Source organism: Micropterus salmoides, unplaced genomic scaffold, assembly GCF_014851395.1.
Source record: "Micropterus salmoides isolate LMB-PRFRI ecotype aquatic unplaced genomic scaffold, ASM1485139v1 Ms_hic_scaffold_13, whole genome shotgun sequence".
Classification (NCBI taxonomy): domain Eukaryota; kingdom Metazoa; phylum Chordata; class Actinopteri; order Centrarchiformes; family Centrarchidae; genus Micropterus; species Micropterus salmoides.
The window spans coordinates 22073412-22145500 of NW_024040374.1; the positions used below are offsets into that span (position 1 = coordinate 22073412).

The window sequence follows — 72089 nt, forward strand, 5'->3', positions numbered from 1 at the left end:
CTGTTAGACCATCATTACCGGGAGATTTGTTGTCTTTTAAACTTTTAATACATTCAACAATTTCAGGTAAAGATATCTCCTCATCGCAAGAGTTTTTAAAGTCATCTGTTCAGTTGCATTCAATGAGATTTTATGTAAGAAAGAGTTAATGTCAAATGTTGGTGGGATTGAAGAGTACAGTTTCTGATAAAACAGAGCTACATGTTGAGAAATCCTTTGAGGCTCTTTGGTTTCTACTCCATTAATTATCAACTTATTTATTGTAGTAAATTCAGCATTTCTTCTTTCTAATCCAAAAAAGTATTTTGTGTTCTTCTCACTTTGTGCGATCCATTTACGTCTTGATCTAATGAAGGCGCCTCTTGTTTTTATTTTAAGATATTGTCTAATTGGTCCTGTAATAAATTCAAACTCAGTACTTCTTCACTGGTGAAGTTTCCATTTCTCCTCAATTGTAACTCTAAAATTGCCTTGATAATTATTTTAGAGCTAACGTTACGTCACTGCTGCAGAAGAAATTACATGTGATATCTGAAATAAAATTAAACCCACGCCTGTTCATCTCTGTGAATTTCAGCATAAACCATTAGGATGCACATATTCATGAGTCAAACCTGCATGCACAGTTGCAAGTAGGAGCACTCCAAGGCAGCATAGGTGGTGAACCAATTGTAAAATGAGCTTGAAATATCTACTTGTATGCATAGCAGTACCTACCATGGGGTCATACATCTACAAGTATGTGGGACAGCTAAGTTAGTCACATTCACCCTCCTAGCTTTGCTTTGCTGATGTTTTACAGCAAGACATTTATACCATAGACTGTATATAAAAACGTATTTATTAATTTATACTTTGTCAGCTCACTGAAAACAGTGTTGTGCCCCCCTCTCTACACAACTTCAATAGCGAAATATCACACCAATGTCACCTAAACCTATATTATCATTATCTTGAGATACATATTACAAGTTGCACAAAACTGGTGCAGTCTGCAAGTTACACTATAAATGCACAAGATATCACCCAGCCAACTAAACAGACTGCATCCACTTAGTCTTGACTTGTAGTTCATCTGAATGTCCCGTCTGCTCAGCTGTCCAGCCATCTTTATTGTTTATTAAATGAAACAATTACTGCCAGGCCCCGTTTATGCTCCAGGAATGAAGCTACCTACCAACAAAATATGCAAACATGAACAAAATGTTGACCCATAAAGGAAACATTTTTATTTCTAAAGCTGTAATCACTACCTAATCCATGGTTTTATGGTAGTTTCACTTTTTGATGCATATTTTTCAATACCAAAAATCAGTGCACTGGAATTTACTTTGCTTTTCATTTCCACTTTATTCAGCTCAGTATACTTTTGAAAGTTTGGATTAAAAAGAGTTTTGCCTGAGCCTTTTTGAATGCATGCTGTATAACAAAACCATAATGTGACAGGTGACACAAACCTAAATTATTATACCTCATCTCATCATCCACAGCGCTGCATTGTTAAGCAAATATTAAACAACATGACACGATATGTTTGTATAGAGCCTTGATCTGAAAAGTACATCCCAATATTGACAAATTACCATTCAATCTAATTTGCCTAATTGTTGTTTAACACTCCTGTAATCCATTCCCTGAAGCACGATACGCGCGTGTAGACATCGGGGGTCTTGGTCTCTCCGCATTTCGGACCAGAGAAGGACACGACGCCTGCTACAGCACCATCACACACCAATGGACCACCTGAATCCCCCTGAAAAAGGAACGATACGAGACTCTTAACAGAGACTTACCAGAAGGTGAACTGTGTTTAAAATATCCTGTGTGAATTCCTTCAATCTTAACAGTTTTAACAGTATGGTTATCTCATGTATAAAATACCTGTGATGCATCATTTGAAAATTGAAAAGATGATGTCTCTACGATTTCACAAAGACAACTCCTTCAAAGGTCAGTTTGGGTGTCTGATCAATGTCCAGCCAGTGTATTTTCTCACCGAGCAGAAGCCTTGAAGGTTACGGCCCCCAGTGCCACAAACCATTGACCTGGTGATGGGAACAGTTCTCCATTTCATACGGCATGTCCTCTGTGGCAGGGTGGTTACGTTGACTTCCTGAAGCCTGTTTGCTATGGTGTTGTTATCCCCTATATCCCCCCAGCCAGCTGTGATGCACTGGCTGGATATTCGCAGCCTGCCCTTTGCTAGAGGGATCAGCTGCACTGCATCAGTCAGCTGGGCACTGCGGTCGAGCTGAGACAGAGATTGATGTTAGAAAAGTATGAAAAATGTTGACATTTTGACATCATGTGGGATTCCTCTAATTAAAATCTGATACTGTGTAGTAAACAGTTTTAAACTGTCTTCACCTTTAGGAGCATGATATCATTTGCATGTCCATCGTAGTTGGGATGTGGAATGGATCTGGCAACACTGAACACCTGCTTTGTAGGCTCATTACCGGACAGGGAATCAGCTCCAAGTACAACTGTGTATGGTCTAGAAATCACAATTGAATGATGACTGGACTATACGTTTTTAGATCAATATCCTGTCTTCAAATCAGCGCTTTCCATTCATTTCAGTACAGTGAAACAATCCCCTTACAGAGATTTTAAACATGCAGTAACACCACAATGAACATTTAACTGTCTTCATTTTTTTGTCAAAGAGAGCACTGTGCTTGCAACTAAAATTCAGTTTGATAGCTAAATAAAACATATTTAATGTTTACTGTGAGGGATTACTTACGTCTTACAAACTAAGAAGTCCCTACAAGTTGATTTTCATACTGACTGACATGAAATCAAGTGGCTGCAATGTAATAGAAAAAAATGTAGCAAGGGATTATTGTATAGGCTAATGTAAGAAATGGTCAGCATGTTAAAATCAGCTTTAACATTACTTCAAACCCTGAGGTATCTGTTACAGATGTTGAAGTAGTTAGATTTTTGCTGCAAAACTTGATCTATTTTTTAATTCTTACATTGATATCTCACAATGTGCTGCTGTGAGCACAAAGTCCTCTCTCAACAGGACTCCCCCACAGTTCAGGTCACCTCGCACTTGCAACGAGGCCATGTAGGGGCGCGAGTGTGGGGCAGCATCTCTGCCACCAACAATATGAGTACCATCAGCTGCTGGAACACAAAATCATCATTCATTATTTGCTTATGTTTATCCAGTTCTTTCAGGTTTGCGGTAAATGTAAATGTTAATGTCTTTACTTTGTATAGATAGCTTACCATTCAGGACAAAGAGCAGCAGTAGTATGAAGCTGATTGCCATGGTCTCTGGTTAAATCCACACCTTCTATTCTTGGTCTTATAATTTTTGTAGAAGAGAACTTCTTGCTTATTTTGTGGTCTTTATTGCTCCAGTGTGTTTGCTAACATGCTGTTGGGTCTTTTCTGTGAAGCTGTTGGTGGCATTGCAAAAAGTGTGGTTTTCGATTTTCACAACAGGGTTTCATAATTGATGCAAAAACCAGTTAAAGCTATAATGCCTTAGAGATACTGAGGCACACAACACTCTGAAGGTTCAACTTCCCACATGCGTCACCCAAAAATCGTGTGAACCAGAAGTTATACACTTGTGGGTCTCGTGGATAAATACTAGTTAAACTCCACCATGTCTGAAAAACAAATGTATCCAAGTTATTAACAAGTGGCAAAGAGAAGTAATGTGCAGTATGTGTGTGCAATGTGTTTGTGCTATTTCTTACAACGTTGTGGGATTTTGTCTCGATTTCAGTGCTTAGATCAAAATCTTGCAAAGAGTTGACAGCTGTTTCATTTTCCTCTTTTCAGCGGGTTACAGCACCCACGTTAAAAATAATTTTTTAAGAAAGAATGTGGTTTTGTTTCTCAGCTTTGGGATTTCTAAATCTTGCAGTGGTTGTTGCCTCTCTAAGATAGATAGACAGATTGTGAAGTACATCGACTACAGAACACTTTGCAGGACAGAACAGCCTTTTAGTAAAAGTGTTGGGTTTGTGTTGAGCTCATCTGAACATTGGTAAAAGAACAATTGAATTTTTTAAAATTTAACTTAAATACCATTTAATATCCCACAGGGAACAAATAAAATACAGTATTTTATATAAGGATTTCCGTTTACACAGAAAGAGCTACTTAGACATAGACATACAAATATCTCCACAACACAATAAAAGCATGTTAAAGCCAAACGTCTAGGATTGCTAGATCTCTTTGATGCAGGAAAGAAATCTTGATATATTCACTGTTAAACCATTTTGGGCCTCTTTCTCTCATTGTTTGTAATACGCATTAAACCGCAGTGAAATGCTTGTCATCTTTTATGTTTCATGCATATAGGAATATAGTAACACATTCTAGATAGTTAACTATCCTTTGCATAGTGGTGTCTTTGTCAGCTTTGACTTTTAATTTCTGTATTTTGTCCTTTCACCATGTCTTCAACCTGAGCCTGAGTCTCCAAAGGGTCCCTGTGCTGTGGAAGACGTCTTGTCTCATGCCTGTACCAAAGACGCCACGTCACAGTGACTCCAAGGACTACAGACCCGTGGCACTGACCTCCCACATTATTAAGACCCTGGAGAAACTGGTTCTGGAACAGCTGTGGCCCATGGTGACACCTCTCCTGGACCCATTCCAGTTCGTCTACCTGCCCCGACTGGAAGTTGAGGATGCCATCATCTTCCTTCTCTACTGCATCTACGCCCACCTGGACAAGCCGGCGAACACTGTGAGGGTCATGTTTTTTGACCAGTGTTTTTAACACCATCTGACCAGCCCTGCTGGGTGAGAAGCAGACAACGAAGCAGGTTTACTAGATTGTCAACTGGCAGACCACAGTAGCCTGCAACACTGTGTGCCAGACAGTGTGGTCAGCAACACTGGAGCCCCAAAGGGGACTGTCCTCTCTCCCTTCCTCTTTACTATCTACACCACAGACTTCAACTACCACACAGAGTCCTGCCATCTTCAGAAGTTTTCTGATGACTCTGCTGTGGATGGATGTACCAACAAGGGTCATGAGGCTGAGTACAGAGCTGTGGTGGGTGACTTTGTCACATGGTGTGAGCAGAACCATCTACCGTTTGCTGTTGCAAGCTGGGACAGCAGGTTGAGGGTAGCGGACGCTAACAGACTCAACAAACTGATCCGCAAGGCCAGTGATGTTGTGGGGGGTGGAGCTGGACTCTCTGTCAGTGGTGTCCAGGGGTATTTCCAGGCTCTTGAAAAATTGGGAGCTTAGCCCGGCCCAGAAATCTTTCATGTTTTCACCTGTTTGAAGCCCAAACCAATTTGGGCTTTAAACACTTAATTTCCTGCATTCTGGTGATTTTTTCTGTTTATCTGTTTTTCAATTTATTGAGGAAATGTCTTTATTTATATATTAAAAGAAACTATATATATATATATATATATATATATATAGTTTAATATAATGCAGTAAGGCTCTCAGGCATTCTGTATCGCTGTCAGATATGTTCCTCCTGTAGATCAACTTTTCTCATTTAATTTAATCCCTCCTGAGTCTACATACATGCAGGCATGCCTGAAGTCTTTTTAAATGTGCATGTGGCTCCTTTTCACCTCAATGATAAATTAGCTTTATTAATTGTAATTCACTTAGAAACTCCTGGATTTTTATAGCTTCTGTGTTTCAGCCGGTTTTCTGCTCATTCTCAAAACTTTCTGCACATTCAGAATCTCTACCACATACCTGTGTTCTCTGACATTTGCAGAATAATATTTTGAGACAAAACTTCTAATATTAAGACAAATAAAATCATTATCTGATGAGAATTAAGTCAAAATATTTTAACTAAATCCAGCTGCCCTCTGCTGTGCATTACCCTACATTATTGCTCTGTTGATATGGTAGTAAGTTTCCCCCTTTAGACAGTCTGACAGACACAGAGCTCCTCTGGGACTGTACTGGATGAGACTGCTCTTCATCAGAGGTAAAAACCGAAACTGAAAACACTTGTGATCGGGCATATCAACACAAATCCATTCATATGTTAATAGTTATGGTAACAGCACATCTGATAAAGTGCAGTCCTGGAGCAGAGAGACAGTCAAACATTGCAAAGTGTCTCAGAGCGAGTAGGACAGAGAAAGCAGAAGTCTGTGTCGCGGTCAGGTGTATCATGTTATTCTCTCGCTACTTTGCGACAGGCTGAGTAACGGTGGGGGGGGGTCATATTACGCGATTTCAAAGAAAATGTAGCAATATTATTATCCTGGAACGCCACTTGAAGTCGGATTTCCTATTCATACTGTATGTACCCCGACTTCACGAGTAACAGCTGAATGACGTCACAAAACAATGGCAGCTTCCATGGAAGCATACACTGTAGCCTAAATGGTAAACCATAAACTAAAAGGCAACAAAAAGTATATTTGCATGTATTTAAATTAAAATAATACATATACGATCGAACATTATTTGCCAAAATGCACCACAGAACGCCACAGGAAGTCATTCCTGCCTGTGGCCATCAAATTCTATAACTCCTCCCACTGTCTGACACAAGGACACTTAGTTATTAAACTGGACATTATTATCTGTTTTGTGCAATAATATCTGTTTAAACACTTAATGTGCAATATTCTCTACCATAACAATTCTTTATTATGTAAATAATGTACTATCCAGAATCCTTATATTTTCTTTGTATTTATATTTACATACTTCTCAATATACCAACTTTCTATTTTATTTATATTTCTTTGCCTTGAGGTGCAATGTGTGCAACTGTGACACAGAATTTTCCCTCGGGGATCAATAAAGTATTTCTGATTCTGAACACAGACGTAATGCCATGAGTGTGGGTCTATGTGACACAAGCCCACTCAAACATGCCTTTGAACTGTGTGACCCCCCAGACACCACAGTTTCCAATCTTGGGTTTGAGCGTTGATGTCCACACAGACACCAGACATCCACATGTCTTCAAGTGAAGTCTCTTTGAAATTAATATCATGGACTGTGCAGACTGTAGGCCACTCACGTAGGCTACACAGTGGTTAAAGTTGCTTGACCCGGACCGTTTGCTCCTTTTTTTGCTGAAGGGCCCTCTGGACCAAATAAATAAATTATGTTGATTTTCATAAATAATAAAACCATTTACAACTTTTCTTTAGCCTGAATGAACACATTGCAAGATGTTCTTTATTACAGTGCAGGAGGTTTATAGACAGGACTGTTTCATTCTTAACTGATTCTAATTAATTATTGAATAAGCATACAGTGCACCAATTCAGATGAAAATGTTTATTTCTTTTATACTTTGTTTTAAAGTATTCAGACCCACACTATGGACACAGCTTATTCCTGATTTTATTGTGTTACACCCATAGCTGCTTCACATTGTATACACATATTGGTATTTCATTAGCGAATGTTCCATTTTGACGCCTTGAGGAGGCCAAAGCGTGATTTATACTTCTGCGTATTTTTGAGCGTCACAACCCATGTAAAATGACTCGTTACATTATCAGAATGTGATACATTCGATTGCTAAAGTTTGAAAAGTCTACAAGAGTTGCACGATTTTAACCCTATTCAAGTTAGTGGAGGGCTAATTGTAAGTTAGTTCTCTTGGCCAACAAAAGTCAACACAGTGGATAACGCTACTGCCGACTATCGTTTTGGCAGTGTAATTGTAGAACAACGCAGACACTACTGCACAGCCTACTCTAAAACATTTGTTTGATATGTTGTGGAATAAAGAGCTTTGCATGTTTTTTAAAGTGATGTAAACACCATTTGTGTCTTTGAAAAAAGGAAAGAGGAAACAATGACTGAAAGGTTTTTATTTTGCCTTTGACTTGAAGAGCTGAACACTGACAGATCAACTCAAACTCCCCCTCTCGATCAAAGTATGCTGAAGCAAATCTCTATGTAAAATTGTTACATTTAACAGTTCTTTTCCTTGAGAATCTTGTTGATCCAGGGCAGGTATTTTGATATGTCTGTGTAGACGTTGGGTACGTCTGGATATTTGCAGTTGGAATTTTTATTGAAAGACACGATACCAACTGCTGTCCCGTTGCACACCAGGGGACCACCAGAATCGCCCTGTGAAGAGGAAATATCTTAATATTTTTGTTCAAGATGATGTAAAATGTGCAAACGTTGTAAATACTAGAAACCAGTTGAGACTTTCTATTAAAGGAGAACATACCTGACAGAATCCTTTCTTTGTGCCATATCCACCTGCACACATAACGTTGGCAGGAAGATTCTGCCATTTCATCTTACAGACTTCCAGATTGATGACAGACACATCCACCACTCTCAGGTCATCGACAATTGCACCACCAGTTTCAGTCATACCCCATCCAGCCACACGGCACTTTTCTCCATCTTTTACGCTAATTTCAGTTCTGGGAAGTTGGATAAGCTGTACTCTTCTGTTCACTTGAACTGCACTAGACAGCTGGAGATACACAAAATCAGAAAGCATCAATTAAAAACTGTCTGTACTCTTCATCAAACTTCAGTTAAACAATTGTTACAAGTTGAAGCTGATGAGTCAAGAAAATGAAGGTTACTGTTAGCATTATTACAGTATATGTATTGGTGGCTGCCCTGAATCGTTGGATAGTGAATGTAGACGTTTTACTCCCACTTTTTACATTTACCCTCAACAGAAGAGTTTTTAAAAAAATCATAGCTTAATACAAATAATTTTAATGTAAGATATCATCTGGGACTGCTGAGTTAAATATATATAGGCTACTTACTTTGAGGAGCATGATGTCATTCCCTTTTGCAACATTCACATAAGATTCGTGTTTGCACTTCTTTTCAATAGTTCTCACTGTTTTTTCAGCCTTAATGAGATTGTGGGAGCCAAGAACAACACGTGAGAGATGCCTGAAAAAGTTATTTTTGAAGTTGTAAGTGGATTTCCTCAAGTTATACCAACAACAAAACAAGGCAACAACTATTACTACTATTTACATTAAAAAGTAACTCACCTATTGTCACAGTGTGCAGCAGAGACTACAAAGTCTTCACTGATGAGGAATCCCCCACATACATGACTATGATCAATGTTCTGCAGAGAGGCCATATACAACATCGAGTTCTCTGGGGCTTTTTCCCCATGTATGATTTTACCCCCAAGTGCTGCAAAGATACGTAAAAATCTATATTCAGTTAATGTCCAATTACATAGATGGAAGATAATAAAAAGATTCGGTAAACTTACCGTTTTGTCCAAGACATGTCAGAACATGAAAGAGCAGAAGTTTGTCCAGACCATGCATGATGCCAGCAACTTAACTGACTTTTCTTCTTGAGGGTGTCAAGTGGACCCTTTTATACAGCAGTTTGCTTTCTTTGAAAGTGTGATTATCGTCTATTTTATCTTGAATTCTAACCACATCCCTTTTTGCATTGCATGTTTGCAAGTTTGCATCTTGTCTGTTATCTTTGCTTCATCTTGTCTGTTTATGTGATCTGGTGCAGCCTGTACATGATGAATCTACATGATTATCTTTGGGGTTAATTTGACCACATTCGATGTTTAACATCTCTAAAGAACACATTAACATAATTTTTTGCTTCATATTTACAGTTTTTGTCAGTCTTTTTGGTACATGTCTCAGATCAGAATTGAAATTCTCAAAACTACTTGTTCAACCTTCACATCATCTATGTCTATGAAGATTCTCAGTCATCCAGGTCATAGTTATCCAACGAAGGTTAAAATGAAGGGCAACTGGACTTGGTTGAAGCTACTGGAAGACATTTCGTCCCTTATCCAAAGGACTTCTTCAGTTCTGACTGACTGGCAGGGAAACTCAGCTATTTAACCTCAGTGGGGTCGTTATCTCGGGTCATCGATACCGCTGGTTCGTTAGTGTTCCTTGTTGCTGTGACGACAGTCGTTACAGTCGTTGAGACTACCTGTGGCCAAGACTGAACGACCATCGTTGGTATCTTCACCTGAGGCCAATAGGTTATGTTTGTTGAGTTTCCTGGGAAGTGATGAAAGGACAGCATTGTAAGTGGGGGATAAGTGGTGGCGTAGACAACCCTGGTGTAGATGGCTTCCTTGACACCTCTTTCAAACTCAGGCCGATTATCAGCAGCATTAACTCGGTCACCTACAACATTGCCAAACACATTTCCACCATCTTAGCTCCATTGGTGGGAAACACGCCTCACCACATCCAAAACTCTATTGACTTTGTAAACAAAGTTCGAGGACTAAAACTGGATCCAGATGAAACCATGGTATCCTATGACGTGACTTCTTTGTTCACCTGCATCCCCACCATAGAGGCAGTAGAAACTGTTAGGAAATGGCTAACACAAGACAACACCCTGGACAACAGAACTAGCCTCAGCCCTGACCAAATCTGCAAATTACTCGACCTCTGTCTAAACACCACCTACTTCCAGTACAACGGTGGATTCTACAGACAGAAGCATGGCTGTGCCATGGGCTCACCGGTATCCCCGATTGTGGCCAACATCTACATGGAAGAAGTGGAGAATAAAGCCCTCAACTCCTTCAGAGGAATAGCACCGAGCCACTGGTACAGATATGTGGACGACACCTGGGTCAAAATCAAAAGCCAGGAAGTGCAAGCCTTCACAGAACACATCAACTCTGTGGACAGTAACATCAGGTTCACACGAGAAGATGTTCACAACAACAGTTTGGCCTTCCTGGACTGCGCTGTACACATTGAAGAGGACAGGAGCCTGCAGATTGGTGTTTACAGAAAACCCACACACAGACCAATACCTGCTCTTCGATTCACACCACCCACTGGAGCACAAGCTAGGGGTCATGAGAACACTGCACCACAGAGCGGAAAACATACCAACAAGCGCCCAAGCCAGAGAGAAGGAACAGAACCACCTGAAGGGGGCACTTACAGCCTGTGGATACCCTAAATGGGCTTTTGTGAAAACAGCCACAAGATCCAAGAAGAACAAAACTACAGGGGAGGAGGAAAAGAAGGTCAAACGCAACAACATTGTGATTCCATACGTGTCTGGAGTATCAGAGAAACTCATTTTTAACAAACATAACATCCCTGTGTTTTTTAAACCCAAGAACACACTAAGACAGATGCTGGTCCACCCCAAAGACCGCACACCCAAACACAAGAAAAGCAATCTAGTGTATGCGGTCCAATGCAGTGAGGAATGCACAGACCTGTATATTGGGGAGACTAAACAACCACTACACAAACGCATGGCTCAACACAGAAGGGCCAACTCCTCAGGTCAAGACTCTGCAGTCTACTTACATCTGAAGGACAGAGGACACTCGTTTGAGGACCACCAGGTGCACATTTTAGACAGAGAAGATGGATGGTTTGAAAGAGGTGTCAAGGAAGCCATCTACACCAGGGTTGAGAAGCCGTCATTGAACAGGGGAGGGGGTCTACGCCACCACTTATCCCCCACTTACAATGCTGTCCTTTCATCACTTCCCAGGAAACTCAACAAACGTAACCTATTGGCCTCAGGTGAAGATACCAACGATGGTCGTTCAGTCTTGGCCACAGGTAGTCTTAACGACTGTAACGACGTCGTCACAGCAACAAGGAACACTAACGAACCAGCGGTATCGATGACCCGAGATAACGACCCCACTGAGGTTAAATAGCTGAGTTTCCCTGCCAGTCAGTCAGAACTGAAGAAGTCCTTTGGATAAGGGACGAAATGTCTTCCAGTAGCTTCAACCAAGTCCAGTTGCCCTTCATTTTAACCTTCGTTGGTTCACATCATCTAGTCACTTGTGCACATCTTAAAAGCAATTTCTCAACCCCAGCTAGCTACGCAACATTTTTTATTTTCTTTAAGAAGAACCTCAATTAACTGGAAGATAGAGCTGGCAAATGAAAGTTAACAAAGTTACTTAGGCAGTGACCTGCATAAGTGATACTAAATGAAGAGCTGTTTGCGAGCCGTGCAACCGTCGAGTGAAGACAGATGTGTAGCTGTGTCCATGATAGGATAAGGTGAGATTTCATTAGTATTTCACATTTGGTATTTAGGACATTTTCAGAATTTGTTTTTTTACCCACAATAGTGGCCTGCCTCAAGTAAATGTCAGTCACTTCCGCCACTTTGGTCCAGACTGAAATATTTCAACAACTATGGACTGCCATGAAATTTTGTTCAGACATCTGTGGCCCCAAAAGAATGAATCCTGATGACTTTGGTGATCCCCGATTTTTCCTCTGGCACCACTATGATGTTGAATTTTCTGTTCTGGTTTTGAGTGTCTTCACTGATATGCGATGGATTGCCATGAAATTTACTACCCACATTCATGTCTTACTAAGGATGAAAATAACTTTGGTGATGCCTTAAATCTTTTCATCTGATGAAAATTTGACTTTGTCCAATACTTTTCTGACCACACACAAGCTAAACTAATGACATTCCCATCATGCTCAGCTGTACTATACAATAAACATCACATCTGTTAACCATCAGCATGTTAGCATTGTCATTTTGGGTGTTTTAGCAAGCTGGCATTTAGCTCAAAGCACCACTGTGCCTAATAGAGATAACTGTTACTGTGATCACTATTAATACCTCTATAAAGTGTGTATTGTTTTGAATAAATAACTGACAGATGAAATTTTCTGTAGGCTGCACTGCTACATTACATCCAGGTTTAATTGTTGCAGTGTTTTATTTAACAATACTGATGTGTTTCAGATACTGTTTATGTCTATTGTTTCCATCCTCAGAGTCAGCAGCATATGTTTTTATCTCTTCATCTCCACAGGCTGATGGTGGCTAGTTGATGCTCTGTTTGCCTGCAGCCCCATCAGCTAATGCTTGCAGATCTTGTGGTGCATCAGAGTGAAACATATCCATGACCATTATGAAACTGACAGGTTCCTGTTGCAAGGCTCCTTTCACCCTTCAACATTATATTTTAATTTTGCATGTTTCATACTTTTAAACTCACTTTTTGGGAGCTGAAGTGAGCTGTACTTTCTTGCCCAGTTCGAGCATGCAGAGACACACAAAATCAAAAAGTGAAAGTTCAAAACTGGCACCTACAGAGACTGAGAGTGGCCATTTTGTCTGTCTCTCAGATTTCTGACACTGTTTTGGACAAGCTGCTCTCCCTGCATGTGGATACTCAGCCACGTCAAGTGAACTTTAGTTTGTTGGGTTTTATAAGTGACAGACGAAAAGTAATGCAAAACCAGTCTTTGGTGTGGATCTGAACAGCCCACTGAAGCATTTGTTTGTATTATGTGACAAACTAGATGAACCACCGAAACCACAGTTTTTCAGAGTCAGGTTTTATCTACAATGTTCTCACAGCACAGTTATGAAACTGATGCTCTAGTTAAATTCCTTTCATTGTAAGTTCACAGCCGGTAGTTTAGCATTGTTAGCATCAAGTGTCATGAAATGCTTATGGGCTGGCTTTATGCAATCATAAACATCTGTACATAAACCAATATACCTACAGCACAAACCAAAAGAGGACTCTATGAAGAAAGAAAGATATGTTTATTTCATATTTGTGATTAGTCCCTCGTGTCTTTCACCTGTGCACTCCCTCCCTGCTTGTTGGCCCTGGTAAGTCCTTAGTATCTGTGTCCTGTTTCTGTGAATTGGATTATTTCTGCTCTGTTGGATTTACCTTTGTTTGGACTCTTGCCTGCTGTGCTCCATATAAGCGTGTTCCAGTTATTTTTGATTAAATCACAAATAACTGCATCCTGTTGTCTGTGTCTGCATTTGGGTCCACACCTCCGTTCTGCATCTGCACTCAGCCAATCCTGACACATATACATATTATACATTACTTATACTTAACCACAGAAAAATGAAGTATTAGACATTTCAAAAAGATTTATTTTGCATTTCAGAAAAAAACACTGACAGAGCAACTTAAACACAATACCTCCTTAATATAATGACATTTTAACACAGAGTCATTTCCAAAGAAATGAGAAACAAAGATGCCAATTGTTAAGAAAGGCCATTCTGTAAAAGTGAGGTTAAGCAGACCTGATGCTTTAACAATCCTTTTGCTTCCGAATCTTGTTGATCCAGGGAAGGTATTTTAACACATCTGTATAGACATTGGGCACTGCACACCAGAGGACCACCCAAATCACCCTGTGAGGAGGAGGAAGGGGCTACATTTGTTTATTCAATTTCTAAGGCTATAAAGCAATGAAATTAGAAAATAGTTGAAACATACCTGACAGAATCCATTCTTTGTGTCATATCCACCTGCACAAATAACATTGGCAGGAAGATTCAAGCCAATATCGGCCCATTCTTTCTTACAGACCTCCAGGTTGACAAAAGGCACGTTCACCACTTGCAGTACATCAACAGCTTTACCACCAGTTTTTGTGGAACCCCTTCCAGCTACTTGGCACTTTTCTTTATGTTTTATTTTATTGTCAGTATTTGGAAGTTGAGTCAGTTGAGCTATTTTGCCCAGTTGAGCTTTCTTAGACAGCTGGAGACATAAAAATCACAGAGAGAAAATGAAAAACCAGCAAGGACCAATTTATAGCATACTTATAATCTCCCATCAGACCGTAGGTAAAAATGTTTGGAAAATAGTTAAAGATGGAATGAATAGTGATCAGTGCTTTGTTGTTGTTGTTGTTTTTTGTGGGTATTTTTTTTTTTTTTACAGTTTTTGGGGGGCTTGAACTGATCTAAATAACATGAAAGTACAACATTTTACTGTAAAAATGCATGATTTCACCTGAGACTGATTAAATATCTACTTACTTTGAAGAGCATGATGTCATTCCCAGATGCAAGTTTAGTGCAGGATGGATGCTTGCATTTCTTTATACTGTATCTCATTGTGTTGTTGTCAACCTTCCTGAGATTGTGGGTACCAAGAATACTAAAGGAATCCTGAGTGAATGATCATTGAGATGTTTTCCATGAGTTGTGCCAACAAAACAAATAAAATAAACGAATCCACAAAAAGCAGATATCTCTGTTTGCTAAATGTTAGGTTCATTTGATTTGATTTTTAATTACATAAAACAAAGATTGCAGAAAGAGGGGAAGTAATTCACTGGCGGTCACAGTGCGCAGCAGTGACCACAAAGTCTTCACTGATGAGGAATCCTCCACATACATGACCCCTGTTGTTCTGCACTGAGGCCATAAACAGCATTAAGATCTTTGGGGTCTTTTTACCATTTATGATTTCACTACCATGTGCTAAAAAGAAAAGAGGGAAAAAAGGATGAATTAATGTAGCAGTTATAGATAAGAGACGTTAAACCAGATCTGGTAATCTTACCGTTAAGTCCAAGACATGTCAGAAGATAAAAAAGCAGAAACTTGTGCAGTTGATGCATCATGCTGGGAGCAAATTCAGCCTGTTGTCTTTGGGGTGACAATACATGACCCTTATATACAGCAGTTTTCTCAGTAAGCGACCCCGTGGTTTTTATCTGCTTCACCATGACTTCTTAAGCCGCATCCTCTGTGCATCAATGCAACCTTGTCTTGTAATGACGAGTGCCTGTGGTCAGTAAAGACATGAAGCATCGGGGGGTGTTGATATTTTTACAGTAAATATAAAGGCTGTGGTTCTGCTGCCTCAGCAGCCTGAAGCACATAAATACATTATGTGATCAGCACATGATGAGTTTAACACAGTCTGTAATGTTAACCCATTTACTCTCTTTATTGATGCCTCCCATACTACTCGCTCTGTGTCGGCTCCTGCACACACACAGCGGCCAGCAGAGGCCGCAGTGGAGACTGTGTTGTGAAGGGGGCTCTAAACTACACCAGTTTACCACAGTCACCACATGAAGAAAAGGATGTTAGTATACTTATATAAACATGTAGAAAGTGTTATTTTAATCTGGTCTGTCCTGTCGCTCATCCTTTGTGTGTTATAAAAGCAGAGCTAACGTTAGCTTGGCAATTAGCTAAATGTTACAAACAAAACAAGTTAAATTGAAAGCTGTCTGTCTGTAATGTTTAACTGTTTAGCTTAGTTTGCCCTGTAGCTTAAAATGTGGCACACTGCTGTACACTCAGCTGCTGGCTGAGACTAACCAGCTGCTCCTGTCTACCAGGTAAGGTTAACTGCTGGCAGTAAAGTTAAATAACTGCAGAGAGAGGAGGAGGAGGACAGGACGAAAAACTGTAACAGACTCATATCTTCATTCTTTGCAAACATCACTCAGTACTGTGGTGTCAGTTATTGACTTTATATTGACTTTGCTGTTGTTAACATTAATTTTGCTGCTCTATAAACAACATTAAGTTGTATTTAGAATATTTAATACAAACCCTATATTGAATTTAAAAACAATCAATCAATACGCCTGTCTGTAAGGTAACGTTAAACATGTAGAAATGGTTAATTTAATCATCTCTGTCTTCAGTATCTCATCCTGTATATTTTATACAAGCACAGCTAACACTAGCTTGGCATTAGCCAAATGTTAAAAAGAAGCTAAATAGAAAGCTGTCTGTCTGGAGCACAGACTGGTCTGTAGTCTTAAAAACTCAGCTGCTGGCTGAGACACACCAGCCGGGCCTCCTTCTGCCTGGTTTATGTTACCTGCAGCCAGCGAGAGAGGACGAGGGACTGATAATAATAATATAATAATCTTTACTTGTAGAGCACTTTTCAAAAAGAAAAAAAAAAGACTGATGTTATTCTTTCTAAACGTTACTTGTGATGTCAGATAACGTTATTGAGCTACTTTGCTGTTGTAAACATTCATGTTGCTGCTCTAGAAACAACATTTAGCTGTATTTAAAATATTACATTAAAAACAACCAGGCATTTAATATGTTATGGCACATTGAATATTTTCCTCATACCGTGCAGGCCTACCTCATGCCCGTTGGGTCTGGTCTTACCAAATAACCATCACTAAATAATAGTAAAGTGTCGATAGTGGTATCCATCCCAGCTGGCAGCGGAGGCATCAGTTTATGATGAGAAGGGGACGCAGACGTCTCTGAAGAAGTATCACAGCAACCCAATGCTGGTGTATTTACTGTCAGATCTGACAACGGTAAACTTGATTCCCATTTCTTTCAGAAAAGACCCAGTTATACTTTGGTTGTGAAAAAACAACAAATGGTTTTTATTTTTTCTATCCTCTCTGTCTCTCCTGGACTACACTTCCAGCTCTTCCCAGTTCACCAGGCCACTGCTTGATGTTGTAACCAACTCAGCACTGTACGTTTCAGCTTGTGGCTCAGATGTCATGGTCATCCTGGATGAGGAATGAAGTACTTTCAGAAAACGACAGAAGGCTGATAATGATGTCAAACATGTAAGTTTATGCATAAACTGAATTTATTGTGAGAGCCTTCTTTGCACAGTTTTTAATTGGTAGTTATTTCTGTAGGGGTATTTACTGTATGTTGTTCATGATTATATATTTTTGGCATGGAGTGTTTCACCAGACAGTGTCTCAGAACAGATCGTTTCCTGGGAACATCTTCATGTAAGCAGATGGTTACAGCAACCTGTGGCACCACATGGGATAATGGAGCCAGGCGTGGCTAACAACAGGCGGATGGAAGAATGTGCTGTTTAAAATGTTGACCCCACTGTTTATCATTCTTGGTGTTTTCCTCTTCCTGACATGCTGTGTGATCCCTTGTGCTAGATCTATGATTGCTACAGCAATTAAATCATCTATGGGTCAGTACATGCAATTACCAACTGCACCCACTGATTCAGTGGAGTGGATCCCACCTTGCAGTGGGGATGAAAGTGAAGTTTAATCTGAATCATTTCTTAGTTTCTTCCCCTAGGGAACACTGAAAGACTCCAGGTTCCTTTGATAAGATACTCCGACCCTGAGACTAAGATAAAAGCTGCATGAGCTGTGTCACTGCAGCTCACTCGTATGATACTCTCTGATGTGTAGTGTGTCCCCGTGAGTTCCTTCTGCAGAAGACTTGAATAAAATTCACAGAAAGACAAGTGTTTGCCTAAGCTGTTTATTTAAACACGCAATTCCCACCACAGAATATTGTCTTGTCTTCTACTCCTTTCACAGTTAATTGAATCTACACTGACCAAGAAACCTGATGGAGGTCGTATCATCAAGGCGAGGGAAAGCTGTCTGACTCCTCACGGCAACAGATCGTTAAAGGATAATCTCAGTATTTTTAAACCTGGGCACCATTTTGACATATTTTGGTGTTGAAATGACTCGTAGGTACAGAAAGTTTAAAATCAGCAGTAGATGGCTTCTAGGAGACACTGTTTTTAACCTGAATCTCAAAGACAAATCTAACTCTGGCATCTCCTCGTCCCCTTTTCTCCCCAACCACACTAATAATTGGTGACTCTATAACCAGAAACATCCGTTTCTTTAACGCTACCACTCACTGCTTCCCTGGTGCCACCACGGCTGACATTAAAAAAAAACTCCAGGACCTAATGCCATCGCTCCCGTCCTCCATCACAAGAGTGATAGTCCATGTCGGAACAAATGACACAGCTCTTTGGCAGTCTGAGCTGACAAAATCAGATTTTAACAGTCTTTTTAACTTTTTAAAGCAGTGTGGAAAGTTTTTTCCGTTTTTATCTCTGGTCCCATTCCCACAGTTGGTCGCGGTGCTGGCCACTTCAGTAGACTCCTTGGCCTCCACGACTGGCTCCAGCATGACCATATCTGACCACAGATATATTGTTTTTAGCTGCGATTCTCCTGTTACTCATGCCGCCTCACCAAGCTCCGTGTGTTCTTGGTGAACAAAGTGTTTCAAAGTTTTGCACATTCTTTCAGAGCCAAAGCCAACACCTGTCTGATTCAAACACCAACAATCTGGTCGATCACTTCAATCATATCTGCTTGTTGTCACTAAATATTACTGCTCCTCTAAAGGTTAGGCCTACGTCTAAAGCTAGTAAGCAACCCTGGATAAATGACAGCATTCGCAGCCTAAAAAGGGAATGCAGGAAAGCAGAGCGCAGATGGAAAAAATCCAGTCTCCAAGTCCATTACCTCAGTCTGAAGGATTTATTAATTAACTACAATAAAATGGTTAAGGATGCGAGAACACACTATTTTTCTGAACTCATTACAGTAATGATGACTGTGAATTGTTTTTATCTTATTTTACCAATAAGGTGGTGTCAATCAGAGCCTCTATTACCCCCGTGGACTCTTACTCAGAGGTTCCTCACCAGCAACAACAGAGTTTTAACCAGTTTTATCCCATCGACTTGTCTGAGCTTTTAAAAACAATATCACAAATGAGAGTGTCCTCCAGCCCACTTGATATAATACCTACAAAATTTTTACTAAAAGTAATAGATTCTGTTGGGCCCCATTTGATCTCTGTTTTCAACAGCTCCCTATCTACTGGTTGTGTCCCTGATTATTTTAAAACGGCTTGCGTGAACCCACTTTTAAAGAAACCTGGTTTAGATCCCTCCCTCCCACAAAATTTTAGACCAATTTCAAAACTGCATTTTACTGCAAAGATTCTAGAAAGAATTGTGTCCAAACAGCTGCTCACTGTACTGGAAAATAACAAAATATTTGAAAAGTTTCAGTCTGGTTTTAGGAAGTACCACAGCACTGAGACTGCCCTGCTTAAAGTCACCAATGACCTTTTAATGTCTGCTGATGAAGGTATGTGCTCAGTCCTTGTACTCCTGGACCTTAGCGCTGCTTTTGACACCATTGATCACAACATCATGTTAGACAGACTGAGGCACTGGGTGGGGATCTCTGGTACTGCTCTAGAATGGTTTTCATCCTACCTGTCAAATAGGAAGTTTTGCGTGTCTGTAAACAACTATGTCTCCTCATTCTGTCCAGTTAAATATGGTGTGCCTCAGGGGTCGGTCTTAGGACCCATTTTGTTTTCCTTGTATCTGCTTCCCCTTGGACATATTATCCATAAACATGGCATTTCTTTTCATATTTATGCTGATGACACACAAATATACTTGCCCGTCAGATCCACAGACCCTGGAATGCTGAGTTCACTTAACAACTGCCTTTGTGAAGTTAAAAAATGGATGTCAAATAATTTCCTCCAGCTGAACTCAGACAAAACAGAAATCCTGGTCATCGGGTCCCAGCAGATGGCAAATCAAATACTGCCATCTGCTGGTTCCCTAGTAAATCACATTAAGCCTGTGGCAAAGAACCTTGGTGTTTGGTTTGATAGTAATTTAAATTTCGAGCAGCACACCACAAAGCTTGTTCAATCATGTTTTTATCAACTTAGAAATATAGCTAAAATTCGATCTATGTTAACTTTTAAGGACACCGAGACCATTTTACACGCCTTCATCTCATCACGCCTGGATTATTGCAACAGCCTTTTCACCTGTTTAACCCAAAAATCTATTGATCGACTCCAGACTGTCCAGAACTCAGCTGCCAGGCTTTTAACCAGAACAAAGAAATATGACCACATTACTCCTATTTTAGCTTCATTACACTGGCTCCCAGTATGTTTTAGAATTGACTTTAAAATTCTATTGATCACTTTTAAAGCTCTTCATGGCCTCTCGCCTTGTTATATTTCTGACCTTTTAGTCCCATACGCACCAGCACGTACCTTGAGATCCTCGGGCAGAGGTCTGTTGTCTGTTCCAGAGTCTCGACTGAAAACTAAAGGGGACAGAGCGTTTGCTGTCAGGGCCCCGAGGCTCTGGAACAGCCTGCCCGAGGAAATCAGGTCGGCTGAGTCAGTGAACTCTTTTAAGTCCCTTCTTAAAACATACTTTTATAGGAGAGCTTTTCCCGATCTTATTTGACTTTATTTTATCCCTTTTATTTTATTGTATTTTACTAATTTTATATTAAATTTTCATGCTCTTATCTTTTTTTTGTATTATTCTTTACACTTGTTAAAGCACTTTGTAACTTGTTTTTGAAAAGTGCTCTACAAATAAGGATTATTATTATATTATTATTAATTTTAATCGTTCATAAGCTGACATTTTCTATCAAAGGGCAGAAAACATACAGACAGAATCCTTTCTTTGTTCCATATCCACCTGCACATATTATATTGGCAAGAAGGCTATTAGGCTACAGTGCGTCTTTTGCATGCGAAAGTAGAGGCAGTTGAGTGTTATCCACCTCCAGCTACTGTTATGGGGTTGTGTGGTGTGGGGACAGAAAGGACCCAAAAGCAGCACTCTGAGGGAAGGAGGTTTATTGAGGGATAAAGGGGTAGAGGGACTGGAGTGGAGGGAGAGGTGGATGTCGGGGAAACACAGGCACGGGGAACCAAGGAGCCTGGGGGCCAGGGAGCCGGGGAACACTTGGGCCGAGGAAGTGAGGAGCGGTGGGAGAACAGGGAGGACACCGTGGGGGTAGTCTGAGGAAGAGAGGATGAGCCCAGCTGACTGAACGGAGGACGAGGGTGAGTGTACCTGGGAGGGAAACAGACAGAGAGACGGGGTTAGAGGTGACGGTGACAAAGCACAGGGAAATTGTGAAAAACCAAGAAACATGAAAGCCTGAACACGAAGGTGGCACCTGGTATGGAGCAACAACGATCAAGCGAGGATGGTGTGGAGAACCGGGGTTGAAATACAGGCAGGGATGAGGTTGACTACTGGCAGGTGTGGCTGATGAGATGCAGGTGTAGGTAGTTGGCTGGGCTCAGGAGCAGAGGGAGAGAGAGAGAGCACACAGGGGAGAAAACACAGGGAGGCAGGCAGAGAACAGAAAACCAAGGAAAAGGCAGAATTACTGATAAAAAGGAGAAAAAACCAGGACACTCACCGTCAGCCGGGCAGCCACCAGAACAGCTACAAAAAAAGATCTTATGAGATTTCTTGGTTTGATGGGTTACTACAGAGGTTTCTGTAGAAACCTTTCAACTGTGGTAGCGCCATTGACAGATCTTTTGAAGGGTAAGGTAAAATGTGTCTGGTCTCCTGTCTGCCAGGAAGCTTTTGAAAATGTGAAGGTAATTCTGTGCAATGCTCCTGTTCTGGTTGCTCCGTGCATGGACAAACCATTTAAACTTCAGGTTGATGCCAGTCACGTAGGGGTAGTTGGGGTGCTGTTAAAGCAGGATAATTTTGGTAATGATCGACCTGTGGGTTTCTATTCAAAATAATTTAACAAATATCATTTTATTATTCTGTAATAGAGAAAGAAGCGTTGGCTCTGATTTGGTCCTTGCAACGCTTTGAGGTGTATGTAGGTTCAGATCCGGTGATCATTTATACAGATCACAATCCATTGACATTTTTGAACTCACTGTGCTACCCTGGGACTGCCAGGTTGTTTGTGTGTGTGTGTGTGTGTGTGTGTCTCTGTCTGTATTTTGTTGCAGCGTGAATTTCCTGGGCCCCATTTCAGAAAGCAGGTTCAGCAAACTCTGAGTCTGAACCTGAACTCGGTGACAAACTCTGAGCTGTCAAACTCAGAGTTTCCGGTTTCAGAACAGGTGTTTAAAATTAGTTCAGTCAACTATGTTGAACCTGCTGGAAGTGCGTCCGTGGGGATGAAAAAAATCCATCATCAATGGAGCTCCGATACTACGATTCACCATGGCAACAGGTAAATAAAGGCAGAGCCTCCATTTTAATCGGGTGGAGCTAGAAATATGAATGCTGCCAATGCAGACCATCATAGGCTCTAAAACGCAGGAGTGGAGGAAGGATCGATATGTTAACAATATTACATATTATACAGCGTTGTTCATTCATCATTTACCAGACTGGAATTTCCTTAATGAATGATAAAGTGCTGGAATTCTCCTACAGCCTGTTATTCATTTTAAATAGCTACAGGCCTATTTATTCAGCTGTAACCTGATGGGACTAAATGTCGGTGGCAATAACTGAAGATAAAAAAAAAAATATTAGTCAAACAGATTAGACCTAGTTTAGGCTAGTTATGGACCTGTGATTTCGTATTTTATGAAATGCTGTCAAAACGAATTCAGACTATCAGCAGATAAAGAAAAACCTCTGAGCCAGGCCATAACACATGCCTTCTGACACTCTTCCAGCTTAATGATAGGAACATCCACCTGTTGCAGGTCATTTACAAGTTCAGCATGAGTTCTTGTTGAACCCCATCCAGCTTTATGCTAGGGAGTGCTATAAAGTAAATTGTATAATGATGATTTCTGATTATAATTGTAAAATGTCACATTAAATAATGTCTGCCAATACAAAACCGTTATAGTAGCTCTTCTATATTATATCAAACAGAAATTTTTTGGATGTATTGCTGGAAAAAGGAGCTTTGCATTTATTTCAAAATGATGTAAACACCATTTGTGTCATCTAAAAAAGGAAACAGGAAACTACATGTGAAAAGATTTTGTTGTTTTTATTTTGCCTTTGCGTTAAAGAGACAAAGCGACACAGACATAACAGCCCCTACCCATCAAAGTATGCTGAAGCAAATCTCTGTGTGAGATTGTTACTTTGAACAATTATTTTCCTTGAGAATCTTGTTGATCCAGGGCAGGTATTTTGATATGTCTGTGTAGACGTTGGGTACGTCTGGATAGTTGCAGTTGGAATCTTTGTTGAAGGACACGATACCAACTGCTGTCCCGTTGCACACCAGAGGACCACCAGAATCACCCTGTGAGGAGGAAATATCTTAATGTTTATTCAAGATAATTTAAAATGTTTAAAACATTGTTTAGACTAGAAACCAGTTGAGACTTTCTATGAACAGACAGAAAACATACCTGACAGAATCCTTTCTTTGTGTCATATCCACCTGCACAGAGAACATTGGCAGGAAGATGCCCCAATTTCATCCATTTCTCCTTACAGTCTACTAGATTGATGACAGACACATCCACCACTCTCAGGTCATCAACAACTGCACCACCAGTTTCAGTCATACCCCATCCAGCCACACTGCACTTTTCTCCATCTTTCATGCTAATTTCAGTCTTGGGAAGTTGGGTAAGCTGTACTCTCTCGTTCAGCTGAACTGCACTAGACAGCTGGAGACACACAAAATCAGAAAGTATCAATTAAAAACTGTCTGAACTCTTCATCAGATTTCAATTAAACAATTGTTATAAGTTGGAGCTGATGATTATGAAAATGAAGGTTACTGTTAGCATTATTACAGTTTATGTATTGGTAGCTGCCCTGAATAGTTTTGATAGGGATGTGTTTTTGCCAGTTTTAAAATAAATTATTGCATTTCAGGGACACTTTTATTTTATACTGTTTTTTACTGCCCGCTTTTTACATTTAAATATATGTAAAATGCAAGATATCATCTGGGACTACTGCGCTAAATGTATATACTTACTTTGAGGAGCATGATGTCATTCCCTGTTCCAACATTCTCATAAGATGTGGGTTTGTACTTCTTTTCAATAGATCTCACTGTATTTCCAGCCTTGAGATTGTGGGAGCCAAGAACAACACGTGTGGGATTCCTGAAAAAGTTATTTGTGAAGTTGTTAGTGGATTTCCTCAAGTTGTGTCAACAACAATACAAAGCTACAACTTATATATTTCTTTGGAAAACAGTGGGTTTGTAAAACCTGATGTAATCTTTTTAATTTTACTTCTGTTTACATTCAATTTAAAAAAATGACTGAAGAGGCAAAGTAACTCACACATGGTCACAGTGTGCAGCAGAGACTACAAAGTCTTCTCTGATGAGGAATCCCCCACAGACATGACCACGGATGTTCTGCAGAGAGACCATATACAGCATAGAGTTCTCTGGGGCTTTTTCCCCATGTATGATTTTACCCCCAAGTGCTGCAAAGATTAAAAAACATCTATATTAAGTTAATTTCTAATTAAATTGTTGGAGGATAATAAAAGATTTAGTAATCTTACCGTTTTGTCCAAGACATGTCAGAACATGAAAGAGCAGAAGTTTGTGCAGACCATGCATGATGCCAGCAACTTAACTGACTTTTCTTCTTGGGGGTGTCAAGTGGACCCTTTTATACAGCAGTTTGTTTTCTTGATGTGTGAAATGTGATTAATATCTATTTTATCTTGAATGCTAACCACATCCCTTCTTGCATTGCAAGTTTGCAAGTTTTGTATTATCTTTGCATCATCTTGTCTGTTTATGTTATCTGCACTGACAAGTGCATAACCGGTGTTGTCCTTTACCAAGACTATATACTGGACTAAGTTCCACAGGGCTTTTCCCCATGTATCATTCTAACCCCAAGCTCTGAAAAAAAAAAGTATTATAGTGGAGTTAATACCTCGTTTATAGGCCCGAGATATCCAGATTCTTTCTGCAATGTTAATTTGCAGCTTGTGATATTGTGGTTAATTATGGTATTTTTGATTGTGGTCTCAGTAGCCTGGTGCAGACTGCCAGATTATGTGTATCAGTATGTTCACCCATCCATCCATCCATCCATCGTCCACCGCTTATCCTGTGTACAGGGTTGCGGGGCCGTATGTTCATATCTTCATGTAATCTGCTTCTCTAGGTGTGTAAAAAGGTGATTGCATTCCTCTGATTTAAATATAAGTAAACTATGTCAGTGTCTGGGTTGGTTGCTTCTTCAATGCTTGTTTGTTTACTGTTCTTATTCTTTCATCTGTCTTAAGGCTGATTTGCTGTGATGCGGGTGTGTGCAGGTTTCCCCTGGTAACGCCGGATAACTCCCGTGTTTCAACGCAAGTAGCAATGCAAAGGGTGCAGAAAGGGCTCAAAATGTCTGTGAGAGAGCCTTCACCAACATGATGCCCAGGATACATGCATGCGTGTGACAGCAAAGTGCATTTTAATGTTACCCTAACCCTTTCTTGCCCAGTTGAGCGTGCAGAGACACATAATCAAAAAGTGAAAGTTTAAGACTGACAAGTACAGAGACAGAGAGGCTGCTTTGTCTGTCTCTCAGATTTCTGACACGATTTTGGACCACCTGCTTTTCTGGATACTACTCAGCCACTTCACTAAGTGAAACTTTGCTAGCAATCCGAGGTTTTCAAATAAACAGCTCAGGCTTTCTGTGAGTTTTATTCAAGTCTTCTGCAGAAGGACTCACAGCAACACGCATTCTACACACGAATGAGTGAGGAGAGCTCAGTGAGCCTGTTATTTATCCAGCTTTAGGGTCAATCATATCATCCCACAGAGACAAGTTGTCCCTGAAGTCTGGATAACACGGAGAACAGAGATATTTTGACTGTTACGTTTACACAGATTCAGTGCCACATCACAGACGAGTTTCCCTAAGTCCAGGGTACATGCAATATGTTTGGAATTCCCATTACAAAACTTAGTTTGAGTTTTATGGGTACACAAACACAAGACCAGTTGTCTTTGGTGTGGATCTATCTACACAGCCCACTGAAACATTTGTTTGAGTTCTGTGACAACTACACGAATCACTGAAACCATAGTTTCCAGATGCAGGTTTTATCTACAATTTTGTCATGTCACAGTTAGGAAACTCATGCCCTGGTTAAATTCATTATTAATTGATTGAGCTGATAGTTTAGCATTATAACTTTTTGAAAAGAAAAACTTATATATAGGTACATGTACATATATATTTAACTTACATTCAATAATAACATAATAGTTTTATTTGAAGAGCACTTTTCGTGCAAAAACCAAAAAGTAATTTCCAAAGAAATAAAGATGTCAATTGTTGAGAAAGGCCTGTAAAAGTGTATTATAATATATAATATAATTTAATAATACAACACAGTAACAATCCTTTTGCTTGAGAACATTTTAGATCCAGGGAAGGTATTTTGATACTGCCAATATCAGCCCATTCTTTCTTACAGACCTCCAGTTTGACAAAAGGCACGTCCACCACTTGCAGTAGGTTGTAGTACTTGAGACCGGTCTTGGTCTTGAGACGATTTTTTGATGGTCTTGGTCTTGTCTCAGACTCGACCACCTTTTTACTTGGTCTTGTCTCGGTCTTGGACATTGAGGTCTCGGGATTTTATTTCAAGACCAGTCAAGACCGTAACTTTGGGAATATCAATAAATTGCTTTTTCATTGTCTGATTTATTTGTGAACATCCAAACTCTGATTGGATGTAAAACTTATTGCTTCAAATACAACCAATAAACCTTAAAACGACTGCCCCCCCCCCCCCCCCCCATGCTTATGTTGATTTCAGCTCTTAGTGTTTGTATGTGGGTGTTGTAATGGGAATGTGGACCTTTCAGATCAATTTGAGAAGTACTTATGATCTTGTTTCACATTGTATTGTGTGTCATGTATTGTGGGGAACTGGTCTTGGTCTTGACTCAGTCTCGCCCTCCCTCGGTCTTGGTCTCGACTTGGTCTCAGCCCCTAAAGGTCTTGGTCTTGTCTTGGTCTCAATAAACTCTGGTCTTGGTCTTGACTTGGTCTCGGATTGGGCGGTCTTGACTACAACACTAACTTGCAGTACATCAAAAGCTTTACGACGACTTCCAGTCCAACCCCATCCAGCTACACGGCACTTTTCTTTATCTTTTATTTTAATATCAGTCTTGGGAAGTTGAGTCGGTTGAACTCTTTTGAGGGGAAGTAACTCACTGGCGGTCACAGTGCGGTCACAGTGCGCAGCAGTGACCACAAAGTCTTAACTGATAAGGAATCCTCCACATACATGACCCCTGTTGTTCAGCACTGAGGCCATAAACAGCATTAAGATCTCCGGGGTCATTTTACCATTTATGATTTCACCATGTGCTAAAAAGAAAAGAGGAAAAAAAGGATGAGTTAATGTAGCAGGTATAGACAAGAGACATTAAACCAGATTTGGTAATCTTACGATTAAGTCTAAGACATGTCAGAAGATAAAAAAGCAGAAACTTGCATCATGCTGGGAGCAAATTCAGCCTGTTGTCTTTGGGATGACAATCAGTTTTCTCAATGAGTTTTCATCTGCTTCACCATGACTTCATAAGCCACATCCTCTGTGCATCGGTGCAACCTTTAATTATCTTGTAATGATGAGTGCCTGCGGTCAGTAAAGACATGAAGCATAAATATATAAAGCCTTCGGTTCTGCCTCAGCAGCCTGAAGCACATAAATACGTTATATGATCAGCACATGATGAGTTTAACAGTCTGTGATTTAACCCATCTACTCTTCTTAGATCTTCCTCTCTCACTGTTTGGATGCCACTTTGCTCAAAAAGCTCTCACTTGACCAACTCAAGTTGAAAACTATCGACCAGTGTCTCTTCTACCATTTTTATCCAAAACTATTGAACGGGCAGTATTCAAACAGGTCTCTGAATTCTCCTCCTAGATCCATATCAGTCTGGTTTTAAGAGTGCCCACTCTACTGAAACGGCTCTTCTGTCTGTAACAGAAGCCCTAAGTTCAGCTAAAGCTGCAGCCCAATCCTCGGTTCTTATCCTGCTTGACCTATCAGCTGCCTTTGACACAGTCAACCTCAGGATCCTGCTATCCACTCTCTCAGCAATGGGTATCTCGAGTAAAGCACTCCTGTGGTTCGAATCCTACCTCTCGGGGCGTTCCTACAATGTTTTGCGGCAAGGACAATTATCCTCCTCCCTCTGCTTCTCCACAGGGGTGCCCCAAGGCTCAGTGCTAGGGTCTGTTCTCTTCTCAATTTACACCACCTCACTGGGGCCGATCATTTGCTCGCACGGCTTCTCTTACCACTGCAATGCAGACGATACGCAAATCTACCTATCCTTCCCGCCAGGCGATCCCACTGTCTCCGCGCGGATCACGGGCTGTCTCTCGGACATATCTGCATGGATGAAGGCTTGCCACCTTCAACTAAACCTCTCTAAGACTGAACTCTTGGTCATTCCGGCCAAGCAATCTATCCACCATAACATCAAACTACAAATTGACTCCTCAACCATCACTCCAACTAGGGTGGTGAGAAACTCATGATTGATGACCAGCTTACCTTTTCAGACCATGTTGATGCTGTCTCTCGGTCATGCCACTTTGCTCTATACAACACAAGGAAAATCAGGCCCTACCTCACTCAGTACGCCACCCAGCTTCTGGTATAGGCCATGGTTATCTCTTGCCTCGACTATTGCAATGCCCTCCTAGCAAATGGTTCAGAACGCAGCAGCGCGTCTGGTTTTTGATCAACCTAAAAGGACTCATGTCACTCCATTACTCAGTGACCTCCACTGGCTCCCCGTGGCCTCCAGAATCAAATTCAAGTCACTAATGCTTGCATACAGAGTGACTACTGGGTCTTCACCCATCTACCTAAACTCCATAATACAAACTTACATTCCTTCTCGCCCGCTACGCTCCTCCAACGAACGCCGCCTGGCTCTGCCATCCCTTCACACAAAGCAATCCCAGTCCCGGCTATTCTCATTTGTGACACCATGATGGTGGAACAAGCTACCATACGCCATCGGAGCAGGGGCGTCCCTCTCTACTTTCAAGAAGCTCTTTAAAACTCATCTCTTCCGAGAACACTTCCTCTTATAACACCTCTAACTCCTAACCTCTAACATGCACTTCCTGTGCTCTTCTTCTTCTATCCCCTTAGTATCTTGTACTGATTGCACTTTTTTTGTATTGATTGCACTTTTTGTTAACTCTTACTTCCTTCCCGAGGTATTTATCCCATTGATGTGATATGTACTATGAGCTCTTACTAGTATTTATTGCTGCTCTTACTAGTATGTATTGTCAGGTGTAGATCTGTATTTTATGCTCTGTTGATGCTTGTATGTTGTTCCTCAAATGTAAGTCATTTTGGATAAAAGCAGAGTAAATGTAAATGTAAATGTAAATGTGTAAAGTGGAGCATGTTCACGTGTATTATAAACTGACTGATGTTACTGTAGGCTGGCCCTGAACAAGTATGTGTTTATTAAATGGGAAAGGAATATGTGAACTGGAGGTAGCCTACGTCTCAATGAAAGGTATGAATCCAACATATTTATGTAATAATTCCCACATAACAAGAACATAATGAAAAATGTTTTGAAAAGTGTGGAAGCATGCAGAGATGAGCAAATAGATTTAAAACAGTGCATTTACGTAGTGTTTATGCATCATTTGATAAAACAGTAAAAATGTTCCACAAAGTTTCACTGGTGACATGTACAACTTTAGTGAACTGTAAGTAGGAAGACACAGGTAAAATATAAGGTTACATATTTTACACATTGCTTGTGTCACAGTCAAAAATCTAACTTTTTCTACAACCTTTTTCATTTTGAGGGCTTGGGATGGCGCTGTGGAGACAGGGACACGCGCAAATATTTCAGGAGAGGAAGAATTTCTGAATTTTTTGATGACGCACAGTTAATAAGACGGACAGCGCAAACATAAACTTTGTCAGCGAGTCATCTCACAACTGACTTTACACAGTAATGCGTTTTCAGTTAAATTGAAGGTGGTGATAATGCTTTGTTTATTTGTCACAGGAGAAACGCAGCAATGCTGATGATTTTGGTCGTCATAACCATCAGTAAGCTGAATAGTAATGGAAACAATTATAAATTTATAGTGAAAATTGTGTTACAAAACATACATAAATATAGTCCATCACAGTAGGAATGTCCTGTCTTTAGCACACAGCACAAAAGACACCAGCTTGTTCCACAAAGTCAGATTATGGTTAAAATAGCATGATCAGCAGAGGGCATGCCTAGGACACAGAGAGGGGGAGCATTGCAGGCAAAAAACAGACATCAGTCAAGAAACAGTCATCAGTGATTATCCTTAATCAGTATTAATAATCATTTTAATCATTCTTCATCATTTTATTATCTTTAATCAGTATCAATAAGTAATCATTCTTAATTCAGAATTGTTAATCATTTTATTATTTATTTATTAGTTAGTATTAATCATTAATCATTCTTAATCATTTTCTTTTTACCTAGATGCACCTTGTCTTTGCTTATAAGTGCTGTACTGTAGTCATGAATACAATAACAAGCTCACTGTGGTTAAGATCCTTGAGTGGGAGCATTGGCTGCAGACACTGAGACTATGCGCGCCTTGTTCAGCTGTTATCTACTGTAGATTTATGACTGCAGGAGAGGCTGCAGGTGTTCAAAATCAATTGCAAGAGAGGGAAAGAGGTGTATGAATAGCCACTTCCTGTGAGCAAATTATTAATAATTTTAAATTTAATTTACAAAGGAAAATTTCATTTCATGAAAAAAAAATTTCATGAAAAATTCCAAAGAAATGTTGTCGTAGTTATTACACTACAACACCACCATTACATTTTTTTCTGTCGGGCACCCCCTAGAGGCAGCTCACGCTCCCCCAGGGGTGTGCGCGCTGGGTTGGCGCACAACACTTGGGATTCGCTGTATTAAAGGACAGAGAACATACCTGACAGAATCCTTTTTTTGTGCCATATCCACCTGCACAGATAACATTGGCAGGAAGATGCCCCCATTTCATCTTACAGACTTCCAGGTTAATGACAGATACTTCCACCACTCTCAGGTCATTAACAGCAACACTAGTTGTAGTCCTACCTCATCCAGCCACACTGCACTTTTCTCCATCTTTCAAGCTAATTTCAGTCCTGGGAAGTTGGATAAGCTGTACTCTTCTGCTCAGCTGAACTGCACTAGACAGCTGGAGACAAACAAAATAATAAAATATCAATTAAAAACTGTCTGGACTCTTCATCAGACTTCAGTTAAACAATTGTTACAAGTTGGAGCTGATGAATCATGAAACTGAAGGTTATTGTTAGCATTGTTACAGTATATGTATTGGTAGCTGCCCTGAATAGTTTTGATAGGATGTGATTTTTCTAGAGTTTTAAATAAAATTATTGCATTTCAGGGACATTTTAATTTTATCCTGTTAGATGTTTTATCCCCGCTTTTTACATTTACTCTCCCTGGAAGAATTCTTTTTAAATCACAGCTTAAATACAAATAATTTGACTGTAAGATATCATCTGGGACTACATGGGTTCAATGTATTAACTTAAGAGCATGATGTCATTCCCTGTTCCAACATTGTCATAAGATTGGGTTTTGCACTTCTTTTCAATATATCTCTCTGTTTCTTCAGCCTTGAGATTGAAGGTGCCAAGAACAACATGAAAATAAGCACTTTTTAGCTAACTCGGGTACATTTACATTGTTTTAATGTTGATTAATGTACACTGTCCCCTTTCAAATAAATAAATAAAGAAAGAATGTGAAAGATTCTATGGAAAGATTGCTGAAAAAGTTATTTGTGAAGTTATCAGTGGATTTTCTAAAATTTTACCACCAACAAAACAAAGCAAAAACTTATATATTTCTTTTGAAAATAGTGGATTTGTATAACCTAAATATTTTTTATTTGACTTCTATTTACATTTTATTAAAAAAACATCGGAAGCATTAGCATTGTCATTATGGGCGTTTTAGCAGGCTGGCAATTTTGATCTTTATAACATTCCTACCATTTACAATGTTTCTAGCCTGGATGAACACATTACAAGATGTTCTTTGTTACAATGCAGGAATATTTGCTTTGAAGATCGCTTTGAAGTATATTCGAGGCTAGTAAGCAAGTGTTATACTTTCTACTGCTACTACAGCTAGACATTCACCCCCAATTACATGTCATGGCACCGCAGACCGCAAGAACTAATTGGTCTTCTGGGTAGCATCCCATTTCCTCCAAGCTCACAGGAAGTGCTCCGTACAAAGCAAAAACTTAGTGGATTTGTATAACCTAAATATTTTTTATTTGACTTCTATTTACATTTAATAAAAAAAACATCGGAAGAGTGTGATGCCCTGTGGGGTCAGGAGTGGGTGTGGCCTATCTCTCACTTCCTTGTAGAGGAAGAGCTGAATGTGGTAACTCTGGGCAACTGGGCTAAGTGCCCTGTAGGCTATTTGTAACTCTGTCTTCTCATTCTGCAGGAGGTCGTTGCTGGGCTGAGGATGGACGGACCTCTCTGCTAACATCATTTAATCTGTTTCCCTCCACAGGTTCCACCTTCGCCTTGGTTTCTTTCATGTTGTTTTAGTTGATAGTTATTATTTCTTGCACATTACAACACCCTCACACACATTTTCCAACAACAGCCTTAATTTGGTTAATTTTGGTTTAAATAAACATATTTATTCATAAACACGTGTTAAACTTCTACCATGGTGTGTCTTCCTTTTGTTGTGGCCTTTTGAGCCAGGTCATAACAAGTAACTCACCTGTCGGCTTATTCCCCACCTATGATTTTACCCCCAAGTACTGCAAAGATAAGTAAAAATCTATATTCAGTTAATGTCCAATTAAATATACGGAGGATAATAAAAAGATTGTGTAATTTTACTTTTGTGTTTGAGAATTGTTAGAACATGAAAAAGCAGAAGTTTGAAATAGCAGACCATGCTTGATGCCAGCAACTTAACTGACTTGTCTTCTTGGGGGTGTCAAATGGACCTTTTTATACAGCAGTTTGCTTTCTTGGAAAGTGTGATTATCGTCTATTTTATCTTTATATCATTCTAAACACATCCCTTTTTGCATTGCAAGTTTGCACATTTGCAACTTGTTGTGTTATCTTTGCATCACCCTCCAATTATCTTTGGGGTCAATTTGACCACATTCAATGTTTAACGTCTCACATTGTCAACACATTGACATAATTCTTTGCTTCATATTTGCAGTATTTGTTCTTTTTGGTACATGTCTCAGATCAGAATCAAAATTCTCAAAAATACTTGTTCAACCTCCACATCATCTAGTCACTGATGCACATCATAAAAGCAATTTCTCATTCTTTTGAACAAGCTGCAAATGCTTTGACACATTTATGCAAATGATTATGTACATTTGTCTGCTGTTTCACTAGCAAGGACCACAATCAACAGGTATGATTAAATGATTTATTGAGTAACGAACAGAAGATGTATGAAGCTTGCAGTAGCTGAACAGACATTAGAAAGCGATGTGGGGAAGCTACGATAGGGAAATCCACCGTAGCACCCGGGCACGACGGGACCCCTATAAGACCTATGGAGAGGAGGAAGGAGATCAGAGGCAGGACAGAGAAAGGGGTGGGAGGGAGGGATGCAGGATACAAGGGAGAAGGGGAGGACTTAGGATGTGTGGGTATTTATGGAAATGCTGGCGATGACGTGCTTGATGTGTGGTCCCGCTCCTGAAACTCTGCTAATTAGCACCACTTCCCACATTATCAATTGCTTATGTCATGCTCTGTGCTGAATAGTCTTTCCCCCCAAAACATCTAGGCATAAGTTCACTGCATAAGTCAATACATGCAAAATGGTTGAACTCGTAATAAAAGCATATTTTCTATACATGTCTGTTAGGCTTTTTTTGTAAATGAATTGATGAAGATATCAGTTGAGATGTGGATGAGAATCTGTGGCCCGACGGGAACATAGTGTTTACCATGTTTACTTTCTAATTTTGTAATGTTTTCTGGAAAATAATCTTGTCTTTTTCTTTTCTGTATAACAATGACTTACTCTGTCCAAATTATAGTACAACCAGTAAAGCTTTGGTGATCCCCGAATTTTTCCTCCAGTGCCACTGTGAGGTTGACATTTCTGTTTTGCTTTTGAGTGTCTTCACAGTTATTGGATGGATTGTCATGAAATTTCTGCCGACATTCATGTCCTACTGATGAAAATAACTTTGTTGATCCCTTAAATGTTTTCATCAGATGAAAATTTGACTTTGTCCAATACTTTTTTTCTGACCACACATTTGCTAAACTAATGATATTCCCATCAGCCTCAGCTGCACTATACTGTTAAGGGCTAATATCAGCATGCTGCCACACAAAAATAAGATGGCGAACATGGTAAACATCACATCTGTTAAACATCAGCATGTTAGCATTGTCATTATGGGCGTTTTAGCAGGCTGGCATTTAGCTCAATGTACCACTGTGCCTAACAGAGATTATTCTTACTCTTTGTTACATCACTACTAATACTTCACTAGCAAGGACCACGCCACAGCGATGTGTGATTTGAAGGTACATGCAAATATGGAATGCATGGATTGTGGAGGATGGATTGATGCATGTATAGGGGAAGGATGATGATGGAAGAAGGATGTCGTCTGGCTGGTCTGAGAGGGTGTACAGAAGATCGGGCAGAGAGACTCAGTGTGGGGTTTCCATCTCGGAAGTGTTTTCGCCCGAGTTTATTTCAAGCCCCACCAGACGGTACCTAGATGAGACATGAGAGAGCTGTGCCCTCATTGAATAGGAGGGGATGAGGGATGATGGGATGAGGGAAGCAGGGATGATGGGATGAGGGAAGCAGGAATGAAGGGATGAGAGGAGCAGGGAAGAGGGGATGAAGGCAAAAGGGAAGACAGGATGAGTGGATGTGTGTAGGGATGAATGGATGAAGGGAAGGGAAAGGGGAGGGTTGGTCGAGCGATCTGGAACAAGTGCACTGTTAAGCGTGTGCCGCTGAGCGTAAATCGTTGTCTGACTTGTGTCAAGCCTGCCCAAACAAGTGGGGCATGCTGAGCGGAGCGCTATATGTAGCCTTGACAGTTATTGGAGGTGTGGTTGAGGCGTGGCCTCACTCCCGAACCTAAGTTAACAAATTAACTTCATTTCTATAAAGTGCATATTGTTTAGAATAAATAACTGACAGATGTAGTTGTTATCTTTCAATAAGTTGAGCTGTTGAGAAAACTGTTATATTATTTTGGATGTTTTCTCATCCAAATGATGCATACACACTATGTAAAACCACTGGTTAAATCAATTTGCTCTTCTTTTTCCACACTTTTCAAAACATTTTTCATTATGTTCTTGTTGTGGGAATTATTACATAAAAATGTTATAACATTTTGTTGACATCCAGGTTTAATTGTTGCAGTGTTTTATTCAACAATACTGACATCCTCAGAGTCAGCAGCATGTTTTTTCTCTTCATCTCCACAGGCTTGATTGTGGCTAGTTCCTACTCTGTTTGCTCTGAGACTGCAGCCCCATCAGCTAATGCTTGCAGATCTTGTGGTGCATCAGGATGAAACATACACATGACCAGTATGAGACTGACTGCATGTTTCTGTTGCAAGACTCCTTTCACCCTTCAACATTATATTTTTACATTTTGCATGTTTCACACTTTTAAACCCACTTTTTGAAAGCTGAAATGAGCTTTACTTTCTTGCCCAGTCGAGCGTGCAGAGACACACAAAATCAAAAAGTGAAAGTTCAAAAACTGGCATGTCCAGAGACTGAGAGTGGCCATTTTGTCTGTCCACCGAAACCACAGTTTTTCAGATTCAGGTTTTATCTACACTGTTCTCACAGCACAGTTATGAAACTGATGCTCTAGTGAAGTTCCTTTCATTCTTAGTTCACAGATGATAGTTTAGCATTGTTACTCAGTCTGCTAATGTTTTATTTGACCTTAATCCTAAAAGATATGTTTAAATGAAGTGTCAAACATAAACATCTGTACATACACCAATATACCTACAGCACAAACCAAAAGAGGACTCTATGAAGAAAGAAAGATATGCTTATTTCATATTTGTGATTAGTCGCTCGTGTCTTTCACCTGTGCACTCCCTCCCTGCTTCTGTTCTGTGTACTCCATGTCCTGTTTCTGTGATTTAGATTATTTCTGCTCTGTTGGATTTACCTTTGTTTGGACTCTTGCCTGCTGTGCTCCATGTAAGCGTGTTTCACTTACACCACACCTGCATCTGCACTCAGCCAATCCTGACATATATACATATAAGAAAACATGTTATACATAACCTATATGTATATTTAACTTACATGCCATTTCTGTGTTCTGATGGAGAATGTAACCACAGAAAAATAAAGTTATTTAAAGTAATTTGACAAAGAAGATTTATTTTGCATTTCAGAAAAAACACTGACAGAGCGACTTAAACACAACAATAATAATTTTATTTATAGAGCCCATTTCAACACTTAGTCACTTACAAAGAAATGAGAAATAAAGATGCCAATTGTTAAGAAAGGCCATTCTGTAAAAGTGAGGTTAAGCAGACCTGATGCTAAGTGGAAAGCAGTTCCAGACCTGAGGAGCCATAACAATACTTTCAATAAATGTTTGCTGGATTGTTACATTTAACAATCCTTTTGCTTCCGAATCTTGTTGATCCAGGGAAGGTATTTCAACACATCTGTATAGACATTGGGGACATTTGGGTAGTCACAGTTGCCAAGTTGGTTGTTTAATTTCATGTTGAAAGACACGACACCAACAGCCTACCCGTATCACCCTGTGAGGAGGAGGAAGGGGCTTCATTTGTTTATTCAATTTCTAAGGCTATAAAGCAATAAAATTAGAAAATAGTTGAAACATACCTGACAGAATCCATTCTTTGTGTCATATCCACCTGCACAAATAACATTGGCAGGAAGATTCAAGCCAATATCGGCCCATTCTTTCTTACAGACCTCCAGGTTGACAAAAGGCATGTCCACCATGTGCAACTCATCAACAACTTTACCACCAGTTTTTGTGAAACCCCATCCAGCTACTTGGCACTTTTCTTTATGTTTTAATTTATTGTCAGTCTTTGGAAGTTGAGTCAGTTGAACTCTTTTGCCCAGTCGAGCTTTCTTAGACAGCTGGAGACACAAAAATCACAGAAAGAAAAAGAAAAAAACAGCAAGGACCAATTTATAGCATACTTATAATCTCCCATCAGACCGTAGGTATAAAGGTTTTAAAAATAGTTGATGGAATGAATAGTGATCAGTGCTTTGTTGTTGTTGTTGTTGTTGTTTTGTTTTTGTTTTTTACAGTTTTGGGGGGGCTTGAACTGATCTACATAAAACATGAAAGTACAACATTTTACTGTAAAAATGCATGATTTCACCTGAGACTGATTAAATATCTACTTACTTTGAAGAGCATGATGTCATTCCCAGATGCAAGTTTAGTGCAGGATGGATGCTTGCATTTCTTTATACTGTATCTCATTGTGTTGTTGTCAACCTTCCTGAGATTGTGGGTACCAAGAATACTAAAGGAATCCTGAGTGAATGATCATTGAGATGTTGTCAGTAGTTTTCCATGAGTTGTGCCAACAAAACAAATAAAATAAACAAAACCGCAAAAAGTAGATATATCTGTTTGCTGAATATTAGGTTAATTTGATTTGCTTTGTAATTACATGAATCAAAGATTGCTGAAAGAGGGGAAGTAACTCACTGGCGGTCACAGTGCGCAGCAGTGACCACAAAGTCTTCACTGATGAGGAATCCTCCACATACATGACCCATGTTGTTCTGCACTGAGGCCATAAACAGCATTAAGTTCTCCAGGGTCTTTTTACCATTTATGATTTCACTACCACATGCTTAAAGAGGAAAAAAGGATGAATTAATGTAGCAGATATAGACAAGAGATGTTTAACAAGATCTGGTAATCTTACCGTGAAGTCCAAGACATGTCAGAAGATAAAAAAGCAGAAACTTGTGCAGCTGATGCATCATGCTGGGAGCAAATTTAGCCTGTTGTCTTTGGGGTGACAATACGTGACTCTTACATACAGCAGTTTTCTCAGTGAGCGACCCTGCGGTTTTCATTTGCTTCACCATTACTTCTTTAGCCGCATCCTCTGTGCATCGATGCAACCTTTAATTGTCGTGTAATGATGAGTGCCTGTGGTCAGTAAAGACATGAAGCATCATGCAGTGCTGACATTTTTACAGTAAAAATGGCTGCGGTTCTGCTGCCTCAGCAGCCTGAAGCAAGTTATGTGATCAGCACATGATGAGTTTAACACATTCTGTAATGTTAATCCATTTACTCTCTTCTACATTTAGTATCATTGAATACATTTTTCCTCTTGTATCTATGGCTCTCTGTGAACCTCTATATTTTGTTATTTCTGGGAATTCTTAGACCTTCCTCCCTCACCGGATACCACTTAGCTACTTAATTAGAAGAACTGAAGTGAAAAAACAAAAAAGTTCTGTGATGGATATACTTTTATCTGTAACCTTTAAGCTGTTGGCTTTTGTCACTGAAATCAAAATGAGTAACAGAAACCACAGGTATGAGAGTCGGTATTCTCACACTCACAACGAAAGCTCTAAAGTCATGTGATCATTGACAGACAGCTAGAAGTCTAATAGAGCATCATGACTCATCTGTCAGTGTTTCAGTTGAGTGGAACATGTTGACGTGTTACTGTAGGCTGGCCCTGAAGAAGTATGTGACCATCTGGTTGTTTATTAAATGGGAAAGGAAAGTGAACTGGAGATACCCTACCTGACAATGAAATGCAAGAGTCAAACATATTTATGTAATAATTCCCACATAAGAACATAATGAGACATGTTTTGAAAAGTGTGGAAACATGCAGAGATTAGCACATTGATTTAGAACGGTGCATTTATGTAATGTGGTTGCATATTTTGAGAAAACAGCAAAAATATTCCAAAAACTTTTACTGGTTCAAAAGGTACATAACTATCGTCATTGGATGAATCAGTCAGAATGCATAGAAGTAAGCCAGGAAACTTGGAATATCCTCTGAAAAATGTTTTATTTCTTCCAATTTAAAGGATGCATTTATCAACATAATCATCATTGTTCAATCTGAAAGAAAGCAAACAAAAGATTAGAAACTAAACTCACACATCCATCTCAAAGAAATAAGGAAAGAAACATCTAAGCTAAATTTTTCATGAATATAGGATAAAACTAAAGAGTAAATTAAACTTCTCGAACCAGAACTGCCGCCCCATGCGGAAGTGAAAGAGTGAGGAAAAGGGAGTTCAGTCCTTAAATAAAGTGTGAACAGGTGAACTCAATCAGGTCAAAGAGGAGGAATGACAGGTGAAAGCAGGGAGCCAATCAGTGATGAGAAAAGAAAGGAAAGGAAGTGAGGTTAAGGAAATGAGGTAGGTGAAAGGAAGTGAATAAAAATAGAGATAAATTGGGGATCTTCACCACAGGTGAATAAAAATACCAACTGCAAACTTCCCATTCCAAATTTGTGCCTTCTTGCCTCCTCGATCCTTGCCTCCTCGCGGCACGGAGAGTGGAGTCGAGGAAACAGGCATTTAACAAAATGAGATGTCCTTTCCTCTGAGCCGTCATTTTAAAGCGACATCAATTAAATATGACCTGTTGCACAGCTGCATCATCTGTCCACTGTTTGAGCTGTGATCTCTGTCAGATGACAGACCAGCTGTTGGTACTAAAGGCTACAGTCATTTCTTCACAACCCAGAGACATGTCTGTCAACATTATAACACAAAGAAACATCTCGAGGTTCCAATAAACATTATAACATCTGATGAAAACAGTCAGATTACAGTAGCCTAATCATTAACTACACAGAAATACAGTAACTTTTTTTTTGTCTGTAAACACACAGAGAATGTTCATAAGCTCAGTCACTTATGACTCTGAGCTATTCTCAAGACCTTGACATTTTGCGGCCAAGGGATTGATAATAGTGTTAAAGTGTTGAAATGAAGTTACTTGCAGATTAAACCTATTTTACTAAATGTCTTGTAATCGCTAATAGTTCTTAATTTTTTCTTATAAAATGTCGCTATTGCTATAAAAAAGTTATAACCTATATTTAGGCTAAATAAAATGATTAGGGCCCTGTTTCAGAAAGCGGGTTTAGTGAAAAGTTGGGCCTGAGATGAGGGAAACTTTGGGTTTTCGGTTTCAGAGAGTGAGATCAGATAAACTCTAGGTCTGTAACCCCAGCAATTTACGCTGTGAACCTAACCTCATCAAGAGGAGGTTTACTTCAACTAACACTGAGTTTCTGTCTCACTCCTCCCCTCCTGCGGAGCCTGAAGCGGCTGTCTGACATTTCCTCATTCAGACTGTCGATATCAAAGCACATATTGGAACGCAATTAGGCCTACATCTTTAGAAACACCGAAATCATGGTTAAATAGGCTATTATTTTTTTTTACCCATGATCTTGAACATGACCGCTTTTATGATCAATCTGTCATCGATGTATGGACAGAGTTCTTTGGACACAAATAAATGTAGTTTAAAAGTGAGTTTTTTATTATCTGCTGATAGTCTGAATTTGTTTTGACAGCATTTCATAAAATACGAAATGAGCAAGATTTTACGAATGTAACATAAACGTCACAGTCAGTTTGAACCTAGACACATTTTCCACTGCAAAAAAATCATTAATAGGCATAGGCCTACTGAGTCGGACTGGCACTTTACAATCACAGGTCCTTAACTAGCCTATATGTCGAATCTATTCGATTAATATTTTCATCTTCAGTTATTGCCACTGACATTTAGTCCCATCAGGTTACAGCTGAATAAATAGGCCTGTAGCTATTTAAAATGAATAACAGGCTGTAGGAGAATTCCAGCACTTTATCATTCGTTAAGGAAATTCCAGTCTGGTAAATGATGAATGAACAACTCTGTATAAAATGTAATATTGTTAACATGTCGATCCTTCCTCCACTCCTGCGTTTTAGAGCCTATCATGGACACTGCCTTTATTTACCTGTTGCCATGGTGAATCGTAGTATCGGAGCTCAATTGATGATGGCTTTTTTTCATCCCGACGCACGCGCTTCCAAAAGGTTCAACATACTCAGAGTTGACTGAACTAATTTTAAACACCTGGGGCGAGTTCAGCATAGACAAAACGTAGTAAAACATTTTTTTCAACGGAAATGGTGGTTCCCTGAACACCCTGCCGTGTACGCAAGCGCGCTGAATTTTCCTGCCTTTTAAAGGGGCATTATGTAGTTTCCAGCGGCCACTAGCGGTGCGGTTCTAAGATTGTAACCAGGTGTGTACTCGTACGCGTGCTCGCTTGAACTCATGAGCGAGCAGAATCCAAAACACAACCGCTGTCAATACAGAAATCCTGCAATAAACGCAGGAACACCAGCATGCAGGCTGTGGCTTTTCACTCAGACATGTTCAGGCTCTGTTACTTCAACGTTACCGTCTCAGAGGCGGATTGACACCGGCGCCGTACCTTTCATTCAGCGCAGCGAGACACCGGCATATTGACACAGTACTCCCAAAAAAAGGCAAAGTGAGAGCGGCTATAGACAGGTAGGGAGCCAGCTTCACACAACATGCTGGAAACTCAGGTAAACTCCCACTACAACGTTACAGTAATATTTTTATCAGCTTGATGTTGAACTAATCCATGTTTATTACATGATAAAGTTACACTGCATTTAGCCGACGTGCTACATCGTTAGCTCGCCTGCTGCTTTCAGTAACTATCAGCGAATCAACATCACCTGTGAAATTTGATCTGGTAAAATGCCCTGCTGTTAAAATAGACTGAGAACCCTGTTAAACTTACCATGAAACAAGACTCAAATAAAAATCAGAAACTGTAACTTTAGTCATTAGGACTAAATGATCCCACCATCAGCAGCATAAGGCATTTCTGAACCTGTTGATATATATTTTGTGTGAAATAAGTTTGAAAAACTGGTTTGATCCAGAAAGTTCGACGCTGATTTAATGTTACAAAGCCCGCGAATAGAGGAGCTACTTTTCACTCTTATCATTTCAAAAGCTCGCCAAGCCAAACGTAATGTTTTAAGACCGACGGATTCAATAAGCACTGTACTGCTACCGGAATGTGAATTAGTGACTAACGTTATAATATCAGAACAAACTAAGTCATGCAATGCTGAACATTGGCTGTAGATACCCAGGCTAACATAGCTCTTCAGATATTAGCTAGCTAAATTCGGATCGTTGGTTACCAGTACAGTAAATTACAATTAATGTGAAATTCACATTCCACTTACCTCTACATTTCTGAGCCGCCTCCTCCGGAATTTCAATGCCTCCTTCCACTACTAGCTTTTGTAGTAACGCCTTAGTCGACAGACCCAGTGACATTGCTAGTAGCTGTAAATAAGCTTGACATCTTCGGTCCTGCTCGGAGTTTGAGCGGCACACTGACTGTTAACTCTGTCGGGGCGGGGGAGTGAATATGGCAGAGGCATGTCCCGCCCTACTCTGCCTCTGATTGGCTTAGCTTGTTGATGATGATTCTCACAGCATACACATACATGTAAAGCATGTCGGTCACAACGTTAGACTGTGGTCATATCACATTTTTTCTTTAATCCACTTGGGGAAAAAAACCCAACCATATAAAACCAATATAATAATAATATAATTTTACTTTAATACTACTATATTTACTTTACTATAGTATTACTATAATACTACCAAAATACATTTGAATATAATATTACTATAATACTACTATATTACTATAATATTTTGCTTAGATTGTTAGATTTAGACTACCACGCATTGACTGTATAAAAAATAAATGGTTGGACTGCACTGTCAGTGTCACCAATTTAGCTAGCTAACCGTAGCCATATAGACCGCAGCCAGAGCTAACAGTTTACATGCAACCCCTGAGTGACATGTCAATATCCCAATCACTTGAGAGCATAGACTGTAGCATTAAATCTTTACTTTTTGCTAACACCAAGGGTATCTGGAGGCCAAAAAGGTTTGCCAACAATAATGCATAAAGGTTCCTGGAAATGAAGAGTTTGTGTTTTTCTCATGTGTAGGTGCCAACTTTGGAAGTAGCAAATGAGCTACAAACGTTTTTCATGGCTGCATTGCAAATGTCCTTTGACAGACAGAAAGGGTACAGATTTGTTCTTATTTTTGTTTTAAATCACTTTGTACCCTTTCTGTAGTCAAAAGGTGCACTTCTGGTCTCTTTAAGATCAATATTGTACCTTTGAGGGAACATTCTTGAAAAGTGTACCTGTAAGTACAGAAATGTTCTTGTCTCGTACCTCCATTTTTGAGTGTGTACTATCTGTGAATCTGTCACCGGAGACTCAGCAACTTAAGCACAGCTACATGTTTTGGATGATAATGAAACTTAGTGAGCTGGACTGAATATTATAACGAGATTGTGTCACACTTTATAGAAATTAGACCACAGTAGGTAAATTTACTGTAGTGTTAGTGGATGGCTCTTCCTCTGTGATGTATATTATGTGGGTCATGTTAGTTACAGAGACTGAGAGGTGGAGAAGCTGTGTACCTGAGTATCAGTAAAAGGCAATAAATCTCAAGTGAACGTTACAAAGCAAACAGCGGCGGGTCCGAGCTACTGTAGCATTAGCTGGCTGCTCGTGGCTGCATCACTATGGGATAGTAAACAAATCGCTCCACATTAGCTTTTTACCATTACATCATTTCTTGCAGGCTTTGACACTTTGACATAACAGTGGTGCAGAGGAAAGTAACATGGGTTGCATTAGTTGGTGAAGTAATGTGAAAGCGATATAACTTTGCACCGGACAACATTAGCAACTGCTCGGCGTTAGCTGGCGAGCTAACGCTATCTAACTTGAGCCAACTGAAGCACAAAATCAAAATATTTTACATGCTTTGTAGTAATGTTAGCTTACCTGTCCAATAGGACGAAAGCCAACTCTGGGTCTGTTTTTATACCCAAAACAAAGCGGAGGTTTCTCCATGATTCAAAAGCCCTGCCGATGTTGATAAAAACTTTTTTTTTTTTTTTTATCCTTATGTGGAGTTTATGTTTGAGTCTGTGTTGTGCTGGTCGTTTCTTAGTGTTAGCAGACTCCATATCGTAAGTTGCAGTGTGGTCGTTGCTGAGTGCAAAGTCAGTAGACAAAGACAGATCCTCGGGAGTGCGCATGCAGGTGTCAGTCACTGGATTTCGCGGAAAATCCGACCTGGAGCCTTCAAATAGGAATACTTTCCTTCAGAGTCTATTGATTGGTACCGGGGGCGATGGTGCTGTGGGCGATGATAATGATTGAAACATTTTTTTTCCCGCCGTTTTTAGTCTAAGCGGGCACCATCTTGTGCAATACCTGCAAGCTGCCTGCCTGCTGTCGTCTTTTCTGCAGAGAGGAAACATGCCGCTTGAGAACATACAGTGTTTTTTGCCCTTTTGTGGCCGATCTGTTGGAGATATATTGACATGCAGGGTATCAAATGAAAGGTCTGCTCAAGCCGGATCGATTGATACCCCATCACTGTGGGATGTTCTGTTCTAAATCTACAGGCCTGTAAAGCATGGGAGTGCTTTTGGTGACTGGAATGTAGATGAATACTCCTGTTTTTATCAATATTTCTATCAATAAAAGTCAGCATTTTAACAATAAATATTGCCAAAATATGGAAATTCGCCTGGTATATTTGAAAATATTGTATGATAACTGAATTTAGTTTATTTTCATCAGTTTTACAGCATTCTAGGTGTATTAGAAGATATTCAGTTCCATTAAAAGCTAACTCAGGATGGTTTTGATGGTTTATTGCATCAAAATATAGCTTTTTTTTACCAGGCGAGGCTAAAAGTTTCAGATTTTTTCTTTATTGCATCTCCATGTAGTCTGTAAAAGTAAAATAAATATATTAATACACAAAGGATTCATATTCCTTATCTTCTGACTTTTCAAAGGAGACCAGAATTATGCATTTAGGCCAAATGGTTGAGGAGTTATTCCTGATTCATTTTGGGTATGTTATTTTAGGCGTTTTTTCTGAAAAAAGGGGTCTGTTTTCATCAGCCCCTTTAATACCGTTGTGTTTACAAACTTTTCACAGCTGATTGGATAACACCTGAGACGCCCACCAAACGGCCAACCAATTTTACATTTACATTTACTCATTTGGCAGCCACTTTTATCGAAAGCGACGTACATTTGAGGAACAGCATACAAGGATCAACAGAGCATCAAATACAGGAAGTTCATGTTAGAGGTTAGATGTGTTATAAGATGAAGTGTTCTCAGAAGAGATGAGTTTTCAAGAGCTTCTTGAAGTTAGAGAGGGACACCCCTGCTCTGATGGCGTGTGGTAGCTCGTTCCATCATGGTGTCACAGATGAGAACAGCCGGTACAGGGATTGCTTTGTGTGAAGGGATGGCAGAGCCAGGCGGCGTTCGTTAGAGGAACGTAGTGGCCGAGAAGGAACGTAAGTTTGTTTTATGGAGTTTAGGTAGATGGGTGCAGACCCAGTAGTCACTCTGTATGCAAGCATTAGTGACTTGAATCTGATTCTGGAAGCCAGTGGATCATGCAAACTTGAAAATGAAAATGTAATCCTACAATAACATAATACTTTTCCACATGTATGTGTTATTTAGGTAAAAATTTAAATGAAAATGCAATCATTTTCATTTTCATATATATATACATACTTATGTGAGCATTCTAGGACCATATTAAAATGAAAATGAGAACAGCATTTGACATTACATTTTCAAAGACTTAGTCTGCTCTATAGTGGACTTTACTAAACTGTAAGTGTTTCCTGCCAGGCCAAACAGAGGACTCCTCACTCCTCCTCAAGTACAGGTCTATACTTAGCTGTTGAACTCATGTTAATACTGCTATTAACAGTGTTTTTTTTTTTGTTTAATCTATTCTAAAAATAATTGTTATGGATGAATAGATGAATAGCTGAATATATTAGTTTTACTTTATCTGTCAGCAATGTTGGATGCAGATTAGAAAGGGACAGTAAAATGGGTTGTGGGTGAGTAGTGGAGAAGTATCACATAATTTCTCTGAAAGTTAATTTAAGATTCAAGTCATGGAGTGAAATAATAAATCATCAGGTACCTACTGATACATATGAAACACAAAGTTCATTACAGTGTATTACACAGTCAGTGCTAATTACAAAACCCACAGTTCAACCACCAATAATGAAGTCATTATCTCAAATATCCACAAGAGTCCATTTCTTAACTAAAACCTCCTCTTCTGAATTCCAGCAAGCAAACAAGAAATACTAAGTCTGAGTTTAAATACAAACGCTGGCACTCTGGTTGGTGCTGCTGCAGTGCACTGGCTGTCACCCAGGATGGACTGGGCCTCTTCCACTCATGAGTTTGGTTTGAAAGTAACAGTGACTCTTTCGTGTTGTACAGATCATCTGAGTGACCTGAAGAAACTCATGTTTGAGGTGTTCCCGGACCTACCAGACTCACCTGCTGGACTCTGGGTCCGGAGTCTCTCATGCTTCAGTCAAGCAAAGGCCTGAAGACAACCCAGCGGCCAGCAGCATCAGGAAAATCTAAGCATCCCCAGGAAGATGCGTCATGATGACCACTGTGACCCAGATGGGACATGATCTGGACAGTTTCTGTATAAATATTATGGCTTTGCTACTTCGTGCATTAGAAATACCCAATTTAAATTTCCATTTCATTGGCCATGAACAGGGGCGTTTCCAGGCTCTTGAAACATTGGGGGCTTAGCCCAGCCCAGAAATCTTTCATGTTTTCACCTGTTTTCACCCCCCGTTGCCGCCTACCCATACTACGTCTGTAAAGCAACAGTAAATGACCTCTACACAGTAACTCTAACATCTGTCTCATTTTCTGATAATAATTAACACTGGTAATATTTACTAGGGGGGTCTGGGGGTCCTCCCCCTGAAAAATCTGGGCTTCAAACACTTAATTTCCTGCATTCTGGTGATTTTTTTTTGTACCAATTTATTGACGAAATGTCTGAGATGACAATTCAAAATAAAATAATTTAGTGTAATATAATGCAGTAAGGCTGTCAGGCATTCTGTATTGATGTCTGATATGTTTCTCCTGTAGATCAACTTTTCTCATTTAATTTAATCCCAGATAAGTCTACATACATGCAGGCATGCCTGAAGTAGTGTGAGGATAATGGCTTCAAGTCCATAAAAGAGGTACCCCCCCCCCCCCCCCCCGAGATATTGTTTTGGGTGTAGCAGTGGGGTTTATTTTATTGTTTTCCATGTATTGTTCTGTAGTACTTTTGCTTTGTGGCATTGTTTGGTTATGAATTGTGCTCCGGGTACTCAGGCAGGGCATTGTTGAGAAGTGGGTGTTTGTTCCAACTTTGACCACAAGAGGAAGTACACCTGCTAGTGAGTAATGTTGGGAGCAGCACGGTGGTACATATATATAAAAATATAATAGAATGTAATGCAGTAGCTTATACTTATTTTTTTACCTTAAGTTACTTTTTAAAAATATATTTATAATCAATATATTTATTTTGCATTGCAGGTTTTCTTATTGTGCAAATCAACCTTTCTCATAGCATTTTATTTGTTAATTAACATTTCTTGGTGCAAGCTATTTTTCAGTGGCCATGGCTTTCCTTTACTTCTGCCTGCTCTATACAGGGTAGGCTATGCAGCTGATGTTGAAGCTACTGCAGCTCCAGTACCAAACAGCCCTAAAGGTTCGTCGGCCGGTAGCCTATGCCAGAGTACCAGGACACCACTGTCTGACAGACACAGAGCGCCCGTCTGGGCTGTAGCCTGAGATGAGCGCACTGATCTTCATCAGAGGAAGAAAACCGAAACTGAAAACACTTGTGATCAGACAGCAATATCACCACAATTCCACACAGATGTTCACTTCTGCACTTCTGATAAAGTGCAGCTCACAGCCGCTTTAGAGGGAATAAAGCATCCTGGAGACAGTAAAACATTAGTGTCTCACAGTGAGGGGGACAGAGACAACAGGACAAAGAGCGTCAGGTGTCATGATATTCTCTCACTGACCGACAACATTTTGCAATTCAGAAGTCGCGGAGAAGCCCTGAAGCTGTGAGCAATGCGCTCATGCTCTCTCTAAATGCAGGCAGTCTGTAACGGTGGTGGGGGGGTCACATTACCTGAACTTCAAACAAAATGTATCAGTTATTGCGAGTAGTCTCCGCTCTTTGAAGACCTGCGAGACAGGCTTTGTCATGAAGATTATTGCAAATTAACAAATTAACTGTTGTTGAGTTACATTCGGGCCTACAGTCAAAACATGACCTGGCAACGCCGTTGGCCATGAATAAAGTGTTTTATTGTTTTTTATTGTTTTTTTTTTTATTTTACTAGATATCATGTTAATCACAAAGGATTTATGAAAAACTTTTAGTTATAGTAGTTAATGAGTCTGTAAGCAAGACAAGACATTTTCTTATTTCACAAATTTTATTATATGTTGACAGATCACAATATAAACTATATCAAATGATCTCAAACTGAAGCTGCATCTGAAAAATTTACTTGTATAAATATCCAAATTTCTCTGAAAAATGGACACAGAAAACATGTCTGTAACTTTATTCCAGCTATCATTGTACTTTACTGTGACCAAGTTAGCATAGCATAGTCCTGATCGATCCAAACTCCATTCAGAAACATTTTAGAAGCTGTTGTTCTGCTGTCTTGCTGACAGACCTGACAAAGCATGAATTCCTAAGTTTAACAAATCGGCATCAGTTCAATCAGTTTATTGCTATTTAATCACAGCAAAATGTTTACTTTGGGTTCATACAGTTGTAGTAAAGGCGTTGTGTTTATTCATGTTATCGCGTTAAAATCGCCTTCTCGCGTTGTGTGTGAATTCACTTGCAGCGAATGTACTCACGCGAGGAAAGCGTCGCGAGGCGAAAATTCGCGGTTGGTCTGAATGCGGCATAACGTTACAGTGTTGCGACTGTTCCTAAAATGACTCACTAAACAGTATACTCCCTCTAGTGGGAAAAACGTCTACTTTATGTTAAACAAAAATACACGAAGAAACAAAAAAATCCCACTGTTAATAGAAGTATTAACATGAGTTCAACAGCTAAGTATAAACCTGTACTTGAGGAGGAGTGAGGAGTCCTCTGTTGTCTTCTGTCAGCCTGGCAGGAGACAACATTTTAATTTTGACCTAAAAAGAGCATGAGCACGTGGATATGTAAATGCAATAGACTGGGGGCACTGTTTCACTCATTGCATTTGAATAAAGTCCACTATAGAGCAGGTTAAGTCTTTGGAAATGTAATGTCAAATGCTGTTCTCATTTTCATTTTCACATAGTTAGGAAATGGCATTTTAATTTTAATTTTGACCTAAAAAGACCATGAACACATGGACATGTAAATGCAATAGATTGGGGGCGCTGTTTCACTCATTACATTTGAATAAAGTCCACTATAGAGGAGACTAAGTCTTGAAATAAATGTAATGTCAAATGCTGTTTACATTTTCATTTTAATATGGTCCTAGAATGCTCACACAAGTATGTGAAAGAGAAAATAATTTAGTCTTTGCTCTTTGTTTCTAATGCGGAACATTTTTCTACTCTGTATTACAGTATTTTACTTTACACACAGCCTTATCAGAGCTATTGATAATAGTACATTTTAGCATGCCAATTTAAGCATGCCATTGTCAACTTTAATCATATAAATGTAATTTTCCAACAACACAAATGTGGCATGTGAAAATACTGCGTGGCTAGCAACTTTGGAAAACCACTAGCCACATTGGCTAGTGAGCAAAAAAGTTAATGTCAAACCCTGGTCACCATTCATGTTAACGTTATGTCAATGTATAACCATGACAGTTCCAGTTAAGAGTTTTCTCGCTGTTTTTATTCTGTGGCCGTGTTTCTTTCATTTTTTAAATATTATGTGCATTTTTTCATTGTAAACCTTTTTATTCGCTGTTACTCACTGTGTGGAAAGTATGCTGCATAGATCTTTTCCATTTCAGCATCAATAAATCTGTGATCAACTGTGTGGTCTCTTGAAGGAAGCTGTTGATGCACATTTATCTGAATTACTTACACCTGGCTTAACATAGACGCTCCTACTGAGCCTGGTTTGGCCTTTGTGAAAACTGATAAAGCCAGGATGTACTGATCACACTAGGATACAACAGTGTATCTTTCTATCAAAGAGCAGAAAACATACAGGCAGAATCCTTCCTGTTTCATATCCACCTGCATGTACTATACTGGCAGGAAGGCTATTATGCCATGACTTCTGACACTCTTCCAGCTTAATGATAGGAACATCCACCTGTTTCAGGTCATTTACAAGTTCAGCATGAGTTCTTGTGGAACCCCATCCAGCTTTATGCTAGGGAGAGCTAAATAGTACATTTTATAATGATGGTGTTCTGATTATAATTGTAAAATTACAATAACTTTGTTTCTTTTCATGTTAGCTTAATATATGAACATTTAATAAATAAAGTCTCTTGACCTGAGTGTCTTCACCGACCTGCTTCTCTGACCAAATTCACATTAAATAATATCTGCCAATACAAAGCAGTTATAGTCGCTCTACTATATTACATCAAACTTACACTAAGACATTTTTTGGATATGTTGCTGGAATAAGGAGCTTTGCATTTTTTTCAAAGTGATGTAAACACCATTTGTGTCATCTAAGAGAGGAAACAGGAAACTAGATGTGAAAATATTTTTTTATTTTGCCTTTGCATTAAAGAGACAAAGTGACACAGACACAACTGTCCCTCCTGATCAAAGTATGCTGAAGCAAATCTCTGTGTGAGATTGTTACTTTTAACAATTATTTTCCTTCAGAATCTTGTTGATCCAGGGCAGGTATTTTGATATGTCTGTGTAGACGTTGGGTACGTCTGGATAGTTGCAGTTGGAATCATTGTTGAAGGACACAATACCAACTGCTGTCCCGTTGCACACCAGAGGACCACCAGAATCACCCTGTGAGGAGGAAATATCTTAATGTGTTTATTCAAGATGATGTAAAATGTTCAAATGTTGTTTAGACTAGAAACAGTTGAGACTTTCTATTAAAGGGCAGAGAACATACCTGACAGAATCCTTTGTTTGTGCCATATCCACCTGCACAGAGAACATTGGCAGGAAGATTCTGCCATGTCTTCTCACAGACTTGCGGGTTGATGACAGACACATCCACCACTCTCAGGTCATCAACAACTGCACCACCAGTTTCAGTCTTTCCCCATCCAGACACACTGCACTTTTCTCCATCTTTTATGCTAATTTCAGTCTTGGGAAGTTGGATAAGCTGTACTCTCTCGTTCAGTTGAACTGCACTAGACAGCTGGAGACACACAAAGTCAGAAAGCATCAATTAAAAACTGTCTGAACTCTTCATCAGACTTCAATTACACAATTGTTATAGGTTGGAGCTGATGAATCATGAAAATGAAGGTTACTGTTAGCACTGTTACAGTTTATGTATTGGTAGCTGCCCTGAATAGTTTTGATAGGGATGTGTTTTTGCCAGAGATTTAAATAAAATTATTGCATTTCAGGGACATTTTTATTTTATACTGTTGGATGTTTAACCCCCACTTTTTACATTTAAATATATAGTAATTCAATTTAAATAATTTGACTGTAAAATGCAAGATATCATCTGGGACTACTGCGCTAAATGTATATACTTACTTTGAGGAGCATGATGTCATTCCCTGTTCCAACATTCTCATAAGATGTGGGTTTGTACTTCTTTTCAATAGATCTCACTGTATTTCCAGCCTTGAGATTGTGGGAGCCAAGAACAACACGTGTGGGATTCCTGAAAAAGTTATTTGTGAAGTTGTTAGTGGATTTCCTCAAGTTGTGCCAACAACAAAACAAAGCTACAACTTATATATTTCTTTGGAAAACAGTGGGTTTGTAAAACCTGAATTTTTTTTAATTTTACTTCTATTTACATTCAATTAAAAAAATGACTGAAGAGGCAAAGTAACTCACAAGCAGTCACAGTGTGCAGCAGAGACTACAAAGTCTTCTCTGATGAGGAATCCCCCACAGACATGACCACGGATGTTCTGCAGAGAGACCATATACAGCATAGAGTTCTCTGGGGCTTTTTTCCCATGTATGATTTTACCCCCAAGTGCTGCAAAGATTAAAAAACATCATTAAGATAAAATCACACAACATTAAAATGTTGGAGGATAATAAAAGATTTAGTAATCTTACCGTTTTGTCCAAGACATGTCAGAACATGAAAGAGCAGAAGTTTGTGCAGACCATGCATGATGCCAGCAAGTTAACTAACTTGTGTTCTTGGGGGTGTCAAGTGGACCCTTTTATACAGCAGTTTGCTTTCTTGATGTGTGAAATGTCATTAATATCTATTTTATCTTGAATGCTAACCACATCCCTTTGTGCATTGCAAGTTTGCAAGTTGTGTTGTTATCTTTGCATCATTTTGTCTGTTTATGTTATCTGCACTGACAAGTGCATAATCTGTGTTGTCCTTTACCAAGGACATATACTGGACTAAGTTCCACGGGGCTTTTCCCCATGTATCATTCTAACCACAAGCTCTGAAAAAACGTATAAAAGTATTATAGTGGAGTTAATGCCCCGTTTATAGGCCCGAGACTAATAATCAGAGTTGTCAATTTTATCTGTTTGTCCTAGACATGTCAGAACATAAAGCAGAAATCTGTGCAGGCCATGTATTATGTTGGCAGGACCCTCAACCTGTCCTCCTGGTAGTCCTTTTCAGTCTATATGATGTTCTAACCTCCGACCCTCTATATCCACATCCTTTCTGCAATGTAAATTTGCAGCTTGTGATATCTTGGTTGATTATTGTATTTTTGATTGTGGTTCTGCTGTCTCAGCAGCCTTGTGCAGACTGGCAGATTATGTGATCAGTATGTTCACATCTTCATGTAATCTTCTTCTCTGCACTGTTTGTGTAATTGTTGATAGTTTATTCTCAGAATTCTGTTAAACTCAAATATTCACATTTGAGTATTTGTGTTCTCACTGTTATGAAACTAATGCTCTAGTTAGTACATGATGAAGAGGTCATTTCCAGACATCACATATCACATATCCAGACAGGCACTTTCTCTGCACAGAGCATTTGTTTTTATTTCCTCACCTCAACAGGTTGGTGGTGGGTTAGTTGATGCTCTGTGTTCTGTTCCAAGACTCATTTCACGCTTCACCACTATACTAATCATTTTGCGTGTTTCATATTTTTATACTCACTTTTTTAAAGCTGAACTGCATGTACTTTCTTGCCCAGTTGAGCATGCAGAGACTCACAATTAAAAAGTGAAAGTTTAAGACTGACAAGTACAGAGACTGAGAGAGGCCGTTTTGTCTGTCTCTAGGATTTCTGACACTGTTTTGGACCACCTGCTTGTGGATACTACTCAGCCACTTCACTAAGTGAGCCTCAGTTTAATGGCTTTTATGTGACGACTACTACAGATTCAGGTTTTATCTACAATGTTCTCATGTCACAGTTAAACTCATGCCCTGGTTAAATTCATTATTAACTGATTGAGCTGATAGTTTAGCATTAATACTTTTTGGAAAGAAAAACTTATATAGCCCATGGAATTAGATGCCACACAGGACACAATTACTTCAGGGGTTCTTGTAGCTCCGAGTGGTATGCTACTGGGTCTTTCCCGTAAGCAGCTCAAATGCTGGATTTTGTAACAGTCTCTAACACCCAAAATGTTAGAGAAGGAATGGGCAAAATAAAAATAAAATGTCAAGAAATACAATAAAAAAAACACAATAAAAAATACGACAGTGGGCTATGACTATCGACAGAAAACATTAAATAAATCATGTTAACAACCATAAACCCACTTATATCAACATCAGTGTATAAAATGTACAACTGTAAATGACACTTACACCCACGTGGAACTTCCCGGAGATCGCACAACTCAACGTACTTTCAATGTCAATTACCTTCAAACAGAGTTACACTTTATGTAAAACCTGTAACAGTTTTCGAGTAACAAAATACAATATCAGGGTATGACTTAATGCATGCTAGCATTACCATGAAATTTAGTACACAATGGTCGGCGATTGGCGCCCAAAATCCCAGCACACAATTCCAATAATGCCTAAATCAAACCGTCTTGTTAAAATACTGACAGGTGATTACATTTTATACACTTGTACATGAATATTTTACAAGATATGTATGCATTTACCTACTATTCTACACAACGAAGTCTCCGCACCAATCCCTTGTACGTCCATCGCACGTTAACAGGAAGAAAGTCCATGATGCACTTGGCGGAACAACAACAATGCTACTCAGTGCTGCCGCCTTGTGACCAAAGTCAGCCACCACATGTACGACTGTGGAAATCCACTTAAAATCTACTTCACACTTACTTTAAATTGAACAATGTTACTCTCAAACAAAACAACAAAGAACACATGTATTCACATTTACGCAACATTTACAACTATATTAAACCAAACGGGAAAAAACACCTATGACTAGATTTATCATCCGGCTACACTTATATATAGGTACATGTACATATATATTTAACGTACATTCAATAATAACATCATAATAATAGTTTTATTTGAAGAGCACTTTTCATGCCAAAACCAAAAAGTAATTTCCAAAGAAATAAAGATGTCAATTGTTGAGAAAGGCCTGTAAAAGTGTATTATAATATATAATATAATATAATATAATAATACAACACAGTAAAGGTATGCTATATTTAACAATCCTTTTGCTCGAGAACATTTTTGATCCAGTGAAGGTGTTTTGATATATTTTGTGTAGACGTTTTGGTAGTCACAGTTTTTTCTCATGTTGAAAGACACGACACCAACAGCCTTCCCGCTGATTACCAGAGGACCACCCAAATCACAATGTGAGGAGGAGGAGGCTTCATTTGTCCATTCAATTTCTAAGACTAGAAAGCAGTAAAGCTAGAAACCAGTTGACACTTTCTATGAACAGACAGAAAACATGCCTCACAGAATCCTTCGTTTGTGCCATATCCACCGGCACAGAAAACACTGTCAGGAAGATTCAAGCCAATATCAGCCCATTCTTTCTTACAGACCTCCAGGTTGACAAAAGGCACGTCCACCACTTGCAGTAGGTTGTAGTACTCGAGACCGGTCTTGGTCTTGAGACCACTTTTTGATGGTCTTGGTCTCGTCTCAGACTCGACCGCCTTTGTACTCGGTCTTGTTTGATTTTATTTCAAGACCAGTCAAGACCATAACTTTGGGAATATCAATAAATTACTTTTGCATTGTCTGATTTATTTGTTAACATCCAAACTCTGATTGGATGTCAAACTTATTGCTTCAAATGCAACCAAAAAACCTTAAAAATGTGTTGACTTAAAAATGTTTTCTTTCTTTGTCAAAAGATGGATGCTTGCATCTCTTTACGTTGTATCTCATCGTGTCATTATCAACCTTCCTGAGATTGTGGGTGCCAAGAACAACACTTGTAGGATTCCTGAGGGAAAGATCATTGAGAAGTTGTCAATTGTTACAAATTAAATAAAATAAATAAAACTGCAAAGATTAATACATCTTTATGCCACATATTTTGATAATTACATGAATCAAAGATTGCTGAAAGAGGGGAAGTAATTCACTGGCGGTCACAGTGCGCAGCAGTGACCACAAAGTCTTCACTGATGAGGAATCCTCCACATACATGACCCATGTTGTTCTGCACTGAGGCCATAAACAGCATTAAGTCCTCTGGGGTCTTTTTACCATTTATGATTTCACTACCATGTGCTAAAAAGAAAACTGGAAAAAAGGATGAGATAATGTAGCAGGTGTAGACAAGAGACATTAAACCAGATTTAGTAATCTTACGATTAAGTCCAAGATATGTCAGAAGATAAAAAAGCAGAAACTTGTGCAGTTGATGCATCATGCTGGGAGCAAATTCAGCCTGCTGTCTTTGGGATGACAATCAGTTTTCTCAATAAGTTTTCATCTGCTTCACCATGACTTCTTTAGCCACATCCTCTGTGCATCTGTGCAACCTTTTATTATCTTGTAATGATGAGTGCCTGCGGTCTGTAAAGACATGAAGCATAAATATATAAAGCCTTCGGTTCTGCCTCAGCAGCCTGAAGCACAAGATAAATACGTTATGTGATCAGCACATGATGAGTTTAACAGTCTGTGATTTAATCCATTTACTCTTTTACATTTAGTATCATTGAATACATTTTTCTTCTTGTGTCTATGGCTCTCTGTCAAACTTTGTATTTTGTTATTTCTGGGAATTTTTAGACCTTCCTCTCTCACTGTTTGGATGCCACTTAGCTACTTAGTTAGATGAACTAAAGTGAAAAAAAAAAGATTCCTGTGACATTTAAGCTGTTGGCTGTTGTCACCGTGACTGTGAAAATCAAATCAAAATGAGTAACAGAAACCACAGCTTCAGGTTTGAGAGTCGGTATTCTCACAGTCACAACTAACGCTCTAAAGTCATGTGATCATTGACTGACAGCTAGAAGTCTAACAGAGCATCATGACTCATCTAGCTTCTCTGGCTTCAGGAACCTTCCCGACCACTTTCAAAAGGGCTAGGGATACACCCTTGCTCAAAAAGCTCTCACTTGACCAACTCAAGTTAAGAACTATCGACCAGTGTCTCTTCTACCATTTTTATCCAAAACTATTGAACGGGCAGTATTCAAACAGGTCTCAGAATTCTTCTCACAGAATGACCTCCTAGATCCATATCAGTCTGGTTTTAAGAGTGCCCACTCTACTGAAACGGCTCTTCTGTCTGTAACAGAAGTCCTAAGGTCAGCTAAAGCTGCAGCCCAATCCTCAGTTCTTATCCTGCTTGACCTATCAGCTGCCTTTGACACAGTCAAATCATTAAGCTTCTCAAAGTGCTGTCTTAAGTGCTGAGAATTCATGAAAATAAAAGCAAGTTATCAAAGCTAAGATAACTCTTACTCTCCCAGTTATTTAAGACCAGAGGTCTCTCAGGTGGTAAAGAGCTGCCAGTAGGGCTTGTGATAAAACTGTGGAGACAGGGACTCGTGCAAATATTTCAGGAGAGGAAGAATTTCTGAATTTTTTGATGACGCACAGTTAATAAGACGGACAGCGCAAACATAAACTTTGTCAGCGATTCATCTCACAACTGACTTTACACAGTAATGCGTTTTCAGTTAAATTGAAGGTGGTGATAATGCTTTGTTTATTTGTCACAGGAGAAAAGCAGCAATGCTGATGATTTTGGTCGTCATAACCATCAGTAAGCTGAATAGTAATGGAAACAATTATGGCACTTATGCTACAGCTCCACACATTTTCACACGTTTCATTTATTTGCCGCTTGCCCATGACCCATGCATTTCTCTGAATTGTGCGATAATCTTGATAAACTACAGAAACACAAAGTTCCATGTTGACTGTTGGTACCGTAGGCTTCATGAAAAAGTATTTCATCTTACCATAAGAGGTTTTGTGTATCTTTTGCATTCATGTCCACTGATGAAAGGTGTCACAGAATGAAAATGTTTATTTGGCTGACAAAGTGATTTGCACAAAACAATAGATCCATTAAATGTTTATCCAAAAACTATTTGTCACACTGTTCCATTCAACAGCTCTTTTTCTGGAGAATCTCTTTCATCCAGGAAAGACATTTTGATATGTCTGTATAGATGTTGGGTACATGTGGGAAACATGGCCCTCTGGCCCTCTTGTGTGCAATGGGAAGTTGCACAACAGAGGGCCACCAGAGTCACACTGTGAGGAGGAGGAAGCTTCATTACACAAGATGTTTCTAACATTTTTAAACCACAAACCAGCTGGCCTTTTCTATCGAAGGGCAAGTGGCTAAGAGAAGTAATGTGCAATGTGTGTTTGTGTGTGTGTGTTTGTTTGTGCTATTTCTTACAAGGTTGTTTTTTCCCCCCTTAATTTTAGTGCTTAGATTAAAATCTCGCAAATGTTATGACAGCTGTTTCACTTTCCTCTTTTCAGCGGGTTACAGCACCCATGTATTAAAAATAATTTTTTAGAAATAATGTGGTTTTGTTTCTCAGCCATGTGGGATTTCTAAACCTTGCAGTACTTGTTGCCACTTGAAGATAAATAGATAGACAGATTATGAAGTACACTGACTACACAACACTTTGCAGGACAGAACAGCCTTTTATTAAAAGTGTTGAGCTGAAATGAACATTGCTAAAAGAACAATTGCATTTTTTAGATTTAACTTAAATACTATTTTATATCCTGCAGGGAACAAAAAAATACAGTGTTTTATATGGGGATTTACATTTACATAGAAAGAGCTACTTGGACATACAAATATCTCCACAACACAATAAAAGTATGCTGAAGCCGAACTTCTAGGATTGTTAGATTTAACTTTGCTTGAGAATCTCTTTGATCCAGGGAAGAACTGTTGATGATATATTCACTGTTAAAGCATTTTGGACATCTTTCTCTCATTGTTTGTAACAAGCATTAAACCGCAGTGAAATGCTTGTTATCTTTTATCTTTTATGCATCTATAAATATAGTAACACATTCTAGATAGTTAACTATCCTTTGCATAGTGGTGTCATTGTCAGCTCTGACTTTTAATTTTTGTATTTTTTTCTTTCTGGCCTTTATCTCTCACTGCAGATACTAAGCCATATTTAGTCAACTTTATTTGGATGAATTTAATAAGTAAATAACACAGACCTAACACCATGAGTGTGGGTCTATGTGACACAAGCCCACTCAAACATGCCTTTGAACTGTGTGACCCGCCAGACACCACAGTTTCCAACCTTGGGTTTGAGCATCGATGTCCACACAGACACCAGACATTCACATGTCTTCAAGTGAAGTCTCTTTGAAATTAATCTCATGGACTGTGCAGACTGTGTTGAGAATTATTTTAGAGCATTATAGCCTAAATTGTTATCATTAATTACTAGAGCGATGGTGGTCTACATTGTCATCATTTAAAGTGTTATTTTATAAAGTTAATATCACAGTGTTAAAAGTGTGTGTGCTCCTCTCTGTGTCTAACTGCCCAGGCTCAGCAGCGCACATGTGTGTGTAAGCAGGCACGTGTGCTTTGGGGAAAGAGTGAGCACAGCAAGGCATCATCAAAAACACCAGCAAAGGAAAATGTAGAAGCAGATTTAGTGAAAATTGTGTTACAAAACATACATAAACATAGTCCATCAAGGTAGGAATGTCCTGTCTTTAGCACACAGCACAAAAGACACCAGCTTGTTCCACAAAGTCAGATTATGGTTAAAATAGCATGATCAGCAGAGGGCATGCCTAGGACACAGAGAGGGGGAGCATTGCAGGCAAAAAACAGACATCAGTCAAGAAACAGTCATCAGTGATTGTCCTTAATCAGTATTAATAATCATTTTAATCATCCTTCATCATTTTATTATCTTTAATCAGTATCAATAAGTAATCATTCTTAATTCAGAATTTTTAATCATTTTATTATCATTAGTTATTATTAATCATTCTTAATCATTTTCTTTTTACCTAGATGCGCCTTATCTTTGCTTATAAGTGCTGTACTGTAGTCATGAATACAGTAACAAGCGCACTGTGGTTAAGATCCTCGAGTGGGAGCATTGGCTGCAGACACTGAGACTATGCACACCTTGTTCAGCTGTTATCTACTGTAGATTTATGACTGCAGGAGAGGCTGCAGGTGTTCAAAATCTGCTGTGGCAAGTGCATGCTTTGGTCTACTGTTATCTACTGTTGTTATGATTACATGAGGAACTGCTGATGTGTTAATCTGCTGATATTAAGACTACATGTTTAAATTACCAATTAAGACTACATGCTTAAATACTGATTAAGGGGTTGATTGTCAACTTCCAACCTCTGATTATTACAGCCTATGTGAACTTTGAGTAAACTTGCCAAAGGAATTTTTGCTTAACTTTTCACGCCAGATAGTGGATGACACAAAAAGCGACAGAGGTTTGCTGAAATCACGTCAGATAGTGGATGACCCAAAAACCATCAGATGCTTGATTAAAACACGACAGAGAGATGATAAGCAGAAAGCAGAAAACAGCCATCATAACATCATGATTGCTGTAAGAAACCAAGCATTAATGAAAGATGCAACTTTACTTATGTTATTCTTATATTAATTGTTTAAAAAATATAATTGTGTGTCAAATTAAGCATGTGTAACTTTTAAAAAATACGGTGAGACTAAAGTTGAAATGTAAATGGTGAACTTCTAATCCAGAAGTATAGAGATATGGAAAGTCAACAATACAGTAATAAATGACAGCTGGAGAACTGTGTTAACTGGTAAAACAACAACACAACAGTAGAGGAAAAGAAGTTCACCATAAGGAAAGGAGGGGGCAAACCAGCCAAGAGGGGGATATATAAGGCTGTCTGCAGACCACTGGGACGTTGTACGGGTTTATCTGTCCTGTATTGGAATAAACTCTTTTGTACCGACTCTTGACCGTCTCCAGAGAATTTTTTAATTGCAAACTTATTGACTATAGTCGAAATTTAATGGAGTATTTTTTGACAAAGTTTATAAAGCTGGTGAAGGTGGGGACCAGGCTTAACTGGCCCAGCCTGGTCGTACATCTGACCCAACAACTGTAGGCCACTCACGTAGGCTACACAGTGTCTAAAGTGGCTTGAGCTCCTTTTTTTGCTGAAGGGCCCTCTGGACAAAATAAATAAATAATTTTGATCTTTATAACATTCCTACCATTTACAATGTTTCTAGCCTGGATGAACACATTACAAGATGTTCTTTGTTACAATGCAGGAGGAATATTTGCTTTGAAGATCGCTTTGAAGTATATTCGAGGCTAGTAAGCAAGTGTTATACTTTCTACTGCTACTACAGCTAGACATTCACCCCCAATTACATGTCATGGCGCCGCAGACCGCAAGAACTAATTGGTCTTCTGGGTAGCATCCCATTTCCTCCAAGCTCACAGGAAGTGCTCCGTACTTTGAAGTAAATTTTACTACGGCCTACTCTAAAACATTTCGTTTGATATGTTTCTGGAATAAGGAGCTTTGCATGTTTTTTAAAGTGATGTAAATACCATTATGTCTTTGACAAAGGAAAGAGGAAATGATATTTCGGATGTTTTTATTTAGCCTTTGCCTTGAAGAGCTGAACACTGACAGATCAACTCAAACTCCCCCTCCCGATCAAAGTATGCTAATGTTCATACATTGTAAATACTACAAACCAGTGTTGAGACTTTCTATTAAAGCAGCGGTTGCCAAACCTTTTAGGCAAATCACCCCCTTCTACATCTTGACCAGGTTGCTGCACCCCCAAACCCTGACTATATACTGTATATATATATATATATATATATATATATATATATATATATATGCCAATTACTTATTGATTTATTTATTTATGTACTTATTTATTTGCTCAATATCCCGCCCACAGCATCTGATTGGTTACAGGTCGTGAATTATACATCAACACTCTGCTCTGGTGAGTGTGTTGAAGACAAAGCAGCAGATATTACTGAAGTTGCATCAAAATATGATGATCTGTTTCCATGATGACATGCAGCGCAGTGTCCCTGTTAAACCTGTGAATATACCCAAAGTCACAGCAACGTGGTTTCACTCAGTGACACTCTTGAAAGTGAGGGCTTTTAAATCAGTTGCTCTCCCCCGTTACCTACTTACTGTGCTTAAACACATGCATCTGTCTTCTCACTGTCTTTTCACTGCAACTCTGCATCGCAATGTAACGTTATATATTTATTACTTTAAAAAGTAACAGTGACAGTAAAACTTTCTCTCATACTGTGATGGTTAAACTTTGCAATCAATCCACATTTCCGTGCGGAGGGAGGTGGGGGTATTTTCATAATGTTTCAAAACATCCCCCCTCTGTTTTTTTTTACAAATTGCACCCTGTTAAAGCCTCATAAACAGATAACATGAACAAAAAGAGGATCCATATAAGGATTTGTTAGTACAGCGCCGGTGTCTCAGCCGAAGAGAGAGAGGGAGAGGAGAGCGAGGGAGAGAGAGGGAGAGGGAAAGAGGTGTATGAATAGCCACTTCCTGTGAGCAAATTATTAATAATAATGTTTTTAATTTTAAATTTAATTTACAAAGGAAAATTTCAATTCAGGGTTATATTTCATGAAAAATTCCAAAGAAATGTTGTCGTAGTTATTACACTACAACACCACCATTACATTTTTTTCTGTCGGGCACCCCCTAGAGGCAGCTCACGCTCCCCCAGGGGTGTGCGCGCTGGGTTGGCGCACAACACTTGGGATTCGCTGTATTAAAGGACAGAGAACATACCTGACAGAATCCTTTTTTTGTGCCATATCCACCTGCACAGATAACATTGGCAGGAAGATGCCCCCATTTCATCTTACAGACTTCCAGGTTAATGACAGATACTTCCACCACTCTCAGGTCATTAACAGCAACACTAGTTGTAGTCCTACCTCATCCAGCCACACTGCACTTTTCTCCATCTTTCAAGCTAATTTCAGTCCTGGGAAGTTGGATAAGCTGTACTCTTCTGCTCAGCTGAACTGCACTAGACAGCTGGAGACAAACAAAAAAATAAGATATCAATTAAAAACTGTCTGGACTCTTCATCAGACGTCAGTTAAACAATTGTTACAAGTTGGAGCTGATGAATCATGAAACTGAAGGTTATTGTTAGCATTGTTACAGTATATGTATTGGTAGCTGCCCTCAATAGTTTTGATAGGATGTGATTTTTCTAGAGTTTTAAATACAACTATTGCATTTCAGGGACATTTTAATTTTATCCTGTTAGATGTTTTATCCCCGCTTTTTACATTTACTCTCCCTGGAAGAATTCTTTTTAAATCACAGCTTAAATACAAATAATTTGACTGTAAGATATCATCTGGGACTACATGGGTTCAATGTATTAACTTAAGAGCATGATGTCATTCCCTGTTCCAACATTGTCATAAGATTGGGTTTTGCACTTCTTTTCAATAGATCTCTCTGTTTCTTCAGCCTTGAGATTGAAGGTGCCAAGAACAACATGAAAATAAGCACTTTTTAGCTAACTCGGGTACATTTACATTGTTTTAATGTTGATTAATGTACACTGTCCCCTTTCAAATAAATAAATAAAGAAAGAATGTGAAAGATTCTATGGAAAGATTGCTGAAAAAGTTATTTGTGAAGTTATCAGTGGATTTTTTAAAATTTTACCACCAACAAAACAAAGCAAAAACTTATATATTTCTTTTGAAAATAGTGGATTTGTATAACCTAAATATTTTTTATTTGACTTCTATTTACATTTAATAAAAAAAACATCGGAAGAGTGTGATGCCCTGTGGGGTCAGGAGTGGGTGTGGCCTATCTCTCACTTCCTTGTAGAGGAAGAGCTGAATGTGGCAACTCTGGGCAACTGGGCTAAGTGCCCTGTAGGCTATTTGTAACTCTGTCTTCTCATTCTGCAGGAGGTCGTTGCTGGGCTGAGGACGGACGGACCTCTCTGCTAACATCATTTAATCTGTTTCCCTCCACAGGTTCCACCTTCGCCTTGGTTTCTTTCATGTTGTTTTAGTTGATAGTTATTATTTCTTGCACATTACAACACCCTCACACACATTTTCCATGCATCCATCATCCTGACCTGACTGAAACCACTGATGTTCATATCCCATACTTGTTCACCTTTACTTTGGCAACAGCCTTAATTTGGTTAATTTTGGTTTAAATAAACATATTTATTCATAAACACGTGTTAAACTTCTACCATGTTGTGTCTTCCTTTTGTTGTGGCCTTTTGAGCCAGGTCATAACAAGTAACTCACCTGTCGGCTTATTCCCCACCTATGATTTTACCCCCAAGTACTGCAAAGATAAGTAAAAATCTATATTCAGTTAATGTCCAATTAAATATACGGAGGATAATAAAAAGATTGTGTAATTTTACTGTTGTGTTTGAGAATTGTTAGAACATGAAAAAGCAGAAGTTTGAAATAGCAGACCATGCTTGATGCCAGCAACTTAACTGACTTGTCTTCTTGGGGGTGTCAAATGGACCTTTTTATACAGCAGTTTGCTTTCTTGGAAAGTGTGATTATCGTCTATTTTATCTTTATATCATTCTAAACACATCCCTTTTTGCATTGCAAGTTTGCACATTTGCAACTTGTTGTGTTATCTTTGCATCACCCTCCAATTATCTTTGGGGTCAATTTGACCACATTCAATGTTTAACGTCTCACATTGTCAACACATTGACATAATTCTTTGCTTCATATTTGCAGTATTTGTTCTTTTTGGTACATGTCTCAGATCAGAATCAAAATTCTCAAAAATACTTGTTCAACCTCCACATCATCTAGTCACTGATGCACATCATAAAAGCAATTTCCCATTCTTTTGAACAAGCTGCAAATGCTTTGACACATTTATGCAAATGATTATGTACATTTGTCTGCTGTTTCCTACATTATCAATTGCTTATGTCATGCTCTGTGTTGAATAGTCTTTCCCACCAAAACATCTAGGCATAAGTTCACTGCATAAGTCACTACATGCAAAATGGTTGAACACGCATATTTCCAATACATGTCTATTAGGCTTTTTTTGTAAATGTGTCCTGAATTGATGAAGATATCACTTGTGATGTGGATGAGAATCTGTGGCCCGACGGGAACATGGTGTTTGCCATATTTCCTTTCTAATTTTGCAATGTTTTCTGGAAAATAATCTTGTCTTTTTCTTTCCTGTCTAACAATGACATGCTCTGTCAAGAAATTATAGTACAACCAGTAAAAGTGTAACTGTGAATCTTGTCCAGTTTCTTCCAATGTATAACTTTGTACTGTTAAAATTGATATATACCATTCTGAAAAGGGGCATCCTTGTGCATTTTCAATGTCATCCAAACCTTAGCCAGAGTTTACATCAGAAAATAGTACACTGTTACATTGACAACGTGGCTAAACCTTTTGACTGTCTTGTTTACAAACAATGACACAAGGACTTACATCTTGACACAATGGCACTAATATGTTCACTGACATAAATATTTACTTTTGAGAGATAGACTAAGGAATCTGGGCAAGTTACGGGCTTTTGTAAGTAATCCGCAGCCTTCCTCAACAGAAAAACTAGGTCATTTCATGTACACAAAATTAAGACTCATGTTTACATTTCAGGATCTGTCCTCGGACCAATCCTCTTCACTTTATATATGCTTCCTTTAGGCAATATTATCCAGGAAATATTCCATAAACTTTCATTGTTATGCAGATGATACTCAGTTATATCTATCGATCAAGCCAGATGAAACTCATCAGTTAGCTAAACTTCAAATGTGCCTTCAGGATGTTAAAACCTGGATGACCTGTAATTTTCTAATGTTAAACTCAGATAAAACTGAAGTTATTGCTCTGGGGCCTAAGCACCTCCGTGACGCATTATCTAAAGATATAGTTTCCCTTGATGGCATCGCCCTGGCCTCCAGCACCACTGTGAGGAATCTTGGAGTTATCTTTGATCAGGACATGTCGTTTAAGTCTCACATTAAGCAGATTCCTTTTTTCACCTACGTAATATTGCGAAAATCAGGAACATCCTGTCTAAAAATGATGCAGAAAAACTAGTCTATGCATTTGTTACTTCTAGGCTGGATTACTGCAATTCCTTATTATCAGGCTGCTCGAAAAAGTCCATTAAGACTCTTAAGCTGATCCAGAATGCTGCACGTGTTCTGACAGGAACCAGGAAAAAAGATCATATTTCTCCTGTCTTAGCTTCTCTGCATTGGCTTCCAGTAAAATCCAGAATAGAATTTAAAATCATTCTTCTTACCTACAAAGCTCTTAATGGTCAGGCACCATCTTATCTTAAAGAGCTCATAGTACCTTACTACCCCACCAGAGCACTGCGCTCCCAGAATGCAGGGTTACTTGTGGTTCCTAGAGTCTCCAGAAGTAGACTAGGAGCCAGAGCGTTCAGCTATCAAGCTCCTCTCCTGTGGAACCAGGTTCCAGTTTGGGTTCAGGAGGCAGACACCGTCTCCACATTTAAGAGTAGGCTTAAGACTTTCCTCTTTGATAAAGCTTATAGTTAGGGCTGGCTCAGGTTAGTCCTGAACCATCCCTTAGTTATGCTGCTATAGGCCTAGACTGCCGGGGGTTTCCCATGATGCACTGAGCTCCTCTCTCCTCTACTTTCTCTCCCTCTGTATGCAACTTCATCCTATTATTGCATGTTACTAACACAACTTCTCCCCTTTCCGGTAGTCTTGTGCTTTCTCGTCCGTCTCCTCTCTCCTCCTATCACTTCCTGCAGGTGTTTCTGGCTCTGGAGCTGTGGAGTCTGGATCTGTGGTTGCGAGTCACCTGCTGCCCCCATGTTCCTACTCGACATCCTCTGCTACAACAACTATTGCTACTAGTCCTAGTGTTATTATTGTTATTATAATCATTAACATTACGATTGTTATCATTAACACTACTATACATATCTATACCATTTTTCATTTAGTCTATAGCAACATCACCTTTAATGTCTGTACCTCTGTGTGTGTATATTGTTTAGGCTGCCTCCCTCCCCTCTCTCTCCTTCCATCCCTCTCTTTTTCTCTCTGTTCCCCTCCTGCTCTCTCTCTCTCTCCATCTCTCTCCTTCACCCCCAACCTGTCGAGGCAGATGGCCGCCCACCCTGAGCCATGGTTCTGCTCGAGGTTTCTGCCTCTTAAAAGGTTAAAAAGTTTTTCCTTGCCTCTGTCGCCTAGTGCTTGCTTTCGGTGGGAATTGTTGGGCTTCTGTAAATAACATCATAAAGTACAGTCTAGACCTGCTCTTTTATGAAAAGCGCTGTGAGATAACTGTTGTTGTGATTTGGCGCTATATAAATAAAATTGAATTAAAAATTTTATTTAATTTATTGTGGTAGCGACCTCTAGTGGCCGTACAATGCAAACATATGACAAAGACGGTTACATTTTGTAAACAGCAAGAAAGTTAGGGTTAGTTAGCTGCTATTCACCTGGGAGACCAGCGTTCGGGTTCTGTGTGAAACAAGATTGTTTTGTGTTTTTAAAAAAAGTAAAGTAGTGTAGTGAAACAACGGTGTGGATTTGTGCATTTTATTAAATAAATTTGGAGCTACTCCAAATCCCTCTTTTCCCCTCCCAGAGAGGAGCGGGGGGGGGTTAAAGATCATCTTCAACAAACTGCTGATGAGACCCCAAAGGCAGGGGGGGGGGGTGGAAAAGTTGCTTTCTTTAAGTGCTATGCCTGGGCAGTTGATCGTAAAAATGGCACCCTTTTGATCTACGAAGCTGATAACGCGGTGCCTGACTATTATTTCCCTGAACAGCCTATCAGAATCTCCTTGGAAAGGCAGGAAATCCTAAACTGCCCCCCCCACACACGTAACCATGGCAACTGAACTGGGTCTGTGTTTCATTAACCCATCAAAGGGATACTCCTTGTCTCACCCAAGTGTGACATAACCCAGGAAGCCGAACTTTAAATAACCAAAGACTGCAGTTTCCAAAGACTCAAAGCATTTAATTAAGTTTAATTAAATCTTTTAGTTACTTGATTATGTTGCCTCTATTTGAGTAGTTATGTTACCATGTTGTTGCTATCTGTTGTTGAAATTAATGCTGGAAAGAATCTAAATAAGTTACTTTTGCAGTGTTTTTATTTTCAGCAAGGTTAAGGACACTCCGTCATGTTATATGTAATCAATGCTTGATCACAATATTTTCCCACAAAATTCCTTTAGAAATGATTATAAAGAAATGTCCTACTCTACCTCTTAATCACCAGCTTGAATTTAAGGCTGAATAACTAAATTCCCCAGTTCCTAAGGAGAGATGGTCTTGGATTAATCTAAGCTTTCCTCATGTAACCTGAGCTCCCCCAAGTGGACGAAATAAGTATTACATACCATCGTTGGAAATGCCGTTAAATGTATAAATATCCTGACCAATAATGTGACAATTGTTTTCCTGTTACCAAATGCTTAACTTAGAACGGTACAACTGTTTGACCATTGAGGTTTGATTGGGGAAAATATTTGAATATAATACGCACAAATAGATTTCTTTTCTTTTAGACATTAAGTTTAGAAAGGCAGTCCCTAGGGAAACCTGAAACGGCCTCTGGGGAACCACGCCCCAGGCAACAAAAGAGCGACACGCGACGTTGTTCGCTCTCTCTCTCGGCTCTCTCTGCTCTTCCCCTTGTGCCCTGGCCTTCCGCTCTGCTCTCTGGACGCTTCGGCACGCGTCCGGCGTGCCTCTCCGGGTAACGCCTAAGAGTCGGCCAGCGCAACAGGCCTGTGTTTGCTTGAAGCTACACACGCAAAGTGCCGCAACATCAATCTGCCCCTCAGTTTGTTTTATTTTCTTTCTTTCTTTTGTTTTGTTAAAGTTATCAGTCCGTTAAGTTACAATGGACTAATTCAGGAACGACCAAGTTCCATTTTTAAGCTTTTTCGTCGAGCCAACTTCACCGAGGTCAGACCAAGCCACGTGGTCTCGCCAGCGGCAACGAAGGAAACCTGAAAGCAGCCGAATTGCCAGACGGAGGACGGCATTTTCTTCAGTCAGACACGGAGAACCCTGGAGAATTCCTAGCAAAAAGCCAGGATCGGGCAGCTAGGGTGGGACCCGTGCAACAGGCCAAAGCAGGCCGTCGACAAGCCGTAAGACCTAACCAACATTCTGTGGTCAGATATGTCCCGTAAGGTTAATATTTCCTTTCCCATTTAAACAAATGCAAGTTCTATAAGAATTATAAAAGAATAAAGAAAAATATCATCAACATCTTTACCCTTAGTCCTGGTTGAACCCCATCGAGCTAAGCAACATTTTTTAATTTTCTTTAAGAGGAACCTCAATTTAACTTGAAGATAGAGCTGGGAAAGTTACTTAGGCAGTGACCTGCATAAGTGATACTAAATAAAGAGCTGTTTGTGAGCCGTGCGACTGTATGTCCATGAGTATGGGATAAGGTGAGATTACATTTGTATTTCACATTTGGTATTTAGGACATTTTCAATATCTGTTTTTTTACCCACAGTAGTGGCATTACTCAAGTAACTGTCAGCCACTTTGATCCGCCACTTTGGTCCAGACTGAAATATTTCAACAACTATGAACTGCCATGGAATTTTGTTCAGACATCCGTGGCCCCAAGAGGATGAATCCTAATGACTTTGGTGATCGCCGAACTTTTCCTCTAGCGCCACTGTGAGGCTGACATTTTAGTTTTGCTTATAGTGTCTTCACAGTTATTGGATGGATTGTCATGAGATTTCTGCCGACATTCATCTCCTACTGATGAAAATAACTTTGGTGATCCCTTAAATGTTTTCATCAGATGAAAATTTTACTTTGTCCTATATTTTATTTCTGACCACACATTTGCTAAACAAATGATATTCCGCTGCACTATACTGTTAAGGGCTAATATCAGCATGCTGCCACACAAAAATAAGATGGCAAACATGGTAAACATCACATCTGTTAAACATCAGCATGTTAGCATTGTCATTATGGGCGTTTTAGCAGGCTGGCATTTAGCTCAAAGCACCACTGTGCCTAACAGAGATTATTCTTACACTTTTCAAAACATTTTTCATTATGATCTTGTTGTGGGAATTATTACATAAAAATGTTATAACATTTTTTTGACATCCAGGTTTAGTTGTTGCAGTGTTTTATTCAACAATACTGACTGTTTCCATCCTCAGAGTCAACAGCATATGTTTTTATCTCCTCATCTCCACAGGTTGTGGCTAGTTTGCTCTGAGACTGCAGCCCCATCAGCTAATACTTGCAGATCTTGTGGTACATCAGAGTGAAACATACACATGACCAGTATGAGACTGACTGCATGTTTCTATTGCAAGACTTCTTTCACCCTTCAACATTATATTTTTTAATTTTGCATGTTTCACACTTGCATGTTTCACACAAACTCACTTTTTGGAAACTCACTTTTTGAAAGCTGAAATGAGCTTTACTTTCTTGCCCAGTCGAGCGTGCAGAGACACACAAAATCAAAAAGTGAAAGTTCAAAAACTGGCATGTCCAGAGACTGAGAGTGGCCATTTTGTCTGTCCACCGAAACCACAGTTTTTCAGATTCAGGTTCTCACAGCACAGTTATGAAACTGATGCTCTAGTGAAGTTCCTTTCATTCTTAGTTCACAGATGATAGTTTAGCATTGTTACTCAGTCTGCTAATGTTTTATTTGACCTTAATCCTGAAAGATATGTTTAAATGAAGTGTCAAACATAAACATCTGTACATACACCAATATACATACAGCACAAACCAAAAGAGGACTCTATGAAGAAAGAAAGATATGCTTATTTCATATTTGTGATTAGTCGCTCGTGTCTTTCACCTGTTCACTCCCTCCCTGCTTCTGTTCTGTGTACTCCATGTCCTGTTTCTGTGATTTAGATTATTTCTGCTCTGTTGGATTTACCTTTGTTTGGACTCTTGCCTGCTGTGCTTCATGTAAGCGTGTTTCACTTACACCACACCTGCATCTGCACTCAGCCAATCCTGACATATATACATAACCTATGTAAATGTATATTTAACTTACATGCTATTTCTGTGTTCTGATGGAGAATGTAACCACAGAAAAATAAAGTATTTGACAAAGAAGATTTATTTTGCATTTCAGAACAAACACTGACAGAGCAACTTAAACTCAAAAATAACTCCTTATTTATAGAGCCATTATAGAGTCATTTCCAAAGAAATGAGAATGCCAATTGTTAAGAAAGGCCATTCTGTAAAAATTAGGTTAAGCAGACCTGATGCTAAGTGGAAAGCAGCTCCAGAACTGAGGAGCCATAATAATACTTTCAATAAATGTTTGCTGGATTGTTACATTTAACAGTCCTTTTGCTTCCGAATCTTGTTGATCCAGGGAATGTATTTAAACACATCTGTATAGACATTGGGGACATTTGGGTCGTCACAGTTGCCATGTTGGTTGTTTAATTTCATGTTGAAAGACACGACACCAACAGCCTACCCGTATCACCCTGTGAGGAGCAGGAAGGAGCTTCATTTGTTTATTCAATTTCTAAGGCTAAAAAGCAATGAAATTAGAAAATACTACCTGACAGAATCCATTCTTTGTGTCATATCCACCTGCACAAATAACATTGGCAGGAAGATTTAAGCCAATATCGGCCCATTCTTTCTTACAGACCTCCAGGTTGACAAAAGGCACGTCCACCACTTGCAGTACATCAACAGCTTTACCACCAGTTGTTGTGGAACCCCATCCAGCTACTTGGCACTTTTCTTTATGTTTTATTTTATTGTCAGCATTGTTGCGTTTTTTCAGATTTTGAGAAAGGAGAGGCTGGATCCGATGAAAATTAACAAGAAAATATAATTAAAAAATAGGTGAATAAAAGATGGCATTACAGAACAAACATGAAACAAAAACACTGCAGTGGACTGGAAAGTTGTTCCTCTTTTCAGATTTACAGCTTACAGTCCTGATTCTCACAAAATGAATTGTTAATATCCTCCAGGTATGTGGGCGGGTCTTTTTCCTCCAAATGGCTCAGGACCATAGCCATTGGTCATTTGGTTACTTCTTTGTCACCCAA

The 72089-nt window shown here is 39.3% G+C and overlaps 5 protein-coding genes and 1 pseudogene across 6 annotated transcripts in view; all 6 read right to left on the minus strand.

Moving 5' to 3' along the window:
- Window positions 1–1206: 1206 nt before the first annotated feature.
- LOC119900902 (mast cell protease 1A-like) lies at window positions 1207–3399 on the minus strand. Of its 2 annotated transcripts, none has more exons than XM_038716220.1 (5): window positions 3244–3399; window positions 2985–3138; window positions 2368–2497; window positions 1997–2251; window positions 1207–1753 (listed from the first exon to the last, which is right to left on the minus strand). In XM_038716220.1, the coding sequence occupies exons 1-5, from the start codon at window positions 3284–3286 to the stop codon at window positions 1601–1603; spliced, it is 735 nt and encodes a 244-aa protein (XP_038572148.1). In that variant the 5' UTR covers window positions 3287–3399; the 3' UTR covers window positions 1207–1600. The 2 variants fall into 2 exon arrangements, with proteins under 2 accessions (XP_038572148.1, XP_038572149.1); XM_038716221.1 differs by having other exon boundaries at window positions 2985–3135; window positions 3244–3396.
- Window positions 3400–7912: 4513 nt separating this feature from the next.
- On the minus strand, window positions 7913–24872 carry LOC119901361 (transmembrane protease serine 11C-like). Its single transcript, XM_038716990.1, has 10 exons — window positions 24795–24872; window positions 24566–24713; window positions 24253–24382; window positions 23672–23935; window positions 23397–23562; window positions 9213–9281; window positions 8980–9130; window positions 8743–8875; window positions 8181–8435; window positions 7913–8074 (listed from the first exon to the last, which is right to left on the minus strand). Exons 1-10 carry the CDS (start codon window positions 24850–24852, stop codon window positions 7913–7915), a joined length of 1536 nt encoding a protein of 511 aa, XP_038572918.1. The 5' UTR covers window positions 24853–24872.
- Window positions 11733–15057, minus strand: LOC119900903 (proproteinase E-like). Its single transcript, XM_038716222.1, has 4 exons — window positions 14759–15057; window positions 14211–14477; window positions 14015–14125; window positions 11733–13782 (listed from the first exon to the last, which is right to left on the minus strand). The coding sequence occupies exons 1-4, from the start codon at window positions 14834–14836 to the stop codon at window positions 13588–13590; spliced, it is 651 nt and encodes a 216-aa protein (XP_038572150.1). The 5' UTR covers window positions 14837–15057; the 3' UTR covers window positions 11733–13587.
- Window positions 24873–51107: 26235 nt separating the features above from the next.
- On the minus strand, window positions 51108–52777 carry LOC119900904 (duodenase-1-like). The gene is made up of 5 exons (XM_038716223.1): window positions 52638–52777; window positions 52407–52554; window positions 52098–52227; window positions 51493–51747; window positions 51108–51383 (listed from the first exon to the last, which is right to left on the minus strand). The coding sequence occupies exons 1-5, from the start codon at window positions 52693–52695 to the stop codon at window positions 51222–51224; spliced, it is 753 nt and encodes a 250-aa protein (XP_038572151.1). The 5' UTR covers window positions 52696–52777; the 3' UTR covers window positions 51108–51221.
- Window positions 52778–58053: 5276 nt separating this feature from the next.
- Window positions 58054–63970, minus strand: LOC119901362 (annotated as a pseudogene).
- Window positions 63971–71980: 8010 nt separating this feature from the next.
- The window catches only part of LOC119901363 (cathepsin G-like), a 4451-nt gene continuing 4342 nt past the window's right edge, over window positions 71981–72089 (minus strand). Inside the window, 1 exon segment of the mRNA XM_038716992.1 lies at window positions 71981–72089. This exon segment is cut by the window's right edge and continues 460 nt beyond it. The gene's annotated coding sequence lies outside the window, so the exon portion shown is untranslated.

Bases quoted from the DNA above. Each gene is read 5' to 3' on its own strand.
- LOC119900904 (XM_038716223.1), bottom strand. From the start codon at position 52,695: ATGCATGGTCTGCACAAACTTCTGCTCTTTCATGTTCTGACATGTCTT. The intron at 52,228-52,406 runs GTGAGTTACTTT...TAACTTTTTCAG, and splicing joins GCTGCACACTGTGACTGCTT to GAATCCCACACGTGTTGTTC. The intron at 51,748-52,097 runs GTAAGTATATAC...GTGTGTCTCCAG, and splicing joins ATGACATCATGCTCCTCAAA to CTGTCTAGTGCAGTTCAACT.
- LOC119901361 (XM_038716990.1), bottom strand. From the start codon at position 24,852: ATGCATGGTCTGCACAAACTTCTGCTCTTTCATGTTCTGACATGTCTT. The intron at 24,383-24,565 runs GTGAGTTACTTT...TAACTTTTTCAG, and splicing joins GCTGCACACTGTGACCATGT to GAATCCCACACGTGTTGTTC. The intron at 8,075-8,180 runs GTATGTTCTCCT...TCCTCTTCACAG, and splicing joins CAAAGAAAGGATTCTGTCAG to GGCGATTCTGGTGGTCCCCT.
- LOC119900903 (XM_038716222.1), bottom strand. From the start codon at position 14,836: ATGAGATACAGTATAAAGAAATGCAAGCATCCATCCTGCACTAAACTT. The intron at 14,478-14,758 runs GTAAGTAGATAT...TTATGTCTCCAG, and splicing joins ATGACATCATGCTCTTCAAA to CTGTCTAAGAAAGCTCAACT. The intron at 14,126-14,210 runs GTATGTTTCAAC...TCCTCCTCACAG, and splicing joins CAAAGAATGGATTCTGTCAG to GGTGATTTGGGTGGTCCTCT.
- LOC119900902 (XM_038716220.1), bottom strand. From the start codon at position 3,286: ATGGCAATCAGCTTCATACTACTGCTGCTCTTTGTCCTGAATG. The intron at 3,139-3,243 runs GTAAGCTATCTA...TTTGTGTTCCAG, and splicing joins GCTGCTCTTTGTCCTGAATG to CAGCTGATGGTACTCATATT. The intron at 2,252-2,367 runs GTGAAGACAGTT...TCTCTGTCTCAG, and splicing joins ATGATATCATGCTCCTAAAG to CTCGACCGCAGTGCCCAGCT.